The following is a 72,089-nucleotide window of genomic DNA, read 5'->3' on the forward strand; positions in this document are numbered from 1 at the left end:
TGAACGCAGTAACCGGGTCATTGCAGAAGATTTCAATGCAAAACACCCTACGAGACCACCCATCTCCCATGCTATCGTTAGCAAACTGCTTGCTAAGTTTCGTGAAACTGGTTCAGTGTTGGATTTGCCAAAATGTGGACGCATGAAATCTGTCTCTAATGAAGAAACATCAGTGGCTGTCCTAGCTTCATTCAGCAAGAGCCCACAGCGTAGCATTCGCCGCATGTCACTGGAGAGTGGCATTAGTCAAACATCCCTTCGGCGGATATTAGCTACTCACAAATGGCACCCTTACAAACTCCAGCTACATGTAGCATCTCAACGAGTATGACCCAGATCGGCGCACTGAATTTTCAGAATGGGCTAAAAAAAAATTGGAACAGGACCCTCAGTTTACGCAGAAGATTTTGTTCAGTGATGAGGCAAACTTTTATGTGAATGGTGAAGTTAACAAACAAAACCACCGCTATTGGTCTGACACTAACCCACATTGGATAGATCCCTCCAAGACTGTTGGAACAAGAAAAAAATTGATGGTATGGTGTGGTATATGGGGTACAAAGATAGTGGGGCCATTCTTCATCAATGGAAACCTCAAGGCCACTGGATATGCGAAATTGCTACATGATGATGTGTTTCCCTCTTTATCCACCTCAGCTCCCCTAGCTTAAACACCCTTAATGACCAGACCACTTTTTACAATTCTGCACTACACTACTTTCACGGTTTATTGCTTGGTCATACAACTTACCACCCAAATGAATTTTACCTCCTTTTCTTCTCACTAATAGAGCTTTCATTTGGTGGTATTTCATTGCTGCTGACATTTTAACTTTTTTTGTTATTAATCGAAATTTACCGAAATTTTTGCCAAAAAATGAAATTTTTCACTTTCAGTTGTAATTTTTTTTAAAAAAAAATACATTTCTATATAAATTTTTTTCTAAATTTATTGTTCTACATGTCTTTGATAAAAAAATGTTTGGGTAAAAAAAAAATGGTTTGTGTAAAAGTTATATCGTTTACAAACTATGTTACAAAAATGTGAATTTCCGCTTTTTGAAGCAGCTCTGACTTTCTGAGCACCTGTCATGTTTCCTGAGGTTCTACAATGCCCAGACAGTAGAAAAATCACACAAATGACCCCATTTCGGAAAGTAGACACCCTAAGGTATTCGCTGATGGACATAGTGAGTTCATAGAACTTTTTATTTTTTGTCACAAGTTAGCGGAAAATTATGATTTTTTTTTATTTATTTTTTTCCTTACAAAGTCTCATATTCCACTAACTTGTGACAAAAAATAAAAACTTCCATGAACTCACTATGCCCATCACGAAATACCTTGGGGTGTCTTATTTCCAAAATGGGGTCACTTGTGGGGTAGTTATACTGCCCTGGAATTTTAGGGGCCCTAATGCGTGAGAAGTAGTTTGAAATCAAAATGTGTAAAAAATGCCTTGTGAAATCGGAAAGGTGCTCTTTGGAATGTGGGCCCCTTTGCCCACCTAGGCTGCAAAAAGTGTCACACATGTGGTATCGCCGTACTCAGGAGAAGTTGGGCAATGTGTTTTGGGGTGTCTTTTTACATATACCCATGCTGGGTGAGAGAAATATCTCAGCAAAAGACAACTTTTCCCATTTGTTTTATACAAAGTTGGCATTTGACCGAGATATTTATCTCACCCAGCATGGTTATATGTAAATTGACATCCCAAAACACATTGACCAACTTCTCCTGAGTACGGCGATACCACATGTGTGACACTTTTTTGCAGCCTAGGTGGGCAAAGGGGCCCACATTCCAAAGAGCACCTTTCCGATTTCACAGGGCATTTTTTACACATTTTGATTTCAAACTACTTCTCACGCATTAGGGCCCCTAAAATGCCATGGCAGTATAACTACCCAACAAGTGACCCCATTTTGGAAAGAAGACACCCCAAGGTATTTCGTGATGGGCATAGTGAGTTCATGGAAGTTTTTATTTTTTGTCACAAGTTAGTGATATATGAGACTTTGTAAGAAAAAAAAAAATCATAATTTTCCGCTAACTTTTGACAAAAAATAAAAATTTTTAGGAACTCTCCATGCCCCTCACGGAATACCTTGGGGTGTCTTCTTTCCAAAATGGGGTCACTTGTGGGGTAGTTATACTGCCCTGGCATTTTAGGGGACCTAATGCGTGAGAAGTAGTTTGAAATCAAAATGTGTAAAAAATGCCCTGTGAAATCCTAAAGGTGCTCTTTGGAATGTGGGCCCCGTCGCCCACCTAGGCTGCAAAAAAGTGTCACACATGTGGTATCGCCGTACTCAGGAGAAGTTGGGCATTGTGTTTTGGGGTGTCTTTTTACATATGCCCATGCTGGGTGAGAGAAATATCTCAGCAAAATACAACTTTTCCCATTTTTTTATACAAAGTTTGCATTTGACCTAGATATTTATCTCACCCAGCATGGTTATATGTAAAATGACACCCCAAAACACATTGCCGAACTTCTCCTGAGTACCGCGATACCACATGTGTGACACTTTTTTGCAGCCTAGATACGCAAAGGGGCCCAAATTCCTTTTAGGAGGGCATTTTTAGACATTTGGATCCCAGAGTTCTTCTCACGCTTTAGGGCCCCTAAAATGCCAGGGCAGTATAAATACCCCACATGTGCCCCATTTTGGAAAGAAGACACCCCAAGGTATTCAATGAGGGGCATGGTGAGTTCATAGAAGATTTTTTTTTTGGGCACAAGTTAGCGGAAATTGATATATATTTTTTTTCACAAAGTCTCCCTTTCCGCTAACTTGGGACAAAAAGTTCAATATTTCATGGACTCAATATGCCCCTCAGCGAATACCTTGGGGTGTCTTCTTTCCGAAATGGGGTCACATGTGCGGTATTTATACTGCCCTGGCATTTGAGGGCCCTAAAGCGTGAGAAGAAGTCTGGAATATAAATGTCTAAAATTTTTTACGCATTTGGATTCCGTGAGGGGTATGGTGAGTTCATGTGAGATTTTATTTTTTGTCACAAGTTAGTGGAATATGAGACTTTGTAAGAAAAAACAAAAAAACAAAAAAACAAAAAAAACAATTTCCACTAACTTGTGCCAAAAAAATGTCTGAATGGAGCCTTACAGGCAAAACATGGACACCGCGGATCCGCAAAACACATACGGACGTCTGAATGGAGCCTTACAGGGGGGTGATCAATGACAGGGGGGTGATCAGGGAGTCTATATGGGGTGATCACCACCCTGTCATTGATCACCCCCCTGTAAGGCTCCATTCGGACGTTCGTATGTGTTTTGCGGACCCGCGGTGTCCGTGTTTTGCGGATCCATGGATCCTCGGATCCGCAAAACACATACGGACGTCTGAATGGAGCCTTATAGGGGGGTGAGCAATGACAGGGGGGTGATCAGGGAGTCTATATGAGGTGATCACCCCCCTGTCATTGATCACCCCCCTGTAAGGCTCCATTCAGACGTCCGTATGTGTTTTGCGGATCTGATCCATGGATCCGTGGTTCCGTAAAACACATACGGACGTCTGAATGGAGCCTTACAGGGGGGTGATCAATGACAGGGGGGTGATCAGGGAGTCTATATGGGGTGATCAGGGGTTAATAAGGGGTTAATAAGTGACGGGGGGGTGTAGTGTAGTGTAGTGCTTGGTGCTACTTATTACAGAGCTGCCTGTGTCCTCTGGTGGTCGATCCAAGCAAAAGGGATCACCAGAGGACCAGGTAGCAGGTATATTAGACGCTGTTATCAAAACAGCGTCTAATATACCTGTTAGGGGTTAAAAAAATCGCATCTACAGCGTGCCAGCGAACGATCGCCGCTGGCAGGCTGTAGATCCACTCGCTTACCTGCAGTTCCTGTGAACGCGCGCGTATATGCGTGACTCTGCCTGAGACTGCCACATCCGGAACGCGATCCTGCGTTAGGCGGTCCGGAGGCGGTTATGCACTGAAGCTGGCACGTTCCCTGAGTTTTTCCAGCAAGATGGTGCACCACTACATTATGGGTGTCAGGTCCGAGCATTCCTAGATGAACAGTTTCCTGGAAAGTGGATTGGTCGTCGTGGGCCTATTGTATTGAAAAAACAAAAGTTGAATTCAAAATGGCCGACTTCAAAATGGCCGCCATGGTCACCACCCATCTTGAAAAGTTTCCCTCCTCACATATACTAATGTGCCACAAACAGGAAGTTAATATCACCAACCATTCCCATTTTATTAAGGTGTATCCATATAAATGGCCCACCCTGTATATAGATATATATAACACACAAACAAAAATTCAAACAGCAGCACTAGTCCAATATACCACGGGTGCAATATCCTCCAAGCGCAGGCTTAACAGCTAAATAGTTGATATACAGTGGGGGAAATAATTATTTGACCCCTCACTGATTTTGTAAGTTTGTCCAATGACAAAGAAATGAAAAGTCTCAGAACAGTATCATTTCAATGGTAGGTTTATTGTAACAGTGGCAGATAGCACATCAAAAGGAAAATCGAAAAAATAACTTTAAATAAAAGATAGCAACTGATTTGCATTTCATTGAGTGAAATAAGTATTTGAACCCCTACCAACCATTAAGAGTTCTGGCTCCCACAGAGTGGTTAGACACTTCTACTCAATTAGTCACCCTCATTAAGGACACCTGTCTTAACTAGTCACCTGTATAAAAGACACCTGTCCACAGAATCAATCAATCAAGCAGACTCCAAACTCTCCAACATGGGAAAGACCAAAGAGCTGTCCAAGGATGTCAGAGACAAAATTGTAGACCTGCACAAGGCTGGAATGGGCTACAAAACCATTAGCAAGAAGCTGGGAGAGAAGGTGACAACTGTTGGTGCGATTGTTCGAAAATGGAAGGAGCACAAAATGACCATCAATCGACCTCGCTCTGGGGCTCCACGCAAGATCTCACCTCGTGGGGTGTCAATGGTTCTGAGAAAGGTGAAAAAGCATCCTAGAACTACACGGGAGGAGTTAGTTAATGACCTCAAATTAGCAGGGACCACAGTCACCAAGAAAACCATTGGAAACACATTACACCGCAATGGATTAAAATCCTGCAGGGCTCGCAAGGTCCCCCTGCTCAGGAAGGCACATGTGCAGGCCAGTCTGAAGTTTGCCAATGAACACCTGAATGATTCAGAGAGTGACTGGGAGAAGGTGCTGTGGTCTGATGAGACCAAAATAGAGCTCTTTGGCATTAACTCAACTCGCTGTGTTTGGAGGAAGAAAAATGCTGCCTATGACCCCCAAAACACCGTCCCCACCGTCAAGCATGGGGGTGGAAACATTTTGCTTTGGGGGTGTTTTTCTGCTAAGGGCACAGGACAACTTATTCGCATAAACGGGAAAATGGACGGAGCCATGTATCGTGAAATCCTGAGCGACAACCTCCTTCCCTCTGCCAGGAAACTGAAAATGGGTCGTGGATGGGTGTTCCAGCACGACAATGACCCAAAACATACAGCAAAGGCAACAAAGGAGTGGCTCAAGAAGAAGCACATTAAGGTCATGGAGTGGCCTAGTCAGTCTCCGGACCTTAATCCAATCGAAAACCTATGGAGGGAGCTCAAGCTCAGAGTTGCACAGAGACAGCCTCGAAACCTTAGGGATTTAGAGATGATCTGCAAAGAGGAGTGGACCAACATTCCTCCTAAAATGTGCGCAAACTTGGTCATCAATTACAAGAAACGTTTGACCTCTGTGCTTGCAAACAAGGGTTTTTCCACCAAGTATTAAGTCTTTTTTTGTTAGAGGGTTCAAATACTTATTTCACTCAATGAAATGCAAATCAGTTGCTATCTTTTATTTAAAGTTATTTTTTCGATTTTCCTTTTGATGTGCTATCTGCCACTGTTACAATAAACCTACCATTGAAATGATACTGTTCTGAGACTTTTCATTTCTTTGTCATTGGACAAACTTACAAAATCAGTGAGGGGTCAAATAATTATTTCCCCCACTGTATATCTAAAAGATGAGGCAGCACTCCAATAGATAAAGTGAAAAACGGTGGACCCTTTATTGACCCCTCTGCTATATATATATTGTTTCACTCATGTGACCTTTTTCTATTTTGCTTTTATTGGGACATAGGCTTGGACTCACCACATGGGAATAGGTGAATCCACCGGCAGGCCCCAGAGCAAGGTGGACTCCTAGTTCCCCACTCCCTGCACAAGTGACAGATGGGACAGTAGACTGACTACCTTACATATAAATAGGCAGCATACACGATCTGAATCAGCCTATTTGTCCATATAAAAAGTGGGTAGACTATTTAACAAACTACCCAGTTTATTATTATAGAAGCTGAGATGACTTCTAGGTACAGAGACAGACTAGCCTGTATCCTGTATTTTCCCAGGGATTTGCCTTCTGGAATTCACTGCTCGGACCCCATAATCAATAATCTTGTAGTGTCTTGCTGGTGCCGGTGTGTAAGTAGCTAATATTTGCATGTACAGTAGCTTTTCAAAATGGGTCCCCAGAATCAATTTTACTGGTGGGCCCTAGATACCCCACCTAGATGCCCCAGTCTGACACTGTTGGAACATTATTAATTTTAATAGTTTTTACATACATAACCATAATATTTAATCTTTGTTCTGGGTATAACTAGGTACCCATGTGGACACAGAAACTCAACAGTAGAGAACCCATTTATAAATTCATTGTTAGGATATTTTAGTTACGGTAATTATATTCTTAGAGAGGCAAAAGTGTATTTTATTTCATAGCTTTGCCTATTTTATCATCGGTAAGTTTCATTGAAACAAAAATTATTCATTTTAAATTAGTTGCTTTAATAAAAAGGAAACATAAAACATAAATGTTGATTTCACATCACATAAGATCCTCTTTTATGATATACATTCATAATGCTGCTTATTCCGTTGTTCTATGACAATTTGAATCAGTGTACAGTCGTGGCCAAAAGTTTTGAGAATTACATAAATATTGGAAATTGGAAAAGTTGCTGCTTAAGTTTTTTATAATAACAATTTGCATATACTCCAGAATGTTATGAAGAGTGATCAGATGAATTGCATAGTCCTTCTTTGCCATGAAAATGAACTTATTCCCAAAAAAACTTTCCACTGCATTTCATTGCTGTCATTAAAGGACCTGCTGAGATCATTTCAGTAATTGTCTTGTTAACTCAGGTGAGAATGTTGATGAACACAAGGCTGGAGATCATTATGTCAGGCTGATTGGGTTAAAATGGCAGACTTGACATGCTAAAAGGAGGGTAATGCTTGAAATCATTGTTCTTCCATTGTTAATCATGGTGACCTGCAAAGAAACGCATGCAGCCATCATTGCGTTGCATAAAAATGGCTTCACAGGCAAGGATATTGTGGCTACTAAGATTCCACCTCAATCAACAATTTATAGGATCATCAAGAACTTCAAGGAAAGAGGTTCAATTCTTGTTAAGAAGGCTTCAGGGCATCCAGGAAAGTCCAGAAAGCGCAAGGATCGTCTCCTAAAGAGGATTCAGCTGCGGGATCGGAGTGCCACCAGTGCAGCGCTTGCTCAGGAATGGCAGCAGGCAGGTGTGAGCGCATCTGCACGCACAGTGAGGCGAAGACTTTTGGAAGATGGCCTGGTGTCAAGAAGGCCAGCAAAGAAGCCACTTCTCTCCAAAAAAAAACATCAGGGACAGATTGATCTTCTGCAGAAAGTTTGGTGAATGGACTGCTGAGGACCGGGGCAAAGTCATATTCTCTGATGAAGCCTCTTTCCGATTGTTTGGGGCATCTGGAAAAAGGCTTGTCCAGAGAAGAAAAGGTGAGCGCTACCATCAGTCCTGTGTCATGCCAACAGTAAAGCATCCTGAGACCATTCATGTGTGGGGTTGCTTCTCATCCAAGGGAGTGGGCTCACTCACAATTTTGCCCAAAAACACAGTCATGAATAAAGAATGGTACCAAAACACCCTCCAACAGCAACTTCTTCCAACAATCCAACAACAGTTTGGTGAAGAACAATGCGTTTTCCAGCACGATGGAGCACCGTGCCATAAGGCAAAAGTGATAACAAAGTGGCCCGGGGACCAAAACGTTGACATTTTTCGTCCATGGCCTGGAAACTCCCCAGATCTTAATCCCATTGAGAACTTGTGGTCAATCCTCAAGAGGCGGGTGGACAAACAAAAACCCACTAATTCTGACAAACTCCAAGAAGTGATTGTGAAAGAATGGGTTGCTATCAGTCAGGAATTGTCCCAGAAGTTGATTGAGAGCATGCCCAGTCGAATTGCAGAGGTCCTGAAAAAGAAGGGCCAACACTGCAAATACTGACTCTTTGCATAAATATCATGTAATTGTCGATAAAAGCCTTTGAAACGTATGTGTGTGAAAAGTGTGTGTAATTATATTTCACTACATCACAGAAACAACTGAAACAAAGATCTAAAAGCAGTTTAGCAGCAAACTTTGTAAAAACTAATATTTGTGTCATTCTGAAAACTTTTGGCCACGACTGTACACTGCATTTCTAATTTAATTCGATTTTTTGCCATTTGTGCTACTTAAAGGGCTTTTCCAGTTTTCATCAACATCCTTTAGAATAATGAATTATGATCACAGCTGTAATTTTGCAATGTATTTCCTTTTGTATTTACAATTATTGCTCCACTCTCCTTAATATTCAACACTTTTTTTTAACATCTGAATACATGATTCCTACCTGCTTCTTTCTTGTGGGCCAATGAGTCATTGGCCCACAAGCAATTTAACCCCTTAGGGACCCATGACGTACCGGTACGGCATGGTTCCCGAGTCCTTAAGGACCTATGACGTACCGGTACGTCATCTATAGTTCCGATCACCGCCGCCCGGCGGGCGGTGATCGGAACACGGTGCCTGCTCAAATCAAATCATTGAGCAAGCACCACGGCACGGGGGGGTCCCGTGATCCCCCCGTGTCGGCGATCGCCGCAAACCGCAGGTCAATTCAGACCTGCGGTTTGTGGCTTTTACCTGGTGCGGCAGCGGTGGTCGGCGGTGCCTTCCGGTGAAGAGCCTGTGAGATCCAGCCCCCTGGATCTCACAGGCCGGAAGCTGTATGAGTAATACACACAGTTTTCTTTGGGGTCATCTGAAGGCAATTGTCTATGCTGTGAAGATAGGAGATGTGCAGCACCTGAAACTACGGATACTGGAAGCCTGTGCTAGCATTTCTCCTGCGGTGTTGCTATCAGTGTGTGAAGAGTGGGAGAAGAGGGTTGCATTGACAATCCAACACAATGGGCAGCACATTGAACACATTCTATAAGTGGTCAGAAACTTGTAAATAACTCATGAAAGAATAAAGTTACATTAAAACCAAGCACACCATTGTTTTTCTTGTGAAATTCCCAATAAGTTTGATGTGTCACATGACCCTCTTCCTATTGAAAAAACAAAAGTTGGATTCAAAATGGCTGACTTAAAAATGGCCGCCATGGTCACCACCCATCTTGGAAAGTTTCCCCCCTCACATATACTAATGTGCCACAAACAGGAAGTTAATATCACCAACCATTCCCATTTTATTAAGGTGTATCCATATAAATGGCCCACCCTGTAGTACCAACAATACTGCCACCCTATCTTGTAGTTTCTAAAATGGGGCCACTTTTTTGGAGTTTCTTCTCTAGGGGTGCATCAGGGGGGCTTCAAATGGGACATGGTGTCAAAAAAAACAGTCCAGCAAAATCTGCCAAAAACCGTATGGCATTCCTTTCCTTCTGCGCCCTGCCGTGTGCCCGTACAGTAGTTTACGACTAGGGATGAGCGAACCCGAACTGTAAAGTTCGGGTTCGTACCGAATTTTGGGGTGTCCGTGACACGGACCCGAACCCGAACATTTTCGTAAAAGTCTGTGTTCGGGTTCGGTGTTCAGCCAATCAACAAGCGTCATACTACTTGCCCCAAGAGGCCATCACAGCCTTGCCTACTATTGGCATGGCTGTGATTGGCCAGTGCAGCATGTGACCCAGCCTCTATATAAGCTTGGGTCACGTTGCGCTGCACGTCACTCTGCTGATTGAAGCATAGGGAGAGGTTGCAGCTGCGACGTTAGGGCGAGATTAGGCAGTGATTAACTCCTCCAAAAGACTTCATTCTGTGATCGATCTGCAGCTGTGGATCATTGAAGTGCTAATATTGACTTGCTCACTTTTTTGAGGCTGCCCAGAGGGTTTTTAGATCACTTTTTTTCTGGGGTGATCAGCGGCCATTTTGTGACTTGTGGTGCGCCAGCACAAGCTATCACCAAGTGTATTTAACCATCAATAGTGTGGTTATTTTGTGCTATATCCTACATCAGCTGCAGGCTGAGCCTGTGTCACCGAAGTGCATTTAACCATCAACAGTCTGATTATTTTTTGGCCATATACTACATCTGGTGCAGGCTGAGCCTGTGTCACCGAAGTGCATTTAACCATCAACAGTCTGGTTATTTTTTGGCCATATACTACATCAGCTGCAGGCTGAGCCTGTGTCACCGAAGTGCATTTAACCATCAACAGTGTGGTTATTTTTTGGCCATATACTACATCAGGGGCAAGTTGAGCCTGTCACCCAGCGCCTAAAAAATAGACCTGACATTTCTATTCAACCAAATCTGTACTGTTTTAGCTGGTCAAGTTATTTGTAGTGACCGTAAAAGCACACTTTTTGTTCTGGGTTGAAAAACTATTCCCAAATTTGCCATTCTCAAAATAACTAGTTTCTGGTATATGAGGCCTACTTGAAATCTATCCCAAAAAGGATATCTTACATTGAAGGTGCTGATAGTGTCATTCAGAAAAACCTAAGACACACGCTACCGTGCAGATAGAAGTATGATTCTGTGATTAAACCTATACCTGTCACACAGTGCAAAAAAAAACAGGTCTCACATTTCTATTCAAGCAACTCTGTACTGTTTTAGCTGGTCAAGTTATTTGTAGTGACCGTAAAAGCACATTTTTTTTTCTGGGTTGAAAAACTATTTCCAAATTTGCCATTCTCAAAATAACTAGTTTCTGGTATTTGAGGCCTACTTGAAATCTATCCCAAAAAGCATATCTTACATTGAAGGTGCTGATAGTGTCATTCAGAAAAACCTAAGACACACGCTACCGTGCAGATAGAAGTCTGATTCTGTGATTAAACCTATACCTGTCACACAGTGCAAAAAAAAACAGGTCTCACATTTCTATTCAACCAAATCTGTACTGTATTAGCTGGTCAAGTTATTTGTAATGATCGTAAAAGCACATTTTTTTTTCTGGGTTGAAAAACTATTCCAAAATTTGCCATTCTCAAAATAACTAGTTTCTGGTATTTGAGGCCTACTTGAAATCTATCCCAAAAAGCATATCTTACATTGAAGGTGCTGATAGTGTCATTCAGAAAAACCTAAGACACACGCTACCGTGCAGATAGAAGTCTGATTCTGTGATTAAACCTATACCTGTCACACAGTGCAAAAAAAAAAACAGGTCTCACATTTTTATTCAAGCAAATCTGTACTGTTTTAGTTGGTCAAGTTATTTGTAGTGACCGTAAAAGCACATTTTTTTTTCTGGGTTGAAAAACTATTCCCAAATTTGCCATTCTCAAAATAACTAGTTTCTGGTATTTGAGGCCTACTTGAAATCTATCCCAAAAAGGATATCTTACATTGAAGGTACTGATAGTGTCATTCAGAAAAACCTAAGACACACGCTACCGTGCAGATAGAAGTCTGATTCTGTGATTAAACCTATACCTGTCACACAGTGCAAAAAAAAACAGGTCTCAAATTTCTATTCAAGCAAATCTGTACTGTTTTAGTTGGTCAAGTTATTTGTAGTGACCGTAAAAGCACTTTTTTTTTTCTGGGTTGAAAAACTATTCCCAAATTTGCCATTCTCAAAATAACTAGTTTCTGGTATTTGAGGCCTACTTGAAATCTATCCCAAAAAGGATATCTTACATTGAAGGTATTGATAGTGTCATTCAGAAAAACCTAAGACACACGCTACCGTGCAGATAGAAGTCTGATTCTGTGATTAAACCTTAACCTGCTCACAGTGCAAAAAAAAAAACAGGTCTCACATTTCTATTCAAGCAAATCTGTACTGTTTTAGTTGGTCAAGTTATTTTTAGCGACCGTAAAAGCACATTTTTTTTTCTGGGTTGAAAAACTATTCCCAAATTTGCCATTCTCAAAATAACTAGTTTCTGGTATTTGAGGCCTACTTGAAATCTATCCCAAAAAGGATATCTTACATTGAAGGTACTGATAGTGTCATTCAGAAAAACCTAAGACACACGCTACCGTGCAGATAGAAGTCTGATTCTGTGATTAAACCTTAACCTGTCACACAGTGCAAAAAAAAAACAGGTCTAGCATTTCTATTCAATGGTCTGCCGGGTGTTCACTCCAAGGTCATGGAAGTCACGCCTGCGGCCACCCCGTTCTCCGAGGGATGTGTCCTGAAATTCAGCTGAAAGCTGCAGAACATCAGTCGGAGGTCTCTCCACTACTGGCGGGCCTCTCTGGTGCCCTCTTCCCACAAGCAAAGGCTCGGCTGGTGGCTGCTGGGGTCTTTCAATGTGTCTAGGTTCTTGAGCCTCTTGCTCCTGTCCAGGCTGTCCTTGGCTGGGCTGCCCGCTGGCTCGTGCTCTTCCGCGGGCTCTGGCTCGTCCACTCATCTTCTATTCCTGAGAGGATATAAACCGCTAATAAGGTCAATCTGCCGCCTAGCAGCTCCGCCGTGGCACAATCACCTCAGAACTCGCACACTGGTGACTTTAGGTATCTTCACTGGTCACTTTGAGCAGAATGATGACATCTGAGTCACGGCACCAAATGTAACCCTCTTTTCCTTGCACCATCTGCGACACCTCCAGCTTTCACACTCACTCGGTCACCAGCTCCTCCAGGCATAAACTCTAAGTGGACTCTAAGGGACGACACTCAGGTCTTCTGTGGTTTAAAGCTTTATTGAGGTGGAGTGCACTTCGCTGGAGCCTGTAATACAACAGGGAAACACTGCCACTATGTGGTATACAGCCAGGTCACCAGCCCACCTCCTTCACAGTAAATGTCTGCACTCTAAATATATTATAAAACAGTGATCGTATAGTGGATTTTACATTGAACAAGTATATGAAGATAACAGCAACATACCTGTAATACAACAGGGAAACACTGCCACTATGTGGTATACAGCCAGGTCACCAGCCCACCCATATCATAACAGGCAGTCATTATAATACATTCCCACATACATGTTACAGGATATAACAAAGCATACAGAAAAATGAACAAGAGAAAATCATTTACAAAGATATTGCAGCAGGGTGACCTGGAATACAGCATGTCTTGCAGCCATTTTAGGAAGAACACATGGCTCTCTAACTGTACATCATCTACTCAGCCTAGCATGTGCTGCAGGGTTTAAAGGCTGCTAAAAAAAACATACAGTCACCTATTTACATTCTACAGAACTATTATGGGTATATATTATAACTTTTTACAATAGATAAATGAACTTTAGCTTTAGAGAACTTAGACAGAGATCCTACCTCCTTCACAGTAAATGTCTGCACTGAGGAGACCAAACCAAGTAGCAGAATACACAGGGGGCTTTCTGGAAGAGTCCACTGTAAAGACTCTGTCTGTTAAAACTTTCCTCAGTTATCTAATAGCACATTTGAAGAGGTTTATTTAGCATGTCCTGACTCTCTGCTAACAGCTTATGAATATATGGAACTATATTTAACAAGTGATCATTGCTGCAGCTTCTGTATATTGGTATGACCCTATTGCAAACCTGCAGACTGGATATTTGGTAAAACTTCATGTGGTTCATATCGACTGTACTACACCACTGACTTTCAGAGTTCGGAGGAAGAGGCAGTGGTGAGACCGAGCCAACGGCGTAGCAAAAGAGGGAGCAGTGGGCAAAATCAGAACACCCGCCGCGAAGAGACTCCGCCTGCTACTGACCGCCGCCATCTGGGACCGAGCACCCCAAAGGCAGCTTCAAGGAGTTCCCTGACATGGCACTTCTTCAAACAATGTGCTGATGACAAGACCCGAGTGGTTTGCACGCTGTGCCATCAGAGCCTGAAGCGAGGCATTAACGTTCTGAACCTTAGCACAACCTGCATGATCAGGCACCTGCATGCAAAGCATGAACTGCAGTGGAGTAAACACCTTAAAAACAAGGAAGTCACTCAGGCTCCCCCTGCTGCCCCTTCTGCTGCTGCCGCCTCGGCCTCTTCTGCGGCTGCCGCCGCCTCAGCCTCTTCTGCTGCTGCTGCCACCGCCTCGGCCTCTTCCTCTGCCTCTGGAGAAACGTTGGCACCTGCCGCCCAGCAAACATGGGATGTACCACCAACAACACCACCTGCGTCACCAAGCATCTCAACCATGTCACACGGCAGCGTTCAGCTCTCCATCTCATTTACATTTGAGAGAAAGCGTAAATTCCCACCTAGCCACCCTCGATCCCTGGCCCTGAATACCAGCATTTCTAAACTACTGGCCTATGAAATGCTGTCATTTAGGCTGGTGGACACACACAGCTTCAAACAGCTCATGTCGCTTGCTGTCCCACAGTATGTTGTTCCCAGCCGCCACTACTTCTCCAAGAGAGCCGTGCCTTCCCTGCACAAACAAGTGTCCGATAAAATCAAGTGTGCACTGCGCAACGCCATCTGTGGCAAGGTCCACCTAACCACAGATACGTGGACCAGTAAGCACGGCCAGGGACGCTATATCTCCCTAACTGCACACTGGGTAAATGTAGTGGCGGCTGGGCCCCAGGCGGAGAGCTGTTTGGCGCACGTCCTTCCGCCGCCAAGGATCGCAGGGCAACATTCTTTGCCTCCTGTCTCCTCCTCCTCCTACTCAGCTTCCTCCTCCTCTTCTTCCACCTGCTCATCCAGTCAGCCACACACCTTCACCACCAACTTCAGCACAGCCCGGGGTAAACGTCAGCAGGCCATTCTGAAACTCATATGTTTGGGGGACAGGCCCCACACCGCACAGGAGTTGTGGCGGGGTATAGAACAACAGACCGACGAGTGGTTGCTGCCGTTGAGCCTCAAGCCCGGCCTGGTGGTGTGCGATAATGGGCGAAATCTCGTTGCAGCTCTGGGACTAGCCGGTTTGACGCACATCCCTTGCCTGGCGCATGTGCTGAATTTGGTGGTGCAGAAGTTCATTCGCAACTACCCCGACATGTCAGAGCTGCTGCATAAAGTGCGGGCCGTCTGTTCGCGCTTCCGGCGTTCACACCCTGCCGCTGCTCGCCTGTCTGCGCTACAGCGTAACTTCGGCCTTCCCGCTCACCGCCTCATATGCGACGTACCCACCAGGTGGAACTCCACCTTGCATATGCTGGACAGACTGTGCGAGCAGCAGCAGGCCATAGTGGAGTTTCAGCTGCAGCACGCACGGGTCAGTCGCACTGTGGATCAGACACACTTCACCACCAATGACTGGGCCTCCATGCGAGACCTGTGTGCCCTGTTGCGCTGTTTCGAGTACTCCACCAACATGGCCAGTGGCGATGACGCCGTTATCAGCGTTACAATACCACTTCTATGTCTCCTTGAGAAAACACTTAGGGCGATGATGGAAGAGGAGGTGGCCCAGGAGGAAGAGGAGGAAGAGGGGTCATTTTTAGCACTTTCAGGCCAGTCTCTTCGAAGTGACTCAGAGGGAGGACTTTTGCAACACCAGAGGCCAGGTACAAATGTGGCCAGACAGGGCCCACTACTGGAGGACGAGGAGGACGAGGATGAGGAGGAGGTGGAGGAGGATGAGGATGAAGCATGTTCACAGCGGGGTGGCACCCAAAGCAGCTCGGGCCCATCACTGGTGCGTGGCTGGGGGGAGACACAGGACGATGACGATACGCCTCCCACAGAGGACAGCTTGTCCTTACCTCTGGGCAGCCTGGCACACATGAGCGACTACATGCTGCAGTGCCTGCGCAACGACAGCAGAGTTGCCCACATTTTAACGTGTGCGGACTACTGGGTTGCCACCCTGCTGGATCCCCGGTACAAAGACAATGTGCCCACCTTACTTCCTACACTGGAGCGTGATAGGAAGATGCGCGAGTACAAGCGCACGTTGGTAGACGCGCTACTGAGAGCATTCCCAAATGTCACAGGGGAACCAGTGGAAGCCCAAGGCGAAGGCAGAGGAGGAGCAAGAGGTCGCCAACGCAGCTGTGTCACGGCCAGCTCCTCTGAGGGCAGGGTTAGCATGGCAGAGATGTGGAAAAGTTTTGTCACCACGCCACAGCTAACTGCACCACCACCTGATACGGAACGTGTTAGCAGGAGGCAACATTCACTAACATGGTGGAACAGTACCTGTGCACACCCCTCCACGTACTGACTGATGGTTCGGCCCCATTCAACTTCTGGGTCTCCAAATTGTCCACGTGGCCAGAGCTAGCCTTTTATGCCTTGGAGGTGCTGGCCTGCCCGGCGGCCAGCGTTTTGTCTGAACGTGTATTCAGCACGGCAGGGGGCGTCATTACAGAAAAACGCAGCCGCCTGTCTATAGCCAATGTGGACAAGCTGATGTTCATAAAAATGAACCAGGCATGGATCCCACGGGACCTGTCCATCCCTTGTGCAGATTAGATATTAACTACCTCCCCTTAACAATATATTATTCTACTCCAGGGCACTTCCTCATTCAATACTATTTTTAATTTCATTTTACCATTATATTGCGGGGCAACCCAAAGTTGAATGAACCTCTCCTCTGTCTGGGTGCCGGGGCCTAAATGTGTGACAGGGGCCTGTTCCAGTGGTGGGTGACGTGAAGCCTGATTCTCTGCTAGGACATGAAGACAGATTCTGTGCTGACATAAGGCCAGATTCTCTGTTACGGGACCGCTCTCCTCTGTCTGGGTGCCTGGGCCTAAATGTGTGACAGTGGCCTGTTCCAGTGGTGGGTGACGTGAAGCCTGATTCTCTGCTATGACATGAAGACAGATTCTGTGCTGAAATAAGGCCAGATTCTCTGTTACGGGACCGCTCTCCTCTGTCTGGGTGCCGGGGCCTAAATGTGTGACAGTGGCCTGTTCCAGTGGTGGGTGACGTGAAGCCTGATTCTCTGCTATGACATGAAGACAGATTCTGTGCTGACATAAGGCCAGATTCTCTGTTACGCGACCTCTCTCCTCTGCCTGTGTGCCTTGGCCTAAATATGTGACAGTGGCCTGTACCAGTGGTGGGTGACGTGAAGCCTGATTCTCTGCTATGACATGAAGACAGATTCTGCGCTGACATAAGGCCAGATTCTCTGTTACGGGACCGCTCTCCTCTGTCTGGGTGCCTGGGCCTAAATGTGTGACAGTGGCCTGTTCCAGTGGTGGGTGACGTGAAGCCTGATTCTCTGCTATGATATGAAGACAGATTCTGTGCTGACATAAGGCCAGATTCTCTGTTACGCGACCTCTCTCCTCTGCCTGGGTGCCTGGGCCTAAATATGTGACAGTGGCCTGTTCCAGTGGTGGGTGACGTGAAGCCTCATTCTCTGCTATGACATGAAGACAGATTCTGTGCTGACATAAGGCCAGATTCTCTGTTACGGGACCGCTCTCCTCTGTCTGGGTGCCTGGGCCTAAATGTGTGACAGTGGCCTGTTCCAGTGGTGGGTGACGTGAAGCCTGATTCTCTGCTATGACATGAAGACAGATTCTGTGCTGACATAAGGCCAGATTCTCTGTTACGGGACCGCTCTCCTCTGTCTGGGTGCCGGGGCCTAAATGTGTGACAGTGGCCTGTTCCAGTGGTGGGGGACGTGAAGCCTGATTCTCTGCTATGACATGAAGACAGATTCTGTGCTGACATAAGGCCAGATTCTCTGTTACGCGACCTCTCTCCTCTGCCTGGGTGCCTGGGCCTAAATATGTGACAGTGGCAGGTTCCAGTGGTGGGTGACGTGAAGCCTCATTCTCTGCTATGACATGAAGACAGATTCTGCGCTGACATAAGGCCAGATTCTCTGTTACGGGACCGCTCTCCTCTGTCTGGGTGCCGGGGCCTAAATGTGTGACAGTGGCCTGTTCCAGTGGTGGGTGACGTGAAGCCTGATTCTCTGCTATGACATGAAGACAGATTCTGTGCTGACATAAGGCCAGTTTCTCTGTTACGGGACCGCTCTCCTCTGTCTGGGTGCCAGGGCCTAAATGTGTTCCAGTGGCAGGTTCCAGTGGTGGGTGACGTGAAGCCTGATTCTCTGCTATGACATGAAGACAGATTCTGTGCTGACATAAGGCCAGATTCTCTGTTACGCGACCTCTCTCCTCTGCCTGTGTGCCTTGGCCTAAATATGTGACAGTGGCCTGTACCAGTGGTGGGTGACGTGAAGCCTGATTCTTTGCTATGACATGAAGACAGATTCTGCGCTGACATAAGGCCAGATTCTCTGTTACGGGACCGCTCTCCTCTGTCTGGGTGCCTGGGCCTAAATGTGTGACAGTGGCCTGTTCCAGTGGTGGGTGACGTGAAGCCTGATTCTCTGCTATGACATGAAGACAGATTTTGCGCTGACATAAGGCCAGATTCTCTGTTACGGGACCGCTCTCCTCTGTCTGGGTGCCGGGGCCTAAATGTGTGACAGTGGCCTGTTCCAGTGGTGGGTGACGTGAAGCCTCATTCTCTCCTATGACATGAAGACAGATTCTGTGCTGACATCAGGCCAGATTCTCTGTTACGGGACCGCTCTCCTCTGTCTGGGTGCCGGGGCCTAAATGTGTAACAGTGGCCTGTTCCAGTGGTGGGTGACGTGAAGCCTGATTCTCTGCTACGACATGAAGACAGATTCTGTGCTGACATAAGGCCAGATTCTCTGTTACGGGACCGCTCTCCTCTGTCTGGGTGCCAGGGCCTAAATGTGTGACAGTGGCCTGTTCCAGTGGTGGGTGACGTGAAGCCTGATTCTCTGCTATGACATCAAGACAGATTCTGTGCTGACATAAGGCCAGATTCTCTGTTACGCGACCTCTCTCCTCTGCCTGGGTGCCTGGGCCTAAATATGTGACAGTGGCCTGTTCCAGTGGTGGGTGACGTGAAGCCTGATTCTCTGCTATGACATGAAGACAGATTCTGTGCTGACATAAGGCAAGATTCTCTGTTACGCGACCTCTCTCCTCTGCCTTGGTGCCTGGGCCTAAATATGTGACAGTGGCCTGTTCCAGTGGTGGGTGACGTGAAGCCTGATTCTCTGCTATGACATGAAGACAGATTCTGCGCTGACATAAGGCCATATTCTCTGTTTCGGGACCGCTCTCCTCTGTCTGGGTGCCTGGGCCTAAATATGTGACAGTGGCCTGTTCCAGTGGTGGGTGACGTGAAGCCTGATTCTCTGCTATGACATGAAGACAGATTCTGCGCTGACATAAGGCCAGATTCTCTGTTACGGGACCGCTCTCCTCTGTCTGGGTGCTGGGGCCTAAATGTGTGACAGTGGCCTGTTCCAGTGGTGGGTGACGTGAAACCTGATTCTCTGCTATGACATGAAGACAGATTCTGTGCTGACATCAGGCCAGATTCTCTGTTACGGGACCGCTCTCCTCTGCCTAGGTGCCTGGGCCTAAATGTGTGACAGTGGCCTGTTCCAGTGGTGGGTGACGTGAAGCCTGATTCTCTGCTATGACATGAAGACTGATTCTGCGCTGACATAAGGCCAGATTCTCTGTTACGGGACCGCTCTCCTCTGTCTGGGTGCCGGGGCCTAAATGTGTGACAGTGGCCTGTTCCAGTGGTGGGTGACGTGAAGCCTGATTCTCTGCTATGACATGAAGACAGATTCTGTGCTGACATAAGGCCAGATTCTCTGTTACGCGACCTCTCTCCTCTGCCTGGGTGCCTGGGCCTAAATGTGTGACAGTGGCCTGTTCCAGTTGTGGGTGACGTGAAGCCTGATTCTCTGCTATGACATGAAGACAGATTCTGTGCTGACATAAGGCAAGATTCTCTGTTACGCGACCTCTCTCCTCTGCCTGGGTGCCTGGGCCTAAATGTGTGACAGTGGCCTGTTCCAGTGGTGGGTGACGTGAAGCCTGATTCTCTGCTTTGACATGAAGACAGATTCTGCGCTGACATAAGGCCAGATTCTCTGTTACGGGACCGCTCTCCTCTGTCTGGGTGCCGGGGCCTAAATGTGTGACAGTGGCCTGTTCCAGTGGTGGGTGACGTGAAGCCTGATTCTCTGCTATGACATGAAGACAGATTCTGTGCTTACATGAAGCCAGATTCTCTGCTATGGCATGAAGAGACTGATTCTGTGCTGACATGAAGCCAGATTCTTTGCTATGGCATGAAGAGACTGATTCTCTGCTGTTGTGAAGCCAGATTCTCTGCTATGGGACCTCTGTCCAATTGATATTGGGTCATTTTTATTTTTTTTATTTTTATTTTAATTCATTTCCCTATCCACATTTGTTTGCAGGGGATTTACCTACATGTTGCTCTTCTAGCCCTCTAGCTCTTTCCTGGGCTGTTTTACAGCCTTTTTAGTGCCCAAAAGTTCGGGTCCCCATTGACTTCAATGGGGTTCGGGTTCGGGACGAAGTTCGGTTCGGGTTCGGATCCCGAACCCGAACATTTCCGGGAAGTTCGGCCGAACTTCTCGAAACCGAACATCCAGGTGTTCGCTCAACTCTATTTACGACCACATATGGGGTGTTTCTGTAAACTACAGAATCAGGGCCATAAATATTGAGTTTGGTTTGGCTGTTAACCCTTGCTTTGTAACTGAAATCTGCCAAAAAAGTGAAATTTTGAAATTGTAACTCTATTTTCCATTAATTCTTGTGGAACACCTAAAGGGTTAACAAAGTTTGTAAAATCAGTTTTGAATACCTTGAGTGGTGTAGTTTATAGAATGGGGTCATTTTTGGGTGGTTTCTATTATGTAAGCCTCGCAAAGTGACTTCAGACCTGAACTGGTCCCTAAAAATTGGGTTTTTAAAATTTCTGAAAAATTTTCAAGATTTGCTTCTAAACTTCTAAGCCTTGTAACATCCCCAAAAAATAAAATATCATTCCCAAAATGATCCAAACATGAAGTAGACATATGGGGAATGTAAAGTAATAACTATTTTTGGAGGTATTACTATGTATTATAGATGTAGAGAAATTGAAACTTGGAAATTTGCAATTTTTTACAAATTTTTGGTAAATTAGTTTTTTATTTATAAATAAAAATGAATTTTTTTTACTTCATTTTACCAGTGCCATGAAGTACAATATGCGACGAAAAAACAATCCCAGAATGGCCTGGATAAGTGAAAGCGTTTTAAAGTTATCAGCACTTAAAGTGACACTGGTCAGATTTGCAAAAAATGGCCAAGTCCGTAAGGTGAAATAGGGCCGAGTCCTTAAGGGGTTAAGCAGGGAGGAATCATGACTTTAGATGGGAAAAATGATGAATATTCTAAAAAACAAATATATAGCACTATATCGAATATATTTGTTTTTTAGAATATTCATCTTTTTTTTTTCAATCTGTACAGTTGTTCCACTTTGGCATACTCCTCCCTGACAAGCGTCCCCGTCACCATGGGAACACCCAGGGGGTTAGAATATACCATCGGATCTGAGTTTCCACGATCTCAATGAGATTGTGAAAACTCAGATCCGATGGTTTATTCAAATCCCCAGGCGTTCCCATGGTGACGGGGACGCTTGCCTGGGGGTTAGAATATACAATCGGATCTGAGTTCTCACGATCTCAGTGAGAACATGAAAACTCAGATCCGATGGTATATTCTAACCCCCAGGCATATTCTAACCTCCCATGGTGACAGGGACGCTTGCCCTAGGGGTTAGAATATACCATTGGATCTGAGTTTTCACAATCTCACTGAGATTGTGAAAACTCAGATTCGATGGTATATTCTAACCCCCAGGCGTTCCCATGGTGACGGGGACGCTTGTCTGGGAGGAGTATGCCGAAGTGGAACAACTGTACATATTTAAAAAAAATAAAATAATGAATATTCTAAAAAACAAATAAATTCGATATAGTGCTATAGATTTGTTTTTTAGAATATTCGTAATATTCTAAAACAAGAATATATAGCAATATAGCGACTATTCGAAAAGACAAATGTAGAGCAATTTAGCTACAGGGAGTGCAGAATTATTTGGCAAGTTGTATTTTTGAGGATTAATTTTATTATTGAACAACAACCATGTTCTCAATGAACCCAAAAAACTCATTAATATCAAAGCTGAATATTTTTGGAAATAGTTTTTAGTTTGTTTTTAGTTTTAGCTATGTTAGGGGGATATCTGTGTGTGTTCAGGTGACTATTACTGTGCATAATTATTAGGCAACTTAACAAAAAACAAATATATACCCATTTCAATTATTTATTTTTACCAGTGAAACCAATATAACATCTCAACATTCACAAATATACATTTCTGACATTCAAAAACAAAACAAAAACAAATCAGTGACCAATATAGCCACCTTTCTTTGCAAGGACACTCAAAAGCCTGCCATCCATGGATTCTGTCAGTGTTTTGATCTGTTCACCATCAACATTGCGTGCAGCATCAACCACAGCCTCCCAGACACTGTTCAGAGAGGTGTACTGTTTTCCCTCCTTGTAAATCTCACATTTGATGATGGACCACAGGTTCTCAATGGGGTTCAGATCAGGTGAACAAGGAGGCCATGTCATTAGATTTTCTTCTTTTATACCCTTTCTTGCCAGCCACGCTGTGGAGTACTTGGACGCGTGTGATGGAGCATTGTCCTGCATGAAAAATCATGTTTTTCTTGAAGGATGCAGACTTCTTCCTGTACCACTGCTTGAAGAAGGTGTCTTCCAGAAACTTGCAGTAGGACTGGGAGTTGAGCTTGACTCCATCTCAACCCGAAAAGGCCCCACAAGCTCATCTTTGATGATACCAGCCCAAACCAGTACTCCACCTCCACCTTGCTGGCGTCTGAGTTGGACTGGAGCTCTCTGCCTTACCAATCCAGCCACGGGCCCATCCATCTGGCCCATCAAGACTCACTCTCAATTCATCAGTCCATAAAACCTTAGAAAAATCAGTCTTGAGATATTTCTTGGCCCAGTCTTGACGTTTCAGCTTGTGTGTCTTGTTCAGTGGTGGTCGTCTTTCAGCCTTTCTTACCTTGGCCATGTCTCTGAGTATTGCACACCTTGTGCTTTTGGGCACTCCAGTGATGTTGCAGCTCTGAAATATGGCCAAACTGGTGGCAAGTGGCATCTTGGCAGCTGCACGCTTGACTTTTCTCAGTTCATGGGCAGTTATTTTGCGCCTTGGTTTTTCCACACGCTTCTTGCGACCCTGTTGACTATTTTGAATGAAACGCTTGATTGTTCGATGATCACGCTTCAGAAGCTTTGCAATTTTAAGAGTGCTGCATCCCTCTGCAAGATATCTCACTATTTTTGACTTTTCTGAGCCTGTCAGTCCTTCTTTTGACCCATTTTGCAAAGGAAAGGAAGTTGCCTAATAATTATGCACACCTAATATAGGGTGTTGATGTCATTAGACCACACCCCTTCTCATTACAGAGATGCACATCACCTAATATGCTTAATTGGTAGTAGGCTTTCGAGCCTATACAGCTTGGAGTAAGACAACATGCATAAAGAGGATGATGTGGTCAAAATACTCATTTGCCTAATAATTCTGCACGCAGTGTAATATAGTGCTATAATCTCCTTTGTCTAATAGTTATAATTTTTTTCTCATCTGAAGTTCAGATTGGAAAAAAAATACAACTATAAAAATTATTATAGCACTATACTAGCTAAATTGCTCTATATTCGTTTTTTTAGAATATTCGCTATATTGCTATATATTCTTGTTTTAGAATATTACAAATATTCAGAAAAATGAATATAGCACTATATTAGCTATATTGCTCTATATATTTGTTTTTTAGAATATTCGCCATTTTTTTCCATCTGAAGTCATGATTCCTCCCTGCTTAAGTAACTTAAGCAGGGAGGAATCATGACTTCAGATGAAAAAAAAAAGACGAATATTTTAAAAAACTAATATATAGCACAAAATTCTATAGTGCTATATATTTGTTTTTGACACACGCCTGTATTGATTGCGTAATATTCGTATATTACGCGATCATTACCTTGCCGATTTTTCGAGTAAAAAAAAAAGGTAGAATATAAGGAATATTCGAATTCGCAAATATTCTACGAATATGACCCCTGCCGCTCATCACTAGTGGTCACATGTCCAGGTGTCACAGTCGTTACCTCTGGCTGTGACCTTCTGTCTATGCTCTCGCTGCAGCTCCGTTCCTATGTGTTATTTGTGGTTCTTTATGGGTTAACTCCCCTGTGTGTCTATTAGGAGTTAATCCTCTCTGTCTGCTCCTTGGGTGTGGCTTCTCTGCTGCACCCATGGAACCTGTATATAAGGCTGAGGTTTCCTCAGTTCTGTGTCAGCTCTCCTGGTGTGTTGTCTTGTCCTGCTCCTGGTTTGTACTCTCTCTCCCATGGGATCCGTGTCTGTCTGTCTGTGCTCTGTGGGTTTCCCTACTTGTTCATTGACGTCCTCTTTCCTGTCTTTCTGTTATCTGTTCTGCCAGTTATGTTTTAGTTACTTTGTGTGTATTCATATGTCTCGGTTCAGCAAGCACCTAGCTGCAGAGTGCTATGCGCAAGGCCACGCAGTATACCACTGGTGGAGCAAGTCCTTCTCTGCTCATTGTCACTCCTGTTTCCTTGCTATGTATTTCTGCTTGTGTTATTAGTTGCCCTGTTTTGTATTTGCCTGTCTGTTATGTTTGCCTATGTGCCGTCGGTACCTTCTGGTACCTGTTGTCTATTCGTTCCTGCTGTCACTGTCTAGTTCATGCTCCAGAGTGGACCCTGGCAACTTCCTGCGGCAAAGCCTAACCCTACCTTCTGGGGCCCTAGTGAATACCAGGAGTTGCTTAGTCACGCCCCTCTGGAGTATTACTAGACAGTGGCGCAGTGGGGGTTTTCTCCCACTGTGCTGACGGTACATAGAGCTCTTGTTTTGTCTGTGCTGCCTTCCCTGTTTTTGTTTGTGCAATAAACTCTTATGTGTCTGTATCTGATTTTCCGTTTGTTTATTGCTTGACGACGCGGTGGCTCTCCTGGGACCTCCAACTCGTGACACCAGGTCAATGTATACTTGTTCTTTTCTTGTGATTTTATGTCCATGGGTGTGTCAGTGATATGGGAGTATCTTTGTAACTAACTGGGTGGAAAGAGCTATAAACTATCTAGGTTTTGTAAGGGGTGGTGCTGGAGCTGTGGCAGAGAAAGGAGAAGTGCAATATGGGTTTGGTTGGATACAGCAAGAGGAAGTGCTATATTGGGATAAAAACAACCAGAGTGATTGGTCTACATGGTAAAGATGCATTAGGAGAATCAAAATGGAAAAAAGGGGAGATGTACATGAGGAAATCTGTTAAAACCATGGTATTTCTTTTAAAGTAGTACCTAGTTTATTATCTTTAATGTTGAAAATCGTTTCATTAAAAGTTTGCAGTCAATCTTAACATCCGCTTTTGGTCATTTGCTTGCTATGCTTTGTGAATAGCAGTAATTGTACTGTTAAAGCTTGTTAGATTTTCCCGTAAAACAGGTTCTGTGTATTTTTTATATTTAAAGTAATTGTTCTAATCTAATGCGCTATAATAGTCCATACCAGCTAAATGTAATGGTATATTCCTAATAAAAAAAATTAGAACCAATAAAGAAATGCTTGGGAAACCAGTTTTAATACTTTTTAGTTAATTGTTTAGAACACATTAAGCAGCTGTCTTTTATATAAATTGAATTACAAGTTTAGACATTTAATTCAAATGGCATATAATTAGTTAATCACTATATGCTATAGTTACACAGGCGCTCTTACACTTTCTAAAATACTAACGCTGCGGTACTGCAGCGGTATAGCCGCCGCTGCTATTTCACAAGTGACCAGTATATTTTATGTTAAAGGTCATCGCGCAGTACTTTACCATATAATTAGTTGTTGGTCTTTACAAACTTAGCACAAGGATGCCCAACCTGCGGCCCTCCAGCTGTTGCAAAACTACAACTCCCAGCATGCCTGGATAGCCTACAGCTATTAGGGCATGCTGGGACTTGTAGTTTTGCAACAGCTGGAGGGCCGCAGGTTGAGCATCCCTGATTTAGCATAAAAAAGCATCTGTTGTGACCTTGAAATAAACTACAATCTTCAGGGCATCACTTTTTCAGAAAAAACTAGGCAATAATGTATAGCCAAGTCTACATTTAATCTACAATACATACTGCACATAAGAAACAGGACACAGAAAGCTATATTTTGTACTATGCTGCATTTAACAGTAAATCTGACAAAAAAAAAACTTACAATTCAACAAAATAAAAAAGCATGTGAACATATTCTAATAGCTGCAAAGCCTTGTACAATAGCATGTGAAGCCATCAAGCTTATCAGTTATAGAGAGGTGACCACTTATGCATCGTACACTTATAATGCAGCATAAGTTGGAACATGCAACTTTTTTTTTTTAGCACAGATTACACTCAAAAATATATCCCTGTGCCTCTATATAAAATCTATATGCAACAATCTATTGATACCACATCATGTTACAAATCTGTGAGATGCCTGTGAGCACAAGATCAAAATGTAACATACTATATGGACAAAAGTATTTGGACACCTACATATTTCACCTACATGAGCTTTTATGACATGCCATTTTAAATCCATAGGCCTTAACATTTTTTGTCCATTGATCCAGAACAGTATTTATCAGGACATACACTGATGTTGGATGAAAGTTCCATACTCACAAGCTCCATTCTGGGCATAATCATGATGGAACAGAATGAGGGCCACCCCCAAACTGTTTCCATAAATTTGGAAGCATACAAGTGTCCAAAATGTCTTGGTATGCTGAAGGTGCCTAGGCAAAGCACCAAAAAACAACCCATAGCATTATCCTACCTCTACCAAAATCTACAGTTGGCTCAATGCAGTCAGCCAGGTAATGTTCTCCTGGCATTCGTCAAACCAAGTCTCAGTTATCAGGCTGCCAGAGAAGCATGATTCCTCACACCAGAGAACACCTTTCCACTGCTACAGGGTCCAGTGGTGGTGTACAGTACTTTACATCACCGGATCTGATACTTGACATTGTGCTTGATGATGTAAGGCATGAATACAGCTGGTCAGCCATGAAAACTCAAGCCATGAAGCACCTGGCACACTTTTTGTGCTGATGGTAATGCCAGAGGCAGTTGGCAATAAGCAACCCATCTTAGGATGTGAATAGGATGATTTTCATTTGCTTGTTGAACTTAGTTGGGGGAGGGGGGGCAGAGACACTATTTTCTGTGCTCGGTGCCTCACTACACACTGTCTTCACTTTACATTGCTTAGCATTCCAAGACTGCAAAATAAACATTTATTGAAGAGCAGAAATTTTGCTCTATAATAGAATTCTTACCAACATTCTTATTGAAAAATTTGGGCCATTTAATCCCACCCCTCAAACACCTAAAGACAGACCGGCACCCACTAATGGGAAGGAATTATGCAATCTTCACACATTTTCTTGTCCCTTTCAGGCTGCTGAGACATGACAGCACATGGTAGGCAGGATCACATAATTACTGTCTGCACGCCGTGAAAGTGATATGACCGGCCTCTCAGCTTGATAAAGGCTGGTTAAAGTTATCCCCTATCCACAGGATAGGAAATAACTATCAGATCGGTGGGGGTCCTACCACTGGGACCCCAACGATCACAAGAACGAGAGCCTCATACCCCCTGCAACTCCCCTGAAAAGAATGGAGCAGGGGTATGGGGCCCCCACCAATCTGATAGTTACCCCCTATCCTAAGGATAGGGGATAACTTTAATCAACTGGAATACCCATTTAATCCTTCTTGACAATTGATTGTATTAATGGATTCTGGAATGCTCAGCAATGTAAAGTGAAGGCAGTGTGTAGAGAGACACCAAGCACATTGTACAGAGTGGTCCACTCCTGTGTCCTGCCAGGCAGCTTTGCAAGTTGATGCAACCCAACTGCATAAGCCAGACACCAGCCAATATTTGTTGTGCTTTTGAGTGCATGGCATGTGGTGGATACTGTATAATGATGAATTAGGTTCTAAAGAAGGATATTGAAGGAGGGATGAATGGAGAAGAGATAGGTTAGGGAATTTGATAGCCACCCTAAAAATAATGTGTTTTCAGGGCACACCTAAAATCGTGGATGTTGGGAATAAACTAATTGCCTGGGGTAGGGCATTCCAAAGAACTGTTGCAGCTCAAGAGATGGAAATGGTAGTAAGAGGTTTGGATTTTTTGGGTAATGTTAGTCTTAAACAATTTGCAGAGCATATAACATGGGTAGGGTTTAAATTGAATCCTATACTGCATGGGTAACCACTGCAATGACTGGTAAAGGGTGGAGGTATCAGAGTAGAGGTTATACAGATGATGCTGGGTGCGGTATTTAGGATGGATTGTAGAAGGGAGAGTTTAGTAACAGGAAGATCAATTAATAATGAGTCACCGTAATCAAGTCAAGAATATATCAGGGCAACAATGACCGTTTTTGTTGTTTCCACAGTAACAAAAGGGCGAATTGAGGTGAAGGTGGCATAAAAAGAAACAATTATGTCACCTCTGATAAAGAGCATTTGCTCTGAAAGAACTGTTTGTAGATGCTTAGCTGTTATCCGAATTATGCTTGAAGGGCCGTTTAACGTTTTAAAACATGCCTGAGTTGTCAAATGTCAAAATGTTTGCAAAATGTTTGTGCTTGTACAATCATAACTGTGAAGGAACTGGGGTTGTTTGGGCTTACCTAAAGTCTTTCAGCCATATTATTCCCTTCTCCAGCTACAGTAGATTTATTTCACTCAGAAGCAGTGGGTGTCTCCCTTCTGTTAAATTTGCTCGCACTGTATGCTTCACTTTCCTTACTGCCCACTATGTTTGTTTTCTTCTGGGAAGCACAGAAAGCTGCTAAGGATGGAGGGATCAGACTTACTGACACACTTGAGCTTTTCTGCTCTCCAGAAGCTATGTAGAAACAAAGGCCTCTCAGCTAACCAGGGCAATTTTGTTTGTTTTTTCCTAGATTAGTTTTTTCTAGAGATGTTTTCTCATTCAGAGAAGCCTAATATGGGGACACTTGGTATTGTGTTTCCTTTTGGAATCTAATCTGATTCCCCATATGGTGTCATTTTAGGTTGTCTTATATTTGTACTGAAAGGCATTTTCAAACTTTAAGTCTTCAAAGTAGAAGTTACTGTAAAATCAGCTGTTTGCTTTTTCTGGATACTTCCATATGAAATGACATGGCATATTGTGCTGTCTCTTCTCCTCTACTTGACCCTGTTATGGTTATTTATAGTAAAAAAAAAACAAAGTCCATAGTGACCAAGGAGAGGCTAATATTTATGGTAAGTGTCTATATAGCTCATACTGCCACATTGTTTTCTTTATGATCGCCAGGAAACTATTGAAGGTCACTGTACCTATAACAGAAGCATGTTAGAGTTAATGTAAAACTATGATAGGAAAAAAGGAATTATGTTCTTCTATCTTTCTGAGTGCAGTAGAAAATAATATAAAACCTGCAAGAAAAAAAAAATCAAAGCTAAGATGTAATTATAGGGCTATTATAGTGAACAATATCCAGAGTCATCTGTTTAAAATATCAGCTCAGGAAATTGTATATCCTAGGAGGAACGGTACTCACAGTAAAATATAAATTAGAAAGATTTCACACATGAATCACTTTAGGGGAGAAAGCAACTTTTTCAGTTGACATTTTAGTTTTCTTGTGATCAATGCTATAATTATTGTAACAGAAAGCAAGAACCTTCTTCTTCATCTGAAATCATGTTGTAGAAAATTTACCCTCCAATATCAATGTTGGATTCATAGACGATATAACCAGGTAATACAGGTAAAAATAGGTAATCATTGCAATAAAATTGCATAAGCTTAATGTTTCCCAATGGGGGTAGCAGTCATGGGTCACACAATTCTTGAAGTTGGTGTGTAACTTTTACTCCCCCCAGGGGTGATGATCACGGTGAGAGGTTGTCATGGATAGCTTAGAGAATAAATTGCATTATTTTAATCTATTAAAAGGGAAAAAGTAGCATGAAAATCTTTAAAATTTTATATTATTATATGGGTTTTCTCATTAATACTATTAGGGCAAATCTATACTACATAATAGAGGTTTCTGGCAAACAATGGTTTATTCTCTGGTGGGCTTGAGCATAGAACTAGGATCTGTTATAACTGGTTGTCTAATGCAGACAATGTTTAAATGTTTTTTTTCTAGAACTAAGACATTGATGGCCAATCCTCATGATATGAATCAATATCAGATTGATGGAGAATCAACACCTAGCACACTCACCAAATCATCTTTTTGGGCAGCCACCAGCACTGTGAACTATACAGTGGACAAAAGGAGCTGAGCTGCAGTACCCAGGCGAAGCCACCACACAGTAGACAGAACCTTGTGTTTCCACTTCCGTCCACTGTCAATTTCTGGCGCCAGCAGCTGGTTAAAACAGTAGTTGTGTTAGGTGTCGCACCCCCAACAATCTACCTATTCTGAGTATAAGTCATCAATATCTAACTATCGGAAAACTGTTTTAATGTCCCTACTCCCTATTTCTTGTGGTGAAGAGCAGGAATTGATAGCATCTCTGATGGTCCATGCAGAGATGGGTTAATGTCTGTATCTCTAATGGTCAATAAGAGAAGGCACTAATAGCATACCTGGTGGCCTAAAGTGGAGAAGGTTAATGGTTTTCCAGTATTTGGTCCCTTTTTAAGTTGGATCCATAGCATGTGGTTCTAATGAAAGAATTATACTCTTTTGCTCTCCCTTCTGCTCTGATCCGGTGCCCTGGCTCCATTCACAGATCTTCTAATCCCTGGCTGGATCCCTGGAGTACAGATGGGGTCATGTGCACTGCTGCATCCAATCACTGGTCTCAATGGTGAAATGTCACTGCTGAAACCAGCTATTGGCTGAAGCAGCGCATATGACCCAATCCGTACTCTGGCTGGAAGTAAACAAGCCAGGGACTGGAAGAACACATAATGAAGTGAAGCAGCAGGGAGCAGGTGAGTATAATTAATACATACAGGGGATGTTTACTTGTAATTTATTTTTCCTTAGCACCATTACAGCAGAGCTGTGATCTGTGGACTTCCTGTCTTAATATTGGTTCCCCTCCCCACATTCCATATTTCTCTACTTCCTCAAAGTGACTGCCATGCTTAAACACAAGGATATTACAGGCTTCAGGAAGTCAGTGTATGAAGGGCTTAATACTATTACAGTAAGAACAGAATGATTTATAAAGTGTTTCTAAAGTCTCATTCACAACGTCTGTATATACTCAACGGACAGCACATGTCCCAATTCATTTTAATGTGTGTATTCACACATTAGTGTTTTAGCACGGTCCCGCGGATCCGTTTTTTTTAGCATGGATGCATGCTCTATTTTGTACGTGTTCATGATCCATCACACCATTATAGTCTATGGGTCTGTAAAAACATGGATGCCTACAATGATGCAATTCGTGTTTGCATTTGTGTTTCATGGATCAATAGGAAGAGATGCTTTGAAAAAAAAAATTTCAGCTGTTCAGTATCAGTGAAACACGGATGGCACACAGACAGCAAAAAAACGAACAGACGGAACCACACACGGACCTTCACGGATGCATGACTGACCACCTTCTCACGGATTTGAGCTCGGACATGTGAATGAGGCTTAAGGGTGCATTCACTTCACCGTTTAGCTTTCCATTCTTCTGATCCGTCAGAAGAGGAAAGAGAGGGAAAAAAATGAATCCTGTAAAAAAAATGGATCCTGTTGCATCAGTTAGCATAGGATTGCCATAGGATCGCTTTTTTACAGGATCCAGTAAAAAAAAACGGATTTTGTTACATCAGTCATCCGTTTAAGCTAGAGTTGAGCGAACCCGAACTGTAAAGTTCGGGTTCGTACCGAACTTTAGGGTTTTCGCACCGGACCCGAACCCGAACATTTACGTAAAGGTTCGGGTTCGGTGTTCGGCGATTTTTAGGGCGCTTTTTGAAAGGCTGCACAGCAGCCAATCAACAAGCGTCATACTACTTGCCCCAAAAGGCCATCACAGCCATGCCTACTATTGGCATGGCTGTGATTGGCCAACTGCAGCATGTGACCCAGCCTCTATTTAAGCTGGAGTCACGTAGCGCCGCCCGTCACTCTGCTCGGATTAGTGTAGGGAGAGGCTGCAGCTGCTGTGAGGGACAGATCAGGGAGAAATCTTATCAAGAACTGGTTTATGTACTCAGCGATCTACATCAAATGTGTTTTGTGGGTGCAGTGCACAATTTTTTTAAGCCTGCCCTGAGCCAACTACTGCTGAAAAAATAACTTTTTTTTCTTCAGTTAGTCAATATCAATACATGATCGGCAGCCATTTTATGCAACGATAGTGCGCCAGCATAGGCTATCTGCAAGTCCAGAAATACAGCTTTGGCATACTGGGGTGAAAAAACCCTCTAATATACTGCACATCTGGGATTAGACAAGCATAAGTGACTGTCACATTTAGGACAGAAATACAGCTTTTTGGTTAGGGTGAAAAAACCCTCTAATATACTGCACATCTGGGATTACACGTGCATAAGTGACTGTCACATTTAGGACAGAAATACAGCTTTTTGGTTAGGATGAAAAAACCCTCTAATATACTGCACATCTGGGATTAGACAAGCATAAGTGACTGTCACATTTAGGCCAGAAAATACGGCTTTTTGGTTACTGGGGTAAAAAAAGCCTCAAATAAATTGCACATCTGGGATTACATGTGCATAAGTGACTGTCATATTTAGGCCATAAATACGGCTTTGGCATACTGGGGTGAAAAAAGCCTCTCATATACTGCACATCTGGGATTACACGTGCATAAGTGACTGTCACATTTTGGACAGAAATACAGCTTTTTGGTTAGGGTGAAAAAACCCTCTAATATACTGCACATCTGGGATTAGACAAGCATAAGTGACTGTCACATTTAGGACAGAAATACAGCTTTTTTGTTAGGGTGAAAAAACCCTCTAATATACTGCACATCTGGGATTACAAGTGCATAAGTGACTGTCACATTTAGGCCATAAATAAGGCTTTGGCATACTGGGGTGAAAAAAGCATCTCATATACTGCACATCAAGGATTACACATGTATAAGTGACTGTCACATTTAGCACAGAAATACGGCTTTTTGGTTAGGGTGAAAAAACCCTCTAATATACTGCACATCTGGGAATAGACAAGCATAAGTGACTGTCACATTTAGGCCAGAAATACGGCTTTTTGGTTACTGGGGTGAAAAAAGCCTCTAATATATTGCACATCTGGGATTACACGTGCATAAGAGACTGTCACATTTAGGCCATAAATACGGCTTTGGCATACTGGGGTGAAAAAAGCCTCTCATATACTGCACATCTGGGATTACACGTGCATAAGTGACTGTCACATTTTGGACAGAAATACAGCTTTTTGGTTAGGGTGAAAAAACCCTCTAATATACTGCACATCTGGGATTAGACAAGCATAAGTGACTGTCACATTTAGGACAGAAATACAGCTTTTTTGTTAGGGTGAAAAAACCCTCTAATATACTGCACATCTGGGATTACAAGTGCATAAGTGACTGTCACATTTAGGCCATAAATACGGCTTTGGCATACTGGGGTGAAAAAAGCCTCGGATATACTGCACATCTGGGATTAGACAAGCATAATTGAGTGTCACATTTAGGCCACAAATACCGGTGTCATATAGAGTTAAAAAAAATATATTTTTTAGTGCAATACCCTACATCAGGGTTTTTATTGGCGGTTCATTATTTTTAACTGACTTAACCACTTTTTACTTTGCTTTGTAAAAGCTAACTATGAGGAAAACATCTAATAAGGGACGCGGTCATGGTCGTGGTGGTGGTGTTGGTGGAGCCTCTGTTGCAGGGAGAGGACGTGGCCGTTCTGCCACAGCTACACGTCCTACTGAACCTACTACCTCAGGTCCCAGTAGCCGCCAGAATCTACAGCGATATTTGGTCGGGCCTAATGCCGTTCTAAGGATGGTAAGTACAGGCGCTAGTCAATTGGGTGGCCGACAGTGGATCCAGCACGTTCACATTATCTCCCACCCAGTCTTCTGCAGAAAGCGCACAGGTGGCGCCCGGAAACCCTGCCCATCAGTCTGTCACATCACCCCCGTGCATATCGGGGAACCTGTCTGAGCCTCAAGTCATGCAGCAGTCTCTTATGCTGTTTGAAGACTCTGCTGGCAGGGTTTCCCAAGGGCATCCACCTAGCCCTTCCCCAGGGGTGGAAGACATAGAATGCACTGACGCACAACCACTTATGTTTCCTGATGAGGACATGGGAATACCACCTCAGCACGTCTCTGATGATGACGAAACACAGGTGCCAACTGCTGCGTCTTTCTGCAGTGTGCAGATCGAAAAGGAGGTCAGGGAGGAAGACTGGGTGGAAGACGATGCAGGGCACGATGAGGTCCTAGACCCCACATGGAATGAAGGTCGTGCCACTGACTTTCAGAGTTCGGAGGAAGAGGCAGTGGTGAGACTGAGCCAACAGCGTAGCAAAAGCGGGAGCAGGGTGCAAAAGCAGAGCAGCCGTCGCCAATACAGTTCGCCTGCTACTGGCCACCATCACCAGGGAACGAGCACACCAAAGGCAGATTCAAGGAGTTCCCTGGCATGGCACTTCTTCACACAATGTGCTGACGACAAGACCCGAGTGGTTTGCACGCTGTGCCATCAGAACCTGAAGCGAGGCATTAACGTTCTGAACCTTAGCACAACCTGCATGACCAGGCATCTACATGCGAGACACGGGCTGCAGTGGAGTAAGCACCTTCAAAACCAAGAAAGGGCTCCCTCTTCTGCTGCTGCCTCGGCCTCTTCCTCCGCCTCTGGAGGAATGTTGGCACCTGCCGCCCAGCAAACAGAGGATGTGCCATCAACAACACCACCTCCGTCACCAAGCATCTCCACCGTGTCACACGGAAGCGTTCAGCTCTCCATCTCACAAACCTTTGAGAGAAAGCGTAAATTCCCTCCTAGCCACCCTCGATCCCTGGCCCTGAATGCCAGCATTTCTAAACTGCTGGCCTTTGAAATGCTGTCATTCAGGCTGGTGGAGACAGACAGCTTCAAATAGCTCATGTCGCTTGCTGTCCCACAGTAAGTCGTTCCCAGCCGCCACTACTTCTCCAGGAGAGCCGTGCCCTCCCTGCACAACCAAGTATCGGATAAAATCAAGTGTGCACTGCGCAACGCCATCTGTGGCAAGGTCCACCTAACCACAGATACGTGGACCAGTAAGCATGGCCAGGGACGCTATATCTCCCTTACTGCACACTGGGTAAATGTAGTGGCGGCTGGGCCCCAGGCGGAGAGCTGTTTGGCGCACGTCCTTCCGCCACCAAGGATCGCAGGGCATCATTCTTTGCCTCCTGTTGCCTCCTCTTCCTACTCGGCTTCCTCCTCCTCTTCTACCACCTCCTCATCCGGTCAGCGACAGACCTTCACCACCAACTTCAGCACAGCCTGGGGTGAATGTCAGCAGGCCGTTCTGAAACTAATGTGTTTGGGGGACAGGCCCCACACCGCGCAGGAGTTGTGGCGGGGTATAGAACAACAGACCGACGAGTGGTTGCTGCCAGTGAGCCTCAGCCGGCCTGGTGGTGTGCGATAATGGGTGAAATCTCGTTGCAGCTCTGGGACTAGCCGGTTTGACGCACATCCCTTGCCTGGCGCATGTGCTGAATTTGGTGGTGCAGAAATTCATTCACAACTACCCCGACATGTCTGAGCTGCTGCATAAAGTGCGGGCCTTCTGTGCGCGCTTCCGGCGTTCTCATCCTGCTGCCGCTCGACTGTCTGCTCTACAGCGTAACTTCAGACTTCACGCTCACCGCCTCATATGCGACATGTCCACCAGGTGGAACTCCACCTTGCACATGCTGGAGAGACTGTGCGAGCAGCAGCAGGCCATAGTGGAGTTTCAGCTGCGTGCGCAGGTGAGTCACACTGTGGAACAGCACCACTTCACCACCAATGACTGGGCCTCCATGCGAGACCTGTGTGTCCTGTTGCGCTGTTTCGAGTACTCCACCAACATACCAATACCACTTCTATATCTCCTTGAGAAAACACTTAGGGAGATGGTGGAAGAGGATGTGGCCCAGGACGAGGAGGAGGAAGAGGGGTCATCTCTAACACTTTCAGGCCAGTCTTTTAGAAGTGGCTCAGAAAGAGGATTTTTGCAAGAGCAGAGGCCAGGTACAAATTTGGCCAGCCAGGGCCCACTACTGGAGGACGAGGACGAGGAGGATGGGGATGAAGCATGTTCACAGCGGGGTGGCATCCAACGCAGCTCGGGCCCATCACTGGTGGGTGGCTGGGGGTATACGGAGGACGCAGACGATATGCCTCCCACAGAGGACAGCTTGTCCTTACCTCTGGGAAGCCTGGCACACATGAGCGACTACATGCTGCAGTGCCTGCGCAACGACTGAAGAGTTGCCCACATTTTAACGTGTGCTGACTACTGGGTGGCCACACTGCTGAATCCCCGTTAAAAAGACAATGTGCCGTCCTTAATTCCCTCAATGTGCCGCCCTTAATTCCCTCAATGTCACCTCGCCGTAACAACCGGCCCCAACTGCTCATATGGAGCGTGTTAGCAGGAGGCAGCATTTGAACAACATGGTGGAACAGTACCTGTGCACACGACTACACGTACTGACTGATGGTTCTGCCCCATTCAACTTCTGGGTCTTTAAATTGTCCACATGGCCAGAGCTTGCCCTGTATGCCTTGGAGGTGCTGGCCTGCCCTGCAGCCAGTGTACTCTCTGAACGTGTATTTAGCACGGCAGGAGGCGTCATTACAGACAGACGCAGCCGCCTGTCCACAGCCAACGTGGACAAGCTCACGTTCATTAAAATGAACCAGGCTTGGATCAAACAAGACTTGTCTGTACCTTGTGCAGAATAGACATTTATACCACTATCAAACATACATTCTTGTACTCAAGTCAAGTGCAATGATTCTTTGTTTTATTTATTTTTTATTTGTCCCAATATTTTGGGGGTTACCTACCCCAATGAAAAAATTAAAAAAAAATTGTTGGCTACCTCCTCCTCCTCCATTGCTGCCTCCATCTACAACACCACATTCACCACCTCCTCAACCTCCGACTCCATAACCACCTCCTTCTCTGAGTTGCAGGTTAATAATTTGTAATTTTTAGTTATTTTATTTCATTTTAAGTTATTTCCCTATCCACATTTGTTTGCAGAGCAGTTGCCATGCTCTTAAGCACATTTTACTGCCTTTTACATCCCTCTAGCCTTTTCAAGGACTATTTTAGAGCCATTTTAATTTAAAAAAAAGTGCCAATTTTAGTGCCCTAAATTGAAAAAATTCTTATTTTCAATTGCCGGGTGACATTTTACAATTTTTGGCGTATACAGGGGCCTAAATCTCTCAAAATCCTCTTGTCATGACCGGCGTCACACGAAGGGAGGGAAATGGGAAGGCCCTGTCCAAGGGAGAGGGAAAGGTGGTGACCCCTGACTCACCTTGAGGCTGGCACCTGACTGCCCTGACGTCCCTAGACAGGTTCCTCACCCGTACGCCGATCACGTGCCTAAACCCTGGCTTTCCCTAAGATGAGCCCTACGTAGTCAACAGGGCGGTGGGATCACTAGTCCGCACCACTGACACTAAAGGAAAACACCAAGGAGAGGACAGACAAAACAGACAAAACATATAATCCCAGGTGGGCTACAACAACAGACAACAAAAGCCCAACAGGGATCCGGAGGGTAACACTCTGGAACAACCACCATGGATCACAGCTACTCAGCTCCAGTAGGTCAGTATAGAAGTCCAGGCAGGAAGCTCTATATCTGGCAACCAGAGAAGTGGGAGAGGGGAATATAAGGAGGTTGGGAGTGCTGGACAAGAAACAGCTGAGGAGAAGAAGCTACGGATCCCTGAGTGAGCCAAAAAGGGTTGCACCCAGAAAGCTACCATTAAGAAGCAGCACTATCTTTATACATAGAGCGCGCAGCCACCCGCTGCGACTTCCTGACCCCGGATATAACGGAGTCAGACGTGGCTCTTGACACCCTCGTGACAGTACCACCCTTTCCACGAGGGGCCTCCGGACACTCAGGACTAGGTCTCTCAGGATGAGAGGCATGAAAAGCCCAAACTAACCTGTCGGTGTTTACCTCAGACGCTGGAACCCACGTTCTTTCCTCGGGACCGTAACCCCTCCAATTCACCAGATATTGAAGAGAGCGGCGGACCCGGCGAGAATCAACAATTTTGGATATTTGAAACTCTAGATTACCATCCACAATAACAGGAGGGGGTTGCAGCGGTGATGGTTCTAGAGGTGGAACATACTTTTTGAGTAACGACTTATGGAAGACGTTATGGATTTTAAAAGTCTGAGGTAGCTCCAGGCGAAAAGCCACGGGGTTAATGATGGCTATTATTTTGTAAGGACCAATGAATCTAGGACCCAGTTTCCAAGAGGGAACCTTTAATTTAATATTCCTAGTAGATAACCACACATAGTCATTCACACCTAGGTCCGGACCTAGCGACCGTTTCTTATCAGCCATGCATTTATATTTACCTCCCATATTTTTCAAATTAGTTTGCACTTTCTGCCATACAGATGAAAAAGATGACGAAAACCGTTCCTCTTCGGGAACCCCAGAAGACCCCCCCTCCTTGAAAGTACAGAATTGGGGATGAAAACCATATGCACCAAGAAATGGTGACTTGCCAGTGGATTCCTGACGGCAATTATTTATGGCAAACTCGGCTAACGGTAAATATGATGACCACACCTCTTGGTTTTCAGACACAAAACACCTTAGATATGTCTCAAGGTTTTGGTTGGTACGCTCAGTCTGTCCATTCGACTGAGGATGGAAAGCTGAGGAAAAGGACAAGTGTACCCCCAAACGGGAACAAAAAGCTTTCCAAAACTTATAAAGAAATAAATTGGGTTCCCCGATCCGAAACAACATCGGAAGGGACCCCGTGAAGCTTCACGATTTCACTGATGAATACCTGAGCAAGAGTCTTAGCATTAGGTAGTGCGGGTAACGCAATGAAGTGTACCATCTTGCTAAACCTGTCTACTACTACCAAGATAACTGTTTTACCCGCAGACAAAGGTAAGTCAGTAATAAAATCCATTGACAGATGTGTCCATGGCCTATTGGGAATGACAAGTGGCAATAAAGACCCTGCAGGACGTGTATGAGAGACTTTTGCGCTCGCACAAGTAGAACAAGTAGACACAAAATCCATAACATCCTGACGCAACCTTGGCCACCAAAAACGACGAGACAATAGTTCCAAGGTTGCTTTACTACCCGGGTGCCCAGCAAGTGCCGAATTATGATGTTCCTTTAATAATTCGAGATGCAGGTTTAACGGTACAAACAATTTCTCTGAGGGGCAAGAGACCGGGGCGTCCCTGTGGGCCTCTAACACTTTCCCCTCCAGAACAGAGTGTACCGCAGAGACAACCACTCCTCTTTGTAGAATGGGTACCGGATCACTCACATTACCCCCTCCAGGGAAACATGCATCTGCCTTGGTATTTTTTGCCCCAGGACGATAGGTAATAACAAAGTTAAACCTGGTAAAAAATAGCGACCACCTAGCTTGTCTAGGGGTGAGACACTTAGCTGATTCGAGGTACAGAAGATTCTTGTGGTCTGTAATCACCGTGACGGGGTGGATTGCCCCCTCTAAAAAGTGACGCCATTCTTCAAACGCTAGTTTAATAGCTAATAGTTCCCTATTGCCAATATCATAGTTCTTCTCCGCTGCAGATAGTTTTTTAGAAAAGAAAGCACAAGGACGCCATTTGCCAGGAGACGGACCCTGAGACAATACAGCCCCCACTCCCACCTCTGACGCATCTACTTCAACAAAAAAAGGCTGGGAGACGTCAGGTTGGATTAGTACAGGTGCCGAGGTAAACCTCTCTTTTAGAGAGGAAAAAGCAATTTTAGCGGCGTCAGACCATTTAGAAAAATCAGTCCCCTTCCTAGTCATGTCAGTAAGGGGTTTGACAATCACCGAATAATTTTTAATGAACTTTCTGTAGAAATTTGCAAAGCCCAAGAACCGTTGCAGTGCTTTGAGGTTCTCAGGAAGATCCCAATCTAAAATTGCCTGGACCTTCCTAGGATCCATACGGAAACCTGAGGCAGATAATAAATAACCTAGGAACTGTATTTCCTGAACGGCGAAGACACATTTTTCAATTTTCGCATATAATTTATTCGTCCGTAGGACCTGCAGTACCTGTCTGACATGCACCTCATGTGTTTTCAGATCAGACGAATAAATTAAAATATCATCTAGGTATATCACCACAAACCTGCCGATAAGATGACTAAAAATGTCATTAACGAAATGTTGGAAGGCATGACTAGATTTTCATAATGCCCCTCAGGGGTGTTAAAAGCTGTCTTCCACTCATCCTCTTCCTTGATACGAATCAGATTGTAGGCCCCCCTAAGATCAAGTTTGGAGAACCACCTAGCACCCGCAATCTGATTAAACAGGTCAGGAATGAGAGGAAGAGGGTAAGGGTCTCGGATGGTTATCCGGTTTAGTTCGCGGAAATCTAGGCAAGAACGCAGGCCCCCATCTTTCATTTTAACGAAGAAAAACCCTGCAGCCACGGGTGAAGAAGAGGGTCTGATGTGTCCCTTAGCCAAGCTCTCGGAAATATAATCTTTCATGGCTTGTCTCTCCGGACCCGAAAGATTATATAACCTGGTCTTGGGTAATTTTGCACCGGGAATCAGATTAACCGGGCAATAGTAAGGACGATGAGGTGGTAACTTCTGGCAACCCTTTTCAGAAAAAACGTCCTCAAAGTCCGAAACAAATTTAGGTAGAGCAGCTATGGAGGCGACTAAGCAATTGCTATTTAAGCAATTTTCTCTGCAATGCTCACTCCACTCCAATATCTCCCTGGCCTGCCAATCCACCACTGGATTGTGCGCTACCAACCAGGGAAGACCCAATACCACAGGAGTGGGAAGCCCCTCCAGAACATAACATGAAAGACACTCGTTATGGTGGTCCCCTACCCGAAGGTGTAAGTTATGGACAATGTGAGTGAGGTTTCTCTGAGACAGAGGAGCAGAATCAATAGCGAATATGGGAATAGGTCTCTGTAGCGTACAGAGAGACAAACCCATAGTGTGGGCAAAATGGGCATCTATCAAATTTACTCCTGCTCCACTGTCTAGAAAGAAAGAAATAGTCTCCGTCTTAATACCAAAAACAACAACCCCTGGCAACACAAATTGAGATGTTCGTATGGAGGAAACATCCTCCACACAGCCTGGGGTTAGTAGTTTTCTGACGGTCTCTTGTTTTTGGGAAAGGAAGGACAGACATTAATGAAATGACCTCTCCCCCCACAGAAAAAACAAACCCCACGCCTACGGCGAGCCTCAGGAGGACGGACCTGACAAGTAGTTCCTCCTAGCTGCATAGGCTCGTCTAAGTCTGTACAGACTAACTGCTGCTTGGGAGGGGTTACCAATGGCTCAGGATTTTTCAATCTGTCCCTCAGACGTCTATCTATTCTGATAGAAAGGGACATAACAGCATCAAGGGAAAAGGGAGTCTCATACAGCGCAAGCGCATCCTTAATCCTTTCGGATAACCCAGAGCAGAACTGACTCCTGAGAGCCGAGTCGTAACGAAACTCCTGCTAAAACCCTGCAGACCGACGTGTAAGCCAACTTCTCTTCAAACAAGCTCAGGCAAAAAGACACCGCTACAGCATCATTAACCCCCAAAGGCGACAAGGACCTACCATTCATGAAACGCCCCCACCTCAGCCATGATGACTAATAACTTCTCCAAGTTGCTCCTGCCACCGAACGGCTCAATAGCTCCATAACTAACGCCAAATCAGCCCCCACAGGTGCTCCGGACAGGGACTCCCTAAAGCATCTGCCAACGGAACCAAGCTGAAGAACCGCTGCATCTGCGAACGGGATAACGCATCAGCAATGTCATTATTAATGCCAGGGATATGCACTGCTTTTATCAAAATATTCAAACGCAAACAGATAAGCACTAAATGCCTCAAAAGCTTAACTAGTAACGGATTCTTAGACGATAGACAATTAATCGCAAACATCACACCTTTATTATCTGTATGCAACCTAATACGCTTATTCCTAAAAAAACTACCCCATAAAACCAAAGCAACAACAACCGGAAAAAGCTCAAGTAAAACTAAATTTTTTAAAACACCATTCCTAACCCATGACTCATGCCAAACCTCTGAACACCAATGCCCCTCCCAAAATGCCCCAAAACCTACACTCCCCGCTGCGTCAGTAAACAAATTCATCTGAGGAGCATCCACAAACTCCTCCTGCCACATAGAGCGACCATTAAAACTTTCTAGAAACTCCAACCATAACTTAAGGTCATCCCTTACGTCATTATCCAATGCTACATGAAAACTAGGATTCTTAATGCCTGCAATCCTCTGTGACAGCTGCCTGCAAAATACACGTCCCATGGGCATGAGCCTACAACAAAATGTCAGCAAACCTAACAAAGACTGAACTTCCTTCACCGTAACAGAATGACGAACTAAAACCCCTTTAATCAAACCAGCCGCTTTCTGCACTTTTCCAACTGGTAACCTCACTTCCCCAATCCCTGAATCTATAACAATACCCAAATATTCAATACAACAAGAAGGAAAAACAGTTTTTTCAATAGCTAACGGAACCCCAAACTCAGAACAGACATTAAAAAACTCACCTAGAACCTCAGAACATGCAGAATCCCCTGGAGGCCCTACAAATAAAAAATCATCTAAGTAATGAACCACACCTCCTTTCATCACCCGGACTGAGACTACCCACTCTAAAAAAGTCGAGAATGCCTCAAAATAAAAACAAGAAATAGAACAGCCCATAGGCAAACATTTATCAAAATAAAACCTGTCCTTGAAACAAAAACCCAAAGAATTGAAAGCCGCCGGGTGTATTGGCAACAGCCTAAAGGCAGATTTAACATCTGCCTTGGCCAAAAGAGCCCCCACACCAAACGACTTTACTAATGACACAGCAGCATCAAACGTAGAATAGGACACTCTAGATAAACAACTATCAATCTCGTCATTCAACGAACTACCAAACGGGTAAGATAAATGGTGAATTATCCTAAATGAATTAGGTTCCTTCTTTGGAACCACCCCCAGAGGAGATAACCTGAAATCCCCAAAGGGTGGCTCCACAAAAGGACCAGACACTCTACCTGCTAAAATTTCAGCATTTAATTTAACATCCACAACATGCGGGTATTTCTCAACCGACGGCAGGTTCTTCACCATCACACAACCCTGCCCAGAAAATGACGGTATAATAAAACCATTTGAAAAACCAGAAATCAACAAATCAGCTATCTGTCGGTTTGGATACCGACCTAACGAAGGGAGCATGTTCTCCAACTTTACTGGTGTCGACGCTTTTCTGAAGAAATTCCTTTGCAGTCGGCTGTGACGGCAAACTGGCCTTCTTAAAGCATCTGGACATTGGATGACCCGCCCCACAGAAAGTACACTCATGCTTGTACTTGCATGTGGCGGGCCATTTACAATGTGACTCGTTGTATGCAAAACATACCCCACGCTTCATTACACTCACAGAAGGAGGCGTCTTAGGAATAGCCACCGACCTCTGCGGTATTAACAAATTAAGCCATAGGCCTACATCTTTAGACCCCCAACGTAACTGAGGATAGACCACCATTTTCTGTCTAAAGTTATCATCGTAATGAAACCATCCTAAACCACCAAAATTTTTATATGCTTCCAACACTATATCTACATGCTGAAAAAAAACCTGAACATTTCTCCGGCTGCTTCTCCCCCAAAACACTGGCAAAAATGCAAAATGCTTGAAGCCAATTGTGAAAAGATCTAGGAATGGGACGCCTCCTCTCCTCCTCAGATTTTTCATCTCTGCGCTCCATTTTAACAATAAAATCCTTAGAGGCAGGGAGGAGAGACAAAATATCAATAAAGTCGCTATTCCAGATCTTCTCCCTAATCGCTGAAGGAAGATGAAAGCCTAATGGGGAAATAGAACAAGGCATAACTTCCCTAAAACAGCCCTCTGCTATACCTTTGGCACGAGACAGCACAGGCACAGACAGAGGCTCTATTAAGCTATCCCCCTCTCCCAGTCCCAAGCCGTCAGCCGGTAGCCAGGCAGAAGAAACATTACCCAACAAACCACCAGCTGCAGCAGGGGAGGGAGGGGGTTGAAGCTGGGGGGGGGGCTAGATACCAGCCCCTGTAAGGAGGATAACACTAGGGATAAAGATGAAATAACTGGAGCAAGTTGCCCCGGCCACTCACCCGACTGCTGAACCGGTCCAGGTAGGGATGATGCTGTCATCTGCGCGATGGTTCCAGGGGTTCCTCCTGCCGCACCTCCAGCCCAGCCAAAAGAAGGTTGGCTATCCGCGACACCCGTCCCAGGCCCCTCCGCACCCTGGGACTCAAGGCCACGAGCCCCCAGGGGGGAGTTAAAAGGCTGCGGTGCCGAACCATTTCCGGAAACAACCGGAAGGCGCACACTAGATGTCGTCACACCGCGACGTCCCCTCGCGATGCCATCCACAGAAATCCCGGTCCCGCGAGATCTTGGCCGCGCCTGCGCAGATGGGGAAGGAGAGTATCTTCTATTCGCACGCCGGATTCTCCTCAGACGGGAATCCCGGACCGCACCAGCTCCAGACGAATCTTCAACACGTGCCGATTCCGGAAGCTCCAACCTGTCCACAGCAGAAACACCATCCGGAACAGGTGAAAGCAGGGAAGATGGAAAGGCAGCAGACGTCCCAGACGAAACCGGCTCCGGCGATCTCAGGCGAAGAAGACATTACCCAATCCAGGAAGGAGCTCCATCCTCTACTGCACAGCTCGCCAATTCTTCAATCAGGGACTCCACAAGGTAAGCAGGAACAGCTAAGCACGAACGGTCCTCTTGACAGTTGCAGGTCAATTCAAAAGGCACTGCAGCCTGTGTCTCCCACCTTCTTATTCACTCCAGAGGACTCCCATAACCAATCAGAGCCCTATCACCAGGGCCCAGAAAAACTGCCCTAGCCCTAGAGCATTTACAGGCCCACTTGCCAACCAATCAACTTAAGGTTGCTGGGCAGAGCACATCAGCCCAGAAACCATAACCAAAACAGCGGGAAACTTTCCCGCCTAAAACCATCTTTCTATGCCCTCATAGCCTACCAACACAAACCTCCTCAACCAAGGTCAAATAACGTTCAAATATGGCTTAACCCCTTAAGGACATAGGACGTACCGGTACGCCCTATTTCCCGAGTCCTTAAGGACACAGGACGTACCGGTACGTCCTGACTTAAAATCGGCATTCCGGCGCCGCGGGGGTTAATCGGAACGGGATGCCGGCTGAAATCATTCAGCCGGCATCCCGTAACAATGCAGGGGGGGTCATTTGACCCCCCCGTATCGACGATCGCAGAAAACCGCAGGTCAATTCAGACCTGCGGTTTTCTGCGTTTCCGGTCCATTCGGGTGTCCTGTGACCCGATGAACCGGAAAAAGACTGCGATCGGTGGCGTAATTATACACCACCTATCGCAGTATGAGGATTTGGAGAGGCGGTGCTGGCCCTGGTGCTGAACGCCGCTGTCCAGGGTGCTGATTGGAGCAGGGGAGAGAGGCGCGAGATTCAAACTTCCTGCGCTCCTCTCTCCCCTCCTCTTCCTGTCCAGCACCCTGACCGTGCAGCACCGTTTGGCACCAGCTCCTGCGTCCCCCTAATCACCATCCATCACCCTCCTGCACCCATCGCCACCCAGGTAGGTTAGGGTCAGTGAGGGAGAGGCACCGTTAGGCAGGGAAAGAAGGGAAAAGTTAGAAAAAAAAAAAAAGTTCTTTTATTTCAAAACTTTATTTGATCCATCAGACCCCAGACCCCCCCCCTGCCACTTGCGCCCCCCCACCAGCCCCGCACCCCCCCCACCCCCACCAGCCCCCCACCCCCCACCAGCCCCCCTTCCCCTCACCACCACTTTTTTTTTTTTTTTTTTCTGCGTGCGCTGACTGGCCGCCACTTTTTAGCGTCCATCCACTGTTAGCGCATCGCCCACCCCACCACCGCACCACCCCACCGACCGCTGATCAGCGTTGTACCGCTGATCAGCAAATTTGAACTTTTTTTTTCCTAACACTTGCCCTTTCTTTTTTTGCCTTTTTTAGTACGTGAACACCCGTTGATGAGGATGACCCCACGTTCCTTTTGTCATCCGCATCCTCCTCATCATCATCGGATGACGATGAGCCACCAAGGCGGCGGAGACGCCGCCAGGCGGAGCCAGGGGCCCCACATGCTAGGGATCCTGTGGCCCACCCTAGTACGAGCCGCCCTGGGGTTCGTACTGGTTTCCCGGCCCACCAAATAAGTCCACCGGAGCCCCCTGCCGATGAACTTAGTTGGTGTCCCCCAGTGGACTTTGAGCCTGAGATTCCGGATTTTGCTGGCAATCCTGGAATCCAGATTCCCACAGTGGGGTTTACTGAAATTGACTATTTTAGTTTTTTTTTCAGTAACCCACTGGTGAATCTGATGGTGGAGCAGACGAATCTGTACGCCCAACAGTTCGTCGCTCAAAACCCAGGCTCATTTTTGGCTAGACCCGGTGGCTGGACGCCGGTCAGTGCAGCCGAGATGAGGACATTTTGGGGCCTCGTGCTGCATATGGGTCTAGTCCAAAAACCCAGTGTCAGGCAATACTGGAGTGGCGACGTCCTATACCAGACCCCACTGTACAGTATGGTCATGACACGCTCCCGGTTTGAGGCCGTCCGGAAATGTCTGCATTATTCCGATAATGCAGCATGTCCACCCCGAGGTGATCCTGCCTATGACCGGCTGTATAAGATACGGTCATCGATCACTTTGGGGCCAAATTCATGGAGGCCTACGTACCTGGAAGGGAGGTCGCGGTTGATGAGTCTCTCGTTGCGTTCAAGGGGAGACTCAGTTTCCGCCAATACATTCCCACAAAGCGGGCGAGGTATGGCGTGAAGCTATACAAAATTTGTGAGAGTACCTCAGGGTACACTTACAAATTTTGTGTGTACGAGGGGCGAGATTCCCGTATTCAACCCCCAGAATGTCCCCCCACTCTGGGTGTTACCGGGAAACTCGTGTGGGACCTTATGTACCCACTGCTGGATAACGGTTACCACTTGTACGTGGACAACTTTTATACCAGTATCCCCTTGTTCAGGTCCCTTGCCGCCAGATCCACGTTCGCTTGTGGGACCGTGCGGAAAAATCAACGCGGCCTCCCTGCCTACCCCCTCCAGGTACCTATCCCCAGGGGTGAGACCTGTGCCCTTACCAGTGGAAACCTGTTGCTGGTCAGGTATAAGGACAAGAGGGATGTCCTTATGCTATCCACAATCCACAGTAACAGCACCACCCCAGTCCCTGTGCGAGGTACCGCGGCAACGGTCCTCAAGCCCGATTGTATCGCCGACTACAATCGGTATATGGGAGGAGTTGATCTCTCTGATCAAGTCCTCAAGCCATATAACGCCATGCGCAAAACCCGGGCATGGTACAAAAAAGTTGCGGTCTACTTGGTGCAGGTTGCCATGTACAACTCTTTTGTACTATCCCGAAGCGCTGGCAGCACAGGGACATTCCTCCAATTCTATGAGGCAGTCCTCAAGGCCCTGATCTTTTCGGACCGGGAAAGAGCAGGCCGGAGTACCTCGGGAATTGGAGGCGCCCGGATCGTCCCTGGCCAACACTTTCCAGGTGTGGTCCCCCATACTGGAAAGAAGGGACGAACCCAAAAAAAGTGCAGAGTGTGTCACAAGAGGGGGATACGGAAGGACACCACCACTCAGTGTGACACGTGCCCCGATCATCCGGGCCTCTGCATTATCGATTGCTTCAGGGAGTATCACACTTCCATGGAGTACTAAATTTTTATAATCCCCAACAGTCCACTAGAGAACATAAAAAACTATGGCTCTCAGACTTTGGAGACACGGAAACATTTTTTTTTTCCCAAAAAAATATTAGTTTTAGTGCAGGCATCCTCAAACTGCGGCCCTCCAGATGTTGTAAAACTATAACTCCCAGCATGCCCAGACAACCTACAGCAATCAGCAGGGCATGGTGGGAATTGTAGTTTTACAACATCTGGAGGGCCGCAGTTTTTAGGATGCCTGCTTAGTGTCTCCAAAGTCTGAGAGCCATACATATTGGGCATCGTCGCGTGTGTAAAAGTCGTCGCTATAAAAATAACTTTTGCCCAAACGCCTCGGATGAACGGTGTTAAAAATATAAAATAAAAACGGTGCCAAAACACCCATTTTTGGGCAAAATTTCCATTTGAATCCTTTTTGCCGGTAATAAAGCTAGGGTTAACAGCCAAACAAAACTCAATATTTATGGCCCTGATTCTGTAGTTTGCAGAAACACCCCATATGTGGTCGTAAATGGCTATATAGCCGCACGGCAGGGCATAAAACGAAGGGAACTCCATATGGTTTCTGGAAGGCAGATTTTGATGGACAGTTTTATTTTTGACACCATGTCCCATTAGAAGCCCCCCCTGATGTAGCCTAGACTAGAAACTCCAAAAAAGTGACCCCATCTAAGAAACTACACCCCTCAAGGTATTCAAAAGTTACTTTACAAACTATGTTAACCCTTTAGGTGTTCCACAAAACTAAATAGCGAATGTAGAAACAATTTTAGAATTTAATTTTTTTGTTACATTGCCTCAAAAAGAGTAATATAGAGCAACCAAAAATCTAATTTACCCCTAAAATAGTCCCAAAACAACAACCACCTTATCCCGTAGTTTCCTAGATGGGGTCACTTTTATGGAGTTTCTACTCTAGGGGTGCATCAGGGGGCTTGAAAGGGTACATGGTGTCAATAAACCAGTCCAGCAAAATCTGCCTTCCAAAAACCATATGACATTCCCCTTCTTCTATGTCCTGCCGTTTAGCCAAACAGTAGTTTACGACCACATATGGGGTGTTTTTGCAAACTACAGAATCAGGGCAACCCATTTTGAGTGTTGTTTGGCAGTTAACCCTTGTTTTACTCCTGGAAAAAAATTATTATATTGGAAACTTTTCCAAAAAATAGAAATTTCAAAATTGTTTCTTCATCTGCCATTAACTCTTGTGGAACACCTAAAGGGTTAACAAAGTTTGTAAACCCAGTTTTGAATACCTTGAGGGGTGTACTTTCTTAGATGGAGTCACTTTTTTGAAATTTCTATTCTAGGGGTGCAACAGGGGGCTTCAAATGGGACATGGTATAAACAAAACGAGTCCTGCCAAATCTGCCTTCCAAAACCCATATGGCGTTCCCCTCCTTCTATGTGCTACCGTTCGGCCAAACAGTAGTTTACGACCACATATGGGGTGTTTTTGCAAACTACAGAATCAGGGCAACCCATTTTGAGTGTTGTTTGGCAGTTAACCCTTGTTTTACTCCTGGAAAAAAATTATTATATTGGAAACTTTTCCAAAAAATAGAAATTTCAAAATTGTTTCTTCATCTGCCATTAACTCTTGTGGAACACCTAAAGGGTTAACAAAGTTTGTAAACCCAGTTTTGAATACCTTGAGGGGTGTACTTTCTTAGATGGAGTCACTTTTTTGAAATTTCTATTCTAGGGGTGCAACAGGGGGCTTCAAATGGGACATGGTATAAACAAAACCAGTCCTGCCAAATCTGCCTTCCAAAACCCATATGGCGTTCCCCTCCTTCTATGTGCTACCGTTCGGCCAAACAGTAGTTTACGACCACATATGGGGTGTTTTTGCAAACTACAGAATCAGGGCAACCCATTTTAAGTGTTGTTTGGCAGTTAACCCTTGTTTTACTCCTGGAAAAAATTGATTATATTGGAAACTTTTCCAAAAAATATAAATTTCAAAATTGTTTCTCCATCTGCCATTAACTCTTGTGGAACACCTAAAGGGTTAACAAAGTTTGTAACCCCAGTTTTGAATACCTTGAGGTGTGTACTTTCTTAGATGGAGTCACTTTTTAGAAATTTCTATTCTAGGTGTGCAACAGGGGGCTTCAAATGGGACATGGTATAAACAAAACCAGTCCTGCCAAATCTGCCTTCCAAAACCCATATGGTGTTCCCCTCCTTCTATGTGCTACCGTTCGGCCAAACAGTAGTTTACGACCACATATGGGGTGTTTTTGCAAACTACAGAATCAGGGCAACCCATTTTGAGTGTTGTTTGGCAGTTAACCCTTGTTTTACTCCTGGAAAAAATTGATTATATTGGAAAATTTTCCAAAAAATAGAAATTTCAAAATTGTTTCTCCATCTGCCATTAACTCTTGTGGAAGACCATTTTTGGGAGGTTTCTATTATCTAAGCCTCACAAAGTGACTTCAAACCTGAACTGGTCCATAAAAAGTGGGATTTTGAAGATTTCTGAAAATTTCAAAATTTGCTTCTAAACTTCTAAGCCTTGTAACATCCCCAAAAAATAAAATATCATTCCCAAAATGCTACAAACATGAAGTAGACATATGGGGAATGTAAAATCATCACAATTTTTGGGGGTATTACTATGTATTACAGAAGTAGAGAAACTGAAAGTTTGAAATTTGCTAATTTTTCAAAATTTTTGGTAAAAATTGTATTTTTTTATGCAAACAAATTAACTTTTTTGACCCAATTTTAGCAGTGACATGAAGTACAATATGTGACGAAAAAACAATTTCAGAACGGCCTGGGTAAGTCAAAGCGTTTTAAAGTTATGAGCACTTAAAGTGACACTGGTCAGATTTCCAAAAAATGGCCTGGTCCTTAAGGTGAAAATGAGCCCGGTCCTTAAGGGGTTAATGCCAATTCAGCCATGGGTCCCCCTCCTAATGGTCCGGGGGCTATTCATTCCAGCAAATCGTTCTTGTTATTGGGGTGCAAGTGTTGCTTGATACAGCAATTAACAGGGTTTATTACAAGGAAATATTTCTACAGTATGTCTTATTTGCCCATGTGCGGTTGTAAAGCCCTTTTTGCCGTGTATTAGTGGCAAAAGAAAAATATATTTGCTCTTGTGCTGTGCAGTGATATATTCTAAAGCACTGTTTGCCATGTATTAGTGGGGAAATAAAAGTATATTCGCCGTTCAGCGTTGCACTCATCTACTGAAAAGCCTTTTGTGTAAAAATAGAAAAAAATTAGGGCCTAATTGCAGCTCTGAAGTGCAGTGATATATTCTAAAGCACTGTTTGCCATGTATTAGTGATGATATAAAAGTTTTTTCCCCCATTCAGTGCACTTATCTGTTGAAAAGCCTTTTGTGTAAGGCTGGTTTCACATGGGCGTTGCGGAAAAAGATGCGGGTGCGTTGTGGGAACATGCACGATTTTTCCACGCGAGTGCAAAACATTTTAATGCGTTTTGCACGCGCATGAGAAAAATCTGCATGTTTGGCACCCAAACCCGAACTTTTTCACAGAAGTTCAGGTTTGGGTTAGGTGTTGTGTAGATTGCTATTATTTTCCCTTATAACATGGTTATAAGGGAAAATAATAGCATTCTTAATACAGAATGCATAGTACAATAGGGCTGGAGGGGTTAAAAAAAATAAAATGAAATTTAACTCACCTTAATCCACTTGCTCGCGCAGCCCGGCTTCTCTTTTGTCTTCTTTGAGGTATAGGACCTTTGATGACGTCACTGCCCTCATCATGGTGATGGATCATGTGATGGACCATGTGATGAGCGCAGCGATGTCATCATAGGCCCTTTTCCTGTGCACAGCAAAGAAGAAGACAGAAGAGATGCCGGCTGCGCGAACAAGTGGAGTTAAATTTTTTATTTTTTTTTAACCCCTCCAGCCCTATTGTACTATGCATTCTGTATTAAGAATGCTATTATTTTCCCTTATAACCATGTTATAAGGGAAAATAATAATGATCGGGTCTCCATCCCGATCGTCTCCTAGCAACCGTGCGTAAAAATCGCACCGCTTCCGCAATTGCTTGCGGATGCTTGCGATTTTCACGCAGCCCCATTCACTTCTATGGGGCCTGCGTTGCGTGAAAAACGCAGAATATAGAACATGCTGCGATTTTCATGCAACGCACAAGTGATGCATGAAAACCAACGCTCATGTGAACAGCCCCATAGAATTGAATGGGTCTGGATTCAGTGTGGGTGCAATGCGTTCACCTCACACCTTGCACCCGCGCGGAAATCTCGCCCGTGGGAAAGGGGCCTAAAAGTCTAAAAATATTAGGGCCTACTTGCCAGTCAGCGGTGCAGTAATATATTCTGAAGCCCTGTTTGCCGTGTATTAGTGACGAAATAAAAATATATTCACTGTTCAGCTTTACACTCATCTGTTGAAAAGCCTTTAGTGTAAAAGTAGAATAAAAATAGGGCCTAATTGCCGTTCAACTGTGCAGTGATATTCTACAGCCCTGTTTGCTGTTTATTAGTGGAGAAATAAAAATATATTCGTCGTTCAACGTTGCACTCATCTGTTAAAAAGCCTTTTGTGTTAAAGTAGAAAAAAATTAGGGCCTAATTGCAGTTCTGTGGTGAAGTGAAATATTCCGAAGCTCTGTTTGCTGTGTATTAGTGGCGAAATAAAAATATATTCACTGTTCAGCTTTGCACTCATCTGTTGAAAAGCCTTTTGTGTAAAAGTAGAAAAAAATTTGGGCCTAATTGCCATTCACCTGTGCAGTGATATATTCTACAGCCCTGTTTGCTGTTTATTAGTGGCAAAATAAAAATATATTCGCTGTTTAGCGTTGCACTCATCTGTTGAAAAGCCTTTTGTGTTGTATAAAAGTAGAAAAAAATTAGGGCCTAATTGCAGTTCTGCGGTGCAGTGATATATTCTCCAGCCCTGTTTGACGTGTATTAGTGGCGAAATAAAAATATATTTGATTCACCAAACATGTGAACATATGGAGATATTTGCTCCCGCCATATTCTTTTACATTGTGAAGAACTTTGACCCATGACACATCCATCAGGTGGTACAGGACAGCCAATTGAGACGTTTCAGCACATGGACATACCCCCTACCTTATAAATAAACCTGATCTGGCCGCCATTTTACATTCAGTGTTTTGCCAGTGTAGGGAGAGGTTGCTGTGTGGAGCAGGGACAGGCTGTTAGGGACACCAAACGCTAGCTAATAGGGCCACAAAAGTAATTTTAAGGACTGGTATAGGTGTGCTATCGATAGGTGTGATACACAGAGGGGTGCGATATACTTATAATATACTTTTATAATGAGTCAAAAACACATAGATCTATATAGTGATCACCTGGAAGTCAGGGGACTAGGGGCTAGGGGCTTACTAGGGCCATTTTTATATAGGGTAAGGTTCCGGACAGGGTCGCTCTTATCAGGGCGGGTGGTCTGTGGTTAGGTTATCAGGGCCAGAATAGCACCCCCCTGTAGGGTAATATCAGGGACAGTTCTTTGCCCACCCTGTCCTTCAATACCACATCATCATCTAGCCCAAGGATAAATGTTTTTTGCATTCCCTCTGGGATTCATGGATGTGCACTGGAACCCCCTGGATTGTGGTAGGACATATGGTTTCTGATTTGGTGCAGCCAAGCACCTGATTTAGTGCCGCAGAGCACTTGTTATTGCCTACCACATCTATGCTTTTTGCTTAACTTTAATCATTTTATTTATTTTCATTTTGAGGGATATCTTTTCCATTCACACGTCCGCAAAATGGGTCCGCATCCGTTCCGCAATCTTGCGGAACAGGTGCAGCCCCATTAATTTTCAATGGGGCTGGAATGTGCTGTCAACAACCGCATTTGCGGATCCGCATCCGAATTTGCGGATCCGCACTTCCGCATCCGTGCTTCCGTTTCCACAAAAAGATAGAACATGTCCTATTCTTGAGAAAAGGTGGAACGGCTCACTCTCTATATACACGGGTTGATGCCTGGGTCCAAATAAGAATCACCCCTTCAAAAATAGTAAGAATCTAAGTAATAATGGACCGACACTTAAACATATGGGTTCACACTGAGCAATAAATTTGGTAAATAGTGCAATTTAATAAAACATAAAATACATATAAAAACATATAATACACACGATAGTGGGATATGAGATGATGTTTGGATTAACTGGTAATAAAGTCCATACAATGCAATTAGTGAATAGTTAATGTCCCATGATTCTACGATTAAGTAGATGGAAAAAATCGATAGAACAAATCGATAGAAAAAAATCGACAAAAAATCCAAAGGAAAAAATTAATAGCAAGCAGTCATTGACTATATTGAGTAAAATACTCACTTTTGGCGCCGTTCTGTGGTGTCCCACATGTAAGAGCGCTTACCTCAGTGTCGCTTTAATTAAGTACCGGTGGCAAAGTATAGTTACTTAACTGACATCCTGAAACCAGGTCTCCATATGATCACTTCAATTTGCACGAGGTGAGCTGTTTCTTTTCCTTTTTCTTTTCAGATAATACAGACTCTATCAATCTCGGTTAACGTTGTGATGAAGCTTCGATCTTTTGGATCATGAATGTTTGTCAGTTGCCAGCCGTTCGTGAAATCGATCACCAGACAATTTACTTGCATTTGTTTCAGATGATAATTTCCATGTCCTATTCTTGTCCTCAATTGTAGACAAGATTAGGCATTTTCTATTATAGTGCCGGCGATGTGCAGTCCGTAAATTGCGGAATGCACATTGCTCGTGTCCGTGTTTTGCGGATCCGCAAAACACTTACGGACGTGTAAATGGACCCTCATAGTAACATTATTAAAGGTTACGTTTTATCTTTATGTATATTCTAATGGATTGCCTTCCGTGTACAATGTTATAATATACTTTCTATGTTGGAAAGTATATTATAGTGCATTTGTATTAGGCCCCGTTGTGTGCATCCGTGGCTGTTTTCCTTTTTTTTTCGCAGACCTATTGACTTTCAATGGGTCCGTGGAAAAATCGGAAAATGCACCGTTTTGCAGCCAAGACCGTGATCCGTGTATCCTGTCCGTCAAAAAAATATGACCTGTCCTATTTTTTTGACGGACAACGGTTCACGGACCCATTCAAGTCAATGGGTCCGTGAAAGAACACGGATGCACACAAGATTGGCATCCGTGTCCGTGATCCGTGGCCGTAGGTTAGTTTTTATACAGACGGATCCGAAGATCCCCCCCCCTGTAGTTAACACATTGGTGGCCAGTGCGGCCGCCCCCCCTTCCCTCCCCTGTAGTTAACTCATTGGTGGCCAGTGGGCCCCCCTCCCTCCCCTGTAGTTAACTCATTGGTGGCAGCAGGGGGCAGTCATGTACACAGTTCTTTTAGTATATTCTAACATGAAGCGTCCCCATCACCATGGGAACGCCTCTGTGTTAGAATATACTGTCGGATTTGAGTTTCACGATGTAACTCAAATCCGACGGTATATTCTAACATAGAGGCGTTCCCATGGTGATGGGGACGCTTCAAGTTAAAATATACCATCGGATTGGAGAAATCTCCGATCCGATGGTATATTAACTCCTGACTTTACATTGAAAGTCAATGGGGGACGGATCCGTTTGAAATTGCACCATATTGTGTGAACGTCAAACGGATCCGTCCCCATTGACTTGCATTGTAATTCAGGACGGATCCATTTGGCTCCGCACGGCCAAGCGGACACGAAAACAACTTTTTTTTCATGTCCGTGGATCCTCCAAAAATCAAGGAAGACCCACGGATGAAAAAACGGTCATGGATCACGGAAAAACGGAACCCCATTTTGCGGACCGCAAAAAATACGGTCCTGTGCATGAGGCCTTATGCAGCAGTTGTGTGCGGTTCTGCTGCGATACTGCAGGTATATAGAGGGACAAGCGTTATTGGAACAAATAATTTCTACTGGTGTGATATACCAGTCGCCCCCCATAAAAACTGATTGAAGTGGGGTGTTATACACCAGTATACTTTATTTATAGTGTATACTTTATTTATAGTGCATTTGGGTGTGCGTACGCGAAAATTATATTACCGATATTTCGCATTGAAAAAAATAATGAATGGAGATTGCAAATTCGAACATCGAACATCTGGTATGTCACTGTCCATATTGTGGGACTATTTGTGCACTTCTAGTAATTATTTCTTGGCTGCAAATATGAGCGGAAGGTTTTTCAGGTTCGCCTGCCATTAAAATGAATGGGACCCACCGCGTACCTGCGGTTCGCAAACATTTGATCACGATCGCGTTTGCGAACCGTCTCGGCAGATGTTCGTCCATTACTACCCAGTATCAGCTAGCTGTCGTGTCGTGCCCAGAAACCCAGCAGTTCTTGAGTGGTTGACTCGATCTTCGACTTCGTCGCAAGTGACATCAGACCAGTGGCGTGCCCAGGGGGGTAGCGGGGGGGCGGTCCGCCTCAGGTGCCTGCTCTAAGGGGGAAGCCAGAAGCAATGAGTGCTTCCATCAATACAGATGGAAGCGGTCATTGCTGGAGCGCTCATGCCCACATACTGCGGCGGGGCACGGGAACGCATAGTTCCCTGCCCCACCGCCGATCACTGCCATAGGCTTCAGGCCTAGTAGGCCTGAGGCCTATGCAGTAGTGAAATCCCAGCGCAGGCGTACGTGATGACGTCCTTGCGTGCGCCTGTGACAAGACGCAGTAGCACAGTGAAGTGTGCGCGCCTTCCTCTCCTCTGCAGGCGCAGGTGAGTATTTAGCTTTTATTTTTAATTTTTTCCTTTCTTTTTTTTTTTTCTTTTATGTACCAACTTTGGGGGACATGTGGGGGGGGCACACAGGAGGACATGTGGGGGAAAAATATTATGGTGGGATACTGTGTGGGGGCAAATTATTATGGGAGGGATTACTATGTGGGGGCAAATTATTATGGGAGGGATTACTATGTGGGGGGAAAATTACTATATGGGGCAATGTGGGGAAAACTACTGTGTGGGGCAAATTACTATAGTGGGGCAGTAAGAGGGGAAATTACTGTGTGGAGCAGTGTGGGGGGAAATTACTTTGTGGGGCAGTGTGGGAGAAACTACTGTGTGGGGGAAACTACTGTGTGGGGGAAATTACTGTGTGGGGGGCAGTGTGGGGGAAATTACTATGTGGGGGCAGTGTGGGGGAAAACTACTGTGTGGGGGAAATTACTGTGTGGGGGGCACTGTGGGGGAAATTACTGTGTGGGGGAAACTACTGTGTGGGGGGCAGTGTGGGGGAAATTACTGTGTGGGTGGCAGGGCGGGGGAAATTTGTGTGTACGGGCATTGTTATTGGGGGAAATTACTGTGTGGGGTGCAGTGTGGGGGAAATTACTGTGTGGGGGCAGTGTGGGGGAAATTACTGTGTGGGGGGCAGTGCAGGGGAAATTTGTGTGTGTGTGGGCATTGTTATTGGGGGAAATTACTGTGTGAGGGGCAGTGTGGGGGAAATTACTGTGTGGGGGGCAGTGCGGGGGAAATTTGTGTGTAGGGGCGTTGTTATTGGGGGAATTTACTGTGTGGGGAAATTACTGTGGAGGGGCAAGTTTTTCCCCAAAAATTTGGTGAACTGGTGAATCTAATTTTTGAGCAATTCGCTTACCACTAATAGCAATGCCACAGGGGTTCCAATCTGAGGGAACTTCCTTCCTTTGTCTAACCACACAGATGCCAGGGTCTCTATTGACAATTGCATCTGAAGGGTTAATGGGCAACTGTCAGCAGATTTGTAAATTTGAAACTGGCTGAACTGTTGCATGTGCACTTGGCAACTGAAGGCATCTGTGTTGGTCCCATGTTCATATCTGCTGGCATTTCTGAGAATTTAATATATGCAAATAAGACTCTAGGAACAGCGATTGAGCTCTCTCTGCAACTGCTGCTCTCTCTCCAGTCTGATTGACAGGGCCAGGTGTGATGATGTTTTCACTGCATGGCCAATAAAAGTGCAGGGGGTGCCACAGTTGCAGAGAAGGCAGAACCTCTAGGTGTAACGGCAAAGACCCAGTTGCTCCTACAGGCCCATTTGCATATCTTACAACACAATTTATTTCAGTAATGTGGACACATATGAACATTGGGCCAACACAGATGCCTTCAGCTGCCCAGTGCACATGTAAAAGGTCAGCCAGTTTAATAGTTAAAAATCTGCTAACAGATTCCCTTTAAATGACCAGGATCGGAGTCATCTCTGTTCCTAGTATAATATAGCCGCGTATGGAGTGAGCTCGACACATAGCTGCCGCTTATACAAAAAAAATGGGTACTACTGTAGCTTTAAATATTGATGTGCAGTGCAGAGTCTGTATGCATATGAATATATACAGTAAAACCATTAACAGATTTATTTAACCGATCACTGGTAACAGGAGTCGTCCCAGAAGATTGGAAATTTAGCAAATGTTGTGCCCATTCACAAGAAAGGTAGTAGGGAGGAATCAGGCAACTATAGGCCAGTAAGCCTGACATCAATAGTGGGGGAAATTAATGGAAACCATACTTAAGGAGAGGATTGTGGAACATCTAAAATCCCATGGATTGAAAGATCAAAAACAGCATGGGTTTACTTCAGGGAGATCTCGTCAAACTAATCTTATTGATTTTTTTAAAATGGGTGACTAAAATAATAGATGGCGGAGGTGCAGTAGACATCGCTTATCTAGACTTTAGTAAGGCTTTTGATACTGTCCCACATAGAAGGCTAATCAATAAATTAGAGTCTTTGGGCTTGGACTCCCATATTGTTGAATGGATTAGGCAGTGGCTGAGGGACAGACAACAGAGGGTTGTAGTCAATGGAGTATATTCAGACCATGGTCTTGTTACCAGTGGGGTACCTCAGGGATCGGTTCTGGGACCCATATTGTTTAATATCTTTATAAGCGAAATTGCTGAAGGCCTCGATGGTAAGGTGTGTCTTTTTGCTGATGACACAAAGATTTGTAACCGGGTTGATGTTCCTGGAGGGATACACCAAATGGAAAAGGATTTAGGAAAACTAGAGGAATGGTCAAAAATCTGGCAACTAAAATTTAATGTTGATAAGTGCAAGATATTGCACCTGGGGCATAAAACCCCAAGAGCAGAATATAAAATCAGTGATACAGTCCTAACCTCAGTATCTGAGGAAAGGGATTTAGGGGTCATTATTTCAGAAGACTTAAAGGTAGGCAGACAATTTGATAGAACAGCAGGAAATGCTAGCAGAATGCTTGGGTGTATATGGAGAGGAATTACCAGTAGAAAGAGGGAGGTGCTCATGCCGCTCTACAGAGCACTAGTGAGACCTCATTTGGAGTATTGTGCTCAGTACTGGAGACCATATCTCCAGAAGGATATTGATACTTTGGAGAGAGTTCAGAGAAGAGCTACTAAACTAGTACATGGATTGCAGGATAAAACTTACCAGGAAAGATTAAAGAACCTTAACATGTATAGCTTGAAATAAAGACGAGACAGAGGGGATATGATAGAAACTTTTAAATACATAAAGGGAATCAACAAGGAAAAAGAGGAGAGAATATTTAAAAGAAGAAAAACTGCTACAAGAGGACATAGTTTTAAATTAGAGGGGCAAAGGTTTAAAAGTAATATCAGGAAGTATTACTTTACTGAGAGAGTAGTGGATGCATGGAATAGCCTTCCTGCAGAAGTGGTAGCTGCAAATACAGTGAAGGAGTTTAAGCATGCATGGGATAAGCATAAGGCCATCCTTCATATAAGATAGGGCCAAGGGCTATTCATAGTATTCAGTATATTGGGCAGACTAGATGGGCCAAATGGTTCTTATCTGCTGACACATTCTATGTTTCTATGTTTTTATGTATATATGCAGTATACTATATGTGTATTGTGAAAGTTAGGGGTTTGAGCAGCTCTCACCTGCCGAGGATTCCACCGGTATAGCACGGACCAACTCCTTCACCCGGAAATAGGAGAGATATGTAGATATGAAGAAAAAGTGAATTTTGTCTAGCTTGTATTTGTGGCAATCCGAAGGCTTTTATTCAATAATCAGTAAAATCCAGGTACAGAAAGCAGAGTCTACATGTTTCGGGCACAATGCAATTTCAGCCCTTACTCATGACAATTTCAAATACACTGTGAGTTGTTCTTATAGAGGAGAGGGGAAGAGCTCCTCCAGCTGAAGTAATCAGACTGAGAGTCAACCCCTCCCTACTACAAGTGTGCACATAGGTAAAAACATACCAAAGTTACATTTCATATAGTTCATTAAAATAATACATTCAAAAAGATATAGAGGAAAAAAGCGGGGAGGAGAAAGAAAGGAGAAATAAATGGAAAATGAATTTATGGTTAATACTGTAAAATAAGGTCCAGTCTTTTATTTAAACCATGAGGCTGGCGGCTTTCCAAACGGAAGATCCAATAAGATTCTCTGTTTAAAAGTTTCCGTTTTCTGTCACCACCTCTTATTGGTTTTTTAACTTTTTCAATACCTTGTACTGACATATGAGAGACATCACCACCATGTACCATGGCAAAGTGAAGACTTGCCGCAGATATGTTGCGGTTCGCATGGTGCGGTATGTCTGATATATGTTTTCTGATGCGTGTTTTAATAGCGTTGGTTGTGCATCCTACATATTGCAACCTACACTTTATGCATGTTATACAGTAGATTGCATGTGTGGTATTGCAATTAAGGAAGGAATTTATTTTAAAAACCTGGCCATTAACAGTAGATTCAAAACTTTGACAGATTTTCATATATTTGCAACAGGTACAAACCGAGTGACCACACTTGTAATTCCCTTTTGTAGACAACCAGGTACTCTGGGTTATACGAGATTTATCATTTTTGAAAAGGGATGGACTCACTGAGCTTGCTATAGTAGGTGCTTTTCTGGCTGCACATTTGATGCCTTTTTGTGCCATTGCTGCCCATTTTTTGTCACACGCTAGAACTGGAAAGTGCTTTTTCACGATGTTGCAAATTTGAAAATATTCCTTACTGTATTGTGTAACGAAAATATTTTTTCTGTCATGATTAGGTGTCCCTCTAGTGTTATCACCCTTTGTTTTTACGTTTGTGGTTAACAATAGATTTCTATTCATGTTTAATACGTCTCTATTGCATTTTTCCATCATTTTTTGCGAATATGCTCTATGTGTCAATCTTTTTATAATGTTTTGGGCCTCCGCTTTGTAGGTTGACTCATCACTGCAATTTCTTTTGGCCCTGATTAATTCTCCTTTAGGTATGTTCCTGATTGTATGTGTGGGATGGCATGACTGCATGCAATAGTGTGTTGCCTGCTGTTGATTTCCTATATGTGCTAGTGCATATGGAGGCTGTGGCGGAGTCCCCCCATGAGTCTGAGATCCAGGAACTCGATGTTATTAGTATTGTATTGGACGGTAAATTGAATACCGTTCACACATGCATTCAGATAGTCAGTAAATGGCGGTATGGCCGCCACATCACCCGACCAAACGAAGATCAGGTCGTCGATGTAACGGCCATACCACCTTATGTGACCCGAAAAAAGGGTTGGTGTCGATGAGGAGGAAGCTTCTCTCCCACCATGCCATAAAAATATTAGCAATGGAGGGAGAGAACTTGGCCCCCATCGACACCCCCGATGTCTGCAGGAAAAATTTTCCATCAAACATGAAATAATTTCGTCTCATGAGGAAGTCCACCACAGCCACCACATACTCTGATAGCACCACAGTGAAATTTCCAAAATTTTCCAAAAACCACACTAAAGAGGTATTCACCAGGTCATGGGGAATACTGGGGTAAAGTGCAACTACATCCGCCGTTACCCATGAATATTTTTGGGACCATTGAAGGTCTTGTACTGCTTGTAAGACCGATTTGGTGTCTCTCAAGAAACCTGGAATATTAGGAATCAAGGGCTGCAGTAGTGAGTCAACCCACTGGCAGAGGCGTTCTGAATACGACCCTATACCCGAGACTATTGGTCTCAAAGGAGGGGGAAAAATTAATTTGTGCACTTTTGGTAGAGCATGTAAGATTGGGATGACTGGAGATGCAACAAAAATATAGTCATGTTCTTTTTGGCTAAGGACACCTAAATTGAATCCATGTAGCAGCAAGGCTTTTAATTCTTGCTGAAAACATATATCATACATACCGCACCATGCGAACCGCAACATATCTGCGGCAAGTCTTCACTTTGCCATGGTACATGGTGGTGATGTCTCTCATATGTCAGTACAAGGTATTGAAAAAGTTAAAAAACCAATAAGAGGTGGTGACAGAAAACGGAAACTTTTAAACAGAGAATCTTATTGGATCTTCCGTTTGGAAAGCCGCCAGCCTCATGGTTTAAATAAAAGACTGGACCTTATTTTACAGTATTAACCATAAATTCATTTTCCATTTATTTCTCCTTTCTTTCTCCTCCCCGCTTTTTTCCTCTATATCTTTTTGAATGTATTATTTTAATGAACTATATGAAATGTAACTTTGGTATGTTTTTACCTATGTATGTGCACACTTGTAGTAGAGAGGGGTTGACTCTCAGTCTGATTACTTCAGCTGGAGGAGCTCTTCCCCTCTCCTCTATAAGAACAACTCACAGTGTATTTGAAATTGTCATGAGTAAGGGCTGAAATTGCATTGTGCCCGAAACATGTAGACTCTGCTTTCTGTACCTGGATTTTACTGATTATTGAATAAAAGCCTTCGGATTGCCACAAATACAAGCTGGACAAAATTCACTTTTTCTTCATAACTATATGTGTATGTATTGTGGGGTTTCGCTCTGGTAGACAGGATTAGCGGACGCAGTATAGAGGCAACAACAAGTTCTTTGGATCAAACTGTTTAGTGTTTTATTTACACTTTAGGTAAGTGACAAAACAAGCAGTCATATTCAAGCAAAAAGTCACCTTGCGGTGTTGGTGGTAATTCACACCATGCGGCAATTCTGCCTCATAGAATCCTTGCAGATAGCAGCACCAACCTGTTTTCACGCCAAACAGGTAGCAGGCCTTCCTCCAGACACAAGGCTCCCAGATTCCAAAACAGAGACCTGGTGTCACGGATGTAGTAGGGTAGAACACCAAAAGACAATCAAGAAGGAAGGGGAAAGACACTAGGCCTCACCGCTAGGGAAGGAAAAGGGTCACCACCTATAAAACCCTGCTCCTGGCCCTAACTCCTATCCGTATGGGCACCTCTCGATGGTAGAGATACTCATACACGGGAACCTAGAAAACCCTGGTGACCCTCAGATGCCCTAAAGATAATGACAGGGCAGAGACCACCTGTTCCTTCCCTGGTGAAGGAACTAGCATCTCACTGAGGCCTAGTAAACAACTGGGGGGGGGGAATACAAAACACGACAAGCTGAACACTTAACTTCAGAGGATGAAGGATGAACAGGACTTCAACACGAACCACACTCCAGCTCTTCCAAGACCAAATGAAGCTATCCCAAGCAAGGAGTGATGGGAAAAGTCAGACTAAATAGGGCGAGGTAAAGGTCACATGAACCACACCTGAACAGGAGGTGTGGACATACCAGCAACACACAGACAAAGTGAAACCAAAAGAGGCTGTCAGATCACTAATGCGTAGATAATCTTTCAGACCTTCTGGGACCTGTCACAGATGTGACACCTGGTTTCTGAGCCCAGCTGCCTATTTGGCCAGGTGCTGTCAAAACCTGGACCGGCATTTAAAATCTGGTCCGGTATTTGACCTCACTTGGCTGTAAATCAGCCCAGCAGCACATGCTGGGTGAAAAATACCTGTTTTCCCAGACCAAACCTCTCACTGTGTTACAATATATTCAATATCTATGTATCGTATTGTTGCTTGATGATAAGTATAAAGTTATAGATTCTATTTATTTTTGTAGTAACCTAATTTTTGAAATGAATATAGAACAAATGCATTAATTCTATTCTATCTTCTAAAGGAATGAATCCCTAGCACGGATTGTATTTCTATAATCGCCCTCCTGATTGGCTGTGAGTCTGACTCCAACGCATTATGGGTAAGTCCACCAAACAGGGTCATGTACAGGGTCATGTGATTCCTCAATCTTTCCTGCCGTTCTATGCACGCTATTATGATGTTTATGTAAACTGGTGGATGCCATTTTGCGCAATTTGCCTGAATAAAATCTTCAAAATGTTATCTTTGGAAACCAAATTTTGGGGAAATTCTAAACACATTTGATGTAATTAGAAAATGATAACTAACAAAAATGAAAAAAACAAAAAAACATAACATGATTCTGATGAAGAAACTAAAAGCAGTGGAAAGGTTTCAAAGACTGTATTTAATTTGTGTTAACCCAAAACATATATGTAACATCTCCCCATGTTGCCCATATGCACAATAAGTAAAAAATAAAAAAAATATTGTTCCTACATCCCCTATACTTTATTTCATGTGGCACCGTAGATCCTGATGTCATTGGACACCCCCAAGAGAGCTTCCATGGCCTGGGAGAGCACATATGGGCCTCTGAAGAGATCAGATAATTAGTTATGAACCACATGTGCTGCACAAGACACCAATAGGACTGTAGACAAATGTATACAGTGGACAACACTCTAAGTAGTTGTAGTATGCAGGTGCACTCCTCAAGGTGGTTGGTCCAACTCACCCCAACAGCAGGAAGTAAAAAAACAAAAACAGGGATAGAGACAGTACTACATTTTTGTGCAAATAAACTCTACTCTTTTATCCAGATGTAACTTGTCACCTGACATAGCCTTTTTCAAGCGTCCATGCTACAAACAGACTATGTCAGCCGAAATGCTGCATATGGATTAAAGAGTAGTACTTATTTGCAATCAATTGGAATGCTGCCTCTTTCCCTGTTTCTTTTGGCCAATTAGACAGCGTCCATATAAATTTGTGCAAATTACCCCTTAAAGACACTCTCAGAGGATGGCAGAGCCATAAATAGGCGTTGCGGTGGGCATAGGCCATTTGGACAGTACTGAATGGGTTGGTACTAGTATTATTAAATTTACCATTGCTCTGCATGATTACCATACTGCCCTGGGCACTTTATTATGTATACCATGTTTACTCATTTATGTATAATGTTATAATTGTATTTGAACATAATTGTTGTGTGGACCTTCTTCCTGTGTCCATGTGTACATTCTGCGTGCCTCATTATTAACGAAATTTTTAATGTGATGGATTTTCAATAAAGTAAACAGATTAATTTAGAGGAAGGCAGCCTATTCCAAATAAAACATCAGCCCACTCATTGCTAAGAGACCTGTTGAGATAAGGAGCTCTGTCAAATGTCATATTTTCTACGTAAGTACACCAGAAAATTGACCAAAAAATATAATGTGGTGCGCTCAGAGCCTTATAAAGCAGCAAGAATTTTATTATTAAATTTAAAAGCAAGTAGTGGGCAGCAAAGCCCCTTATTTGATCAAGCCCTTTGTCTTACTCCTATGTATGTGAATGGCTTTTGTCTACATGTAAGTTGTTCCCCCCATACCTAAAACTCACATGGAAGCCCTTCCCTTAGACATTTAGAAGTTATGTCACTAATTCCGGGGACAATTTTTGTGTTTATGTAGATCCAGATCAGCATAAATACTGTTTGCAGAATACAGAATCATATGGATATATTGAGGAACAGCAGATATACAATCTTCCACTTAGACCATGTGTTATCCCTTTGTAGACAAATATTCTCAAATATGTCTGAGATACTGAAATGTTATTGGTAGAAAAGAACAAGACAATACAATTCTTGATCATGGGGACAGCTGCAATACCAGAATCAACCTACAGACAGGAAAATCAACACTGCTAGAGGAAAGAAACTATTGTCAATCTCATACAACCCCTTTTAAGTAACACAAATTAGCACTAAGGAATCTGGTTAAAGGGGTTGGCCACTTCCCGGATACTCTTGGTCAATGTGTATGTTAGAAAATTATATGACACTTACTAATATAGTCTTTGTTGATATTCTGTGCCATTTTCTATATTTCATAAGGTATTCTCCTTGTTGACCAAGTCCTTTGTGCTGTCTGCATAAAGGTCTTGTCTATAAAATGACTGGTGATAGAGGATCATGTGACCAGGAAAAAACCTAAATCTCCTCCATTCACACTGTACCTGCACTAAATTCTCAACATTGCAAGTGCAGATGGCAGATGTGGTGTATTTGAGTTGAGAAGGCTGAGTGATGTGTCTGGAGTTATTTTTGCCTGGTCATATGACCCTCCATCAGCGGCCATCTTATGGACAGGTCTCTTTTATGGACAGCACAAAAAATTTGCCCAAGTGGACATGATTTATTAAATAAAGCAAACAGTACAGAAAATCAGCAAAGGCATATAATCATCTAACCAGAAATTGGCCAACCCCTTTGATGAAAGAAAGAAAAAATCTATCTACTTCTTCTAGATATACCCCTATTCACACTTGAAAGACATGGTAGATTCCAGCCCTTGTCTGGTGCAGAACACCTATTTTCAGATATTCTATTGTAAAACTTCATATAAGGGAGTACTTTGTTCAGGATCCTCTTCTCTCGGCCCAAGTGTAAAGTAGCTACAAAAGGCAAGTCACTGGACTTCTCATGTTCTACATTATGCTGACAACCAGGAGATTTGAATGGACAACGTATACTGCTGAAGTGGCAGTGGAAGAAAATTAAAGACTTATGAATGTGGCTCCACAAAGGTTACAGTTCATTGCTTGGGGTCCCAGCAAGGGACACTTTGTGATCAACTCATCATCAAGCACCTCTTCTAATTAGCATGGATTGCTTAACCTCTTTTCATGAATTGGCAGCTCACCTAAATGCTGCACACCCCTGCAGCACATTGATTCAGTTTCAGGTGCAGGTAAGATGGTTCTGATAGGACATGCACCCTGTGTGCTGGGAGCCTCCTGTGAATCTTTGCCCCAGTTAAAAGAACCCTAGTTGCCAGCACACACTGGTGGTGGTATTCTGAGTTACACTTGCAGAGAAACCATGAGAGCTGAAGTGAAGAATAGGAGTAGTAGTGGCTTTGGATGTCACAGTCAATCAAGGCGCGGTCCTCATACCATTGCTCCTTAGGGCCATGCAGTGAGGGGGGTGCACCCTTTCTTCCCTGGGGGCACACTCTGCTTCTGAAGCTCCTCCATGATGAAAGTTGGGGTGCCCATGATGTTATGTGTCTGTATGGGTGCAAAGTAGGGCATGTAAAGTGCAAAGCCCAGCATATGGTGTAGGAGTCAGAAAACCAGGCCAGGCAGTGTAAAAATCGGAGTTGTAATACATACAAATATAGCATAGCACAGTTTCAAATGTAGACAGAAGTGATGTGCGGCAGGGGCAATATTCGAGATTATATTCTTGATTGTGAAAAATCGGCAATGTATTATTCGCGTAAGGCATGCGAAATATCGGCGTGGGGTAGGCAACTTTCCTATTGGTTGCTAGGGATGTTGCTAAGCTGTGACAAAGCCTTCTCATTGGCCCACAAGCTAGAAGAAGGGAGGGATAATCACCTCAAATGTACTATGTTAAAAAAAAATAAACAAAAAAAAAAATATTCGTCATTACAAATATATAGCACAATATTCAAAATATTCGTGAATTCTCGAATTGCCGATATTTGCGGGAAAAAAAATAGCTTTTCGAATATTCGCGCTTAACACTAGAGACAGTGCAATTCTAACATAGTAACATAGTACATAAGGCCGAAAAAAGACATTTGTCCATCCAGTTCGGCCTGTTATCCTGCAAGTTGATCCAGAGGAAGGCAAAAAAAAAACTGTGAGATAGAAGCCAATTTTCCTCACTTTAGGGGAATAAAAAATTCCTTCCCGACTCCAATCAGGCAATCAGAATAACTCCCTGGATCAACGACCCCTCTCTAGTAGCTATAACCTGTAATATTATTACACTCCAGAAATACATCCAGGCCCCTCTTGAATTCCTTTATTGTACTCTCCATCGCCACCTCCTCAGGCAGAGAGTTCCATAGTCTCACTGCTCTTACTGTAAAGAATCCTTTTCTATGTTTGTGTACAAACCTTCTTTCCTCCAAATTCTCTCCCAGATAGCAATGTAAGGATTTAGGCAAGGATGGAAGTTATGGCCCTCTTTGCACACTATCTTGCTAAAGTCTCTCTCAGTAGAATCTGTCAGGCAATAGTACCTTGGCAATATTGGCTGTAATGTCCACTGTGGGAAACAGAGTTTTGAAGGCATATCTGGTCAGGACACATCCAAGTTGTCATATCTTGTATATGAAAAAGAATCTTCATATACAAGAGAGGATAAAAAAAATATAAAAATTATATTATCCTTCAGGCGGACATAAAAAAAAACGCCTCTAAGTTCTTTATCGAGTATCTTAATTTGATTTGTGCAAGCAGTGAAACAAAGGGACAATTGTATATGAAAAAATATATAATCGTTTATTATAAAAACAAAGAATATAAAAACAATACAACTGCAAAACAAATGATGAAGTTACAACGTAACACCCAAAATGTACCACACGGTGGTGTTAACACACCCCTATCTGATCAGCACAGTATGATTTAATGATTTATGACAACCAGTGTCATACTTTTTAACAAACGGACTTATATACCAAGAGAAACTTAGGATCTTCTGTTATCAAACAGGCTATAACAATAACACACGGATTTACAGGAAAATAACTTATCCCTTGACTCTGTTTTCCTATGACCAATCAAAAATATATGATATTAATATGATAAAATATTCAGCTCGGCAATCAGACTAAGGAAAATAACTTTCCAAGGGTTTAGTCCTCTTTTCAAATAATGTCAGACCTTCCATTAACAATATGCATCTTTGCTAAGAGAATAATCAGCATTATAGAGGCACCTAACACTATATATTCCCACAGTATGGGAACTCTTGGCTATATACCGAGAGAAATATCTTATTAATATCATGAGTAGTACCGGGTAAAAGGTAGACAGAGATCAGATGGGATCAGTTCTGAAGAACTTTCCTAGTAATCCAAAAAGAATAATCCAAGTTTCTTCTGGTAAAGTTTTTCTTTTTGATTGAATGAATGGATGAATCAATGGATATATGGATCTTTGGATCTTTTTTTTTTTTCTCTCCCTCTAGCTCTCGCTAGCTCCCTATGCTACCCCGCACACGAGTATTTATTCCCCCCTTATCTAAGAATCATCCCCTTTAGATTAGGGATTCCCAATCAGGTAAGGTGGGTGTATTCGCATGCTAATAACATCATGATGTCATATCAACTCCTAATATGGTATAGAACAAATAATGAAATAATATAATATTGTCCATCTGCCTCCAGATGGCACTGCGGTAGTGTAGATAAACATCACAACTTTTAAGCATTAAAATTAAATATCTAATAATACGTTCTCAGGACTTCGTTGACCTTTCTTAATAAATCATTGAGGAAGGTCTTTTCCTGACACTTTTAATTACCTATATCCTGGACTTGTTGGAGTTGACTGTCTTCTCCTATCTTTTTGAAAAATAGGTTGACTTGATGAAAATTTTATATAGCGGCTTTGATGCTTGGCATCGGAACTTGTACATTTCACTTATCTACATCCATGAATAACTATTGTTTTGAAATCCAATTAACATAAGCTTACTTGTTTCTGTACCTTCTACAATACCTTCTAAATGGTAAATACATGGTATAACATATATATAAATCGATACATTGTTACACATAGATAACACATTATATGAATTATTGATTAACATATGTTGTAAACTAAATATACCATGCAGATATATATACACTGCTCAAAAAAATAAAGGGAACACTTCAATCACACTTCTGTGAAATCAAACTGTCCACTTAGGAAGCAACACTGAGTGACAATCAATTTCACATGCTGTTGTGCAAATGGGATAGACAACAGGTGGAAATTATAGGCAATTAGCAAGACACCCCCAATAAAAATGTGGTTCTGCAGCTGGTGACCACAGACAACTTCTCAGTTCCTATGCTTCCTGGCTGATGTTTTGGTCACTTTTGAATGCTGGCGGTGCTTTCACTCTAGTGGTAGCATGAGACGGAGTCTACACCCACACAAGTGGCTCAGGTAGTGCAGCTTATCCAGGATGGCATATCAATGCAAGCAGTGGCAAGAAGGTTTGCTGTGTCTGTCAGCGTAGTGTCCAGAGCATGGAGGCGCTACCAGGAGACAGGCCAGTACATCAGGAGACGTGGAGGAGGCCGTAGGAGGGCAACAACTCAGCAGCAGGACCGCTACCTCCGCCTTTGTGCAAGGAGGAACAGGAGGAGCACTGCCAGAGCCCTGCAAAATGACCTCCAGCAGGCCACAAATGTGCATGTGTCTGCTCAAACGGTCAGAAACAGACTCCATGAGGGTGATATGAGGGTCCGACATCCACAGGTGGGGGTTGTGCTTACAGCCCAACACCGTGCAGGACGTTTGGCATTTGTCAGAGAACACCAAGATTGCCAAATTCGCGATTGGCGCCCTGTGCTCTTCACAGATGAAAGCAGGTTCACACTGAGCACATGTGACAGACGTGACAGAGTCTGGAGACGCCGTGGAGAATGTTCTGCTGCCTGCAACATCCTCCAGCATGACCGGTTTGGCATTGGGTCAGTAATGGTGTGGGGTGGCATTTCTTTGGAGGGCCGCACAGCCCTCCATGTGCTCGCCAGAGGTAGCCTGACTGCCATTAGGTACCGAGATGAGATCCTCAGACCCCTTGTGAGACCATATGCTGGTGCGGTTGGCCCTGGGTTCCTCCTAATGCAAGACAATGCTAGACCTTATGTGGCTGAAGTGTGTCAGCAGTTCCTGCAAGACGAAGGCATTGATGCTATGGACTGGCCCTCCCGTTCCTCAGACCTGAATCCAATTGAGCACATCTGGGACATCATGTCTCGCTCTATCCACCAACGTCACGTTGCACCACAGACTGTCCAGGAGTTGGCACATGCTTTAGTCCAGGTCTGGGAGGAGATCCCTCAGGAGACCGTCCGCCACCTCATCAGGAGCATGCACAGGCGTTGTAGGGAGGTCATACAGGCACGTGGAGGCCACACACAATACTGAGCCTCATTTTGACTTGTTTTAAGGACATTACATCAAAGTTGGATCAGCCTGTAGTGTGTTTTTCCACTTTAATTTTGAGTGTGACTCCAAATCCAGACCTCCATGAGTTGAAACATTTGATTTCCATTTTTTTATTTTTGTGTGATTTTTTTGTCAGCACATTCAACTATGTAAAGAAAAAAGTATTTCAGAAGAATATTTAATTAATTCAGATCTAGGATGTGTTATTTTTGTGTACCCTTTATTTTTTTGAGCAGTGTGTGTATATATATATATATATATATATATATATATAAAAAAATTATGAATATATAAATTGAACCTCATACAGCAGGTGTGCCTCAAGGATATGAGTCCTGATCAAGTAACCTTGTTCCCTCCAGGCAGACATGTCTTAGGGAGTTGACTTACTCCTTACAGATGGTCCCATATCTTTAGCAATAACTTTTAAATACAATGTCCGTTTATGTTCACAGTTATTTTTTTTTATATAAACTGAACTTGCCATGAACTCATCTTGGCTTCTTCAGGCACATAATAGAACTTTGGTTCAGGCTGATTTTATTCTTAAAGGCAATGAGATGAGCATACATTTTTATCATAATGTCATTAGATAATATTGTATACGTATGAAAATGCACAACAAAGTGTGATGGGTTTTTTAACAGTGTCCCCATAGCCGTAAGGTCTGAAAGTCTGTAGTTGCAGATTACGTTACTGACTCCTATGCTTGGCCATGCAGATTCTAAGTTCTCCT

This window comes from Bufo bufo, chromosome 2, assembly GCF_905171765.1.
Source record: "Bufo bufo chromosome 2, aBufBuf1.1, whole genome shotgun sequence".
Lineage (NCBI taxonomy): Eukaryota > Metazoa > Chordata > Amphibia > Anura > Bufonidae > Bufo > Bufo bufo.